Below are 61,963 nucleotides of genomic sequence, written 5' to 3'. Positions count from 1 at the left end.
CTTCAGCGTGGGCCTGGTGGTACAGTCACTTTAGGCAGATTGCACATATTTCTAATGTGGGGTTTGAATGGGTTTAGCAAGTTACCTGGGCTAAATTTCCTTCTGAGGTGTGTTGGTGAACTGGAGGCCGGAGAGGGTTTGTTCATCTGGGAGCTTCAGTTGACTAGAGTCACCTGTTCATTACAAATGGTCTGGAGGCTGTAGTGTGTAACCTGCATAGAGGGTCATTTGCCTTCCTCTTGGAGGAAGAGAATAGAATTATCACCCACCTAGCAAGGTCAAGCGAATTTTATTAGGGAGCAGACAGTTATCTGACATATAGATGGATTGCTGTTTGCATAGTGTACTGGGACAATTTAGCCATGGGAAAAGACAGCTTGCAGAAGACTGAGATGACACCAAAGGGGCATGGGCTGAGTGTGCTTGGGAAGAAGACCGTTCTGGGAAGTTTCCTTGTATTTAGAGAGTAGCAAGCCTAGGCAGTCAAGGGGGCTATAACTATAAGACATTGGTTATAGAAACAGCACCATATTATTCATCCATTGGTTCCCAGCAGGCCCATTCTCCTCATGGTCCCCCGGTGCCGTTTCCAGCTCAGGCCCGCCCCAGCCCCCTAATGCGGGTCCTCATGCACTCCAGCGGCTGCAGAACCTCTTGACACACCCCAGCTGTTGCCAACGTCATAGACTCCAACTGCTGCAGAACCTCATAATACACCCCAGCTGCTTCAGAATCTCAAAATAGACCCCAGCTGCTGCAGAACATATTGGCATTGTTCAAAGGCCGTGGTGTAGCTACCATGGAGGCAGACCACGCAGGGAGGGCCTGGGGGAAGCGTGGTCCACCTTCACAGTACTGTACTTGCTACTGCACTGAAAGCAGGGCAGTATAAGCAGTACTGCTCTCAGGGGGGGCCACACTGCACTTATGTTGATTAAAAGAACGGACCCTTTGCAAGGCAGCAGGGCCTGCTGTTTTACTGAACTAAAATCATGGGGCTGTCCCTCCCCCTGCAGTCTCTGAACGGCCCCTGTCCTCGGAAGCTCCAAGGTACAGCTATCTTCCTGCCTGCCAGCTGGGTGCCTGCTGCACAAACTAAATAATCCCCCAAGTGACCGGCAGGAAGATGTAGAGAACAGCAGCAGGGCCCCTCCTCCTGACATCCCCCTCCTCTGCAGGTTAATATTGTCTGGAGTTCACTGGTTTGAGTGCCCTGAGAAGTCTATAATGACCTGTGAAAGGATTATAACCATTTTAATTTAAAGGGGATATCCAGCGCTACAAGCACATGGCCACATTTGCCCTACTCTGGTCTCCAGATTGGGTGGACTTGAGATTCAGTTCCAGTTCCACAAGAGTGGGGCAAACGTGGCCATATTTTTGTAACATTGGATAACCCCTTCCAGAGCATTCAAAAATATTGTGTCACCTACAGTCACAACTACAGGCAACCCACTTACCTTTATATGAGATTAGAAATAGAATAGACACCAAAACTCTTAAAGGGCCGGTACCAAATTAACTTATAATGGGCTGGTACCATGTTCTCTCTTAAAGAGATAGTACTGAATTAGCTCTTAAAGGGCTGGTACATATTTTGCTTCTAAGGGGCCGGCACCAGAGTCGCTCTTAAAAGGCCGGTAACAAAGGTACCCTTAAAGGTTGAGGACCAAGATGCACTTAAGGGACTGGTAGCAAAGAACCCGCCTAAAACACTCTTAACAGACCTATGAAGAAAAAAAAAGTCATTTGTCGTTAAGGGTTAAAGTTTCCCCTAAATGGGTGCTCTTTTCAAGCACCAAGGAAGGAGATTTATCAAACTGGTGTAAAGTAGGATTGAAATCTGATTGGTTGCTAGGGGCAACTAAGACAATTCTACTGTACACCAGTTTGATAAATCTCCCCCTATGTATTTTCTTCTAGAAATGCACAGCTAGTTATAACTTGAAATTTTATATGTTAGCATAACAATACAAAAGCCAATAGATAAAAGTATCTGCCTTTATTTATTGTGTAATATACAGATCACATACAGTACAATTGGGTAATCTATTCAGCTTCTATTACTGGCTATGCATACAATGAATGGCTTGTGAATTTCCTGTGATAATCTCTAAGCGGTATGTCCTTTTTATTACTGCAAATTAAGTCACTACCGTGTTTGAATCTCAGAAAGGTGGAATTTTCCAAATTCTAGCAGCTCAACAGACTAGCAGACTAACAGTCTTTCTATACAGCGTCATTGGTATTCATTATATAAAAATCAGTTTAGCTTAAAATAAGTTAAATATCTACATTCTTTTCAATATACAACTATATTCAGGTATACCATGCTATATGCTTCCACTGGTGTCTTTTAAACAGTCCTCAGAATGCTAAAGACGTTGCCTCAGGTAGCTCTATGGCCTTCACATGGAGGAAACATTATGGCAGATATACTATCCATCCCTGTACTTCTAACAAATATAGTAAAAGTTGGTGCATGGGTGTCAATTCATGTTTTTTCTTCAGTGGTTTAAAAGATTATACCCCTTACCTTCCATTATATTTCTTATGAGCATCTGAATTTATTTTGCACATAAAACAGAAATATGGAGATCTTGGTTCCAGACACCAAGAGAAATGAGAAAGACGGAAACCAGTTTAGGTCCCTTATTCCCAATATAAACATAAATTATTCAGTATGTTGCATATCTATTGAGATGCTTAGAAAACTTACACATAATACAATATAACTTAATATCCTACAATAGTTATGTGGCAATGTTGCCAGAACAGAGATGAATACGTACAATACAAATGGACATTCCTTGAGTGAATGCTATTAGGGAATGTTGGGAGTTTCCATGTCATGAGAAGTATACGCTGTGCAGACCTTTTCCAGTTTTCAAGACAACAAACAGAAAGAATGAGTTTAGCATAAAGAGGAATAAAGTACCAGTCCTCATAGTAAAAGGACAACAGGGCACCAGACAATATAGGAACGCCTTAAATTAAGTCTTGAAAGTCAAGATCCATTAAACACAGGCCATTCAGATCACTGCTATTGAAGGAACTTCCGTTTGAGATCTGGAGACTGACAATTTCGGAGTGCAGCGATGAGGCGCCACCTTGCTGCGCAGCTTGATGCCAGAATGTGCAGAAATTCGGAACAAGCTGGAAAACAAATTGTGAGATGTTAATAAAAATATAATATACAATTACACTGTAATCCGTTGACTAATGCAAAGTGTAATAAATGTAACTGGGCGCAATGCAGACTTGTTCTTCAATCCTGATGTCTGTAGTCTTATGAGATGCATGTGCAATGTCCATGTACATTCACCCAATTAGAGTAGAGGTCTTGAAGTAGTATCTACCTTGTGATTCCTGAGCATTGAATGACTACATTGTTTGTTTATGGACGCCTGTTCCTTGCTTTGTTGACCACTTTTATTGTTTTTACCCTAAACTTTAATTCTTCCTTAGTACACCTCAGTGTTGACCCTAGTAACTGGTCATTTATATGCTGGATTCTTTGGTATTGAACCTGATTGATTTCAAGCAACTACTAAGGTCAACCTGGAGACTGACATTGACACAAGAAGCCATCTATTCCTACATGTTTTTCTTGTCTTGGTTCCTCCTCACAGGTATCTAGGCAATAGCCCCAACCTAGGTCCTGGGGCCCTCAGGGTATAAACACCCTGACCAAATCCTGAGAAAGAGGGTCCTAGAGGTGACATACAATCCAGTTTAATTCTTTATGTAACAAACTTAGTTATAAGATACAAAAACCAATAGAATATTTTCTATGGTTGGATTATTGGGAAGGCACATGCCCAGGGGTCACTATTACCTTAAGGACCTAGGGGACTTCCATCACTAAACTTGGTGATTAATAATCCAGCAATAATAATAACATAATAAGTTTGGCTTGTACCATTTACTCCCCTCAGACATTTAATCCAATTCAGACATTTGCTTGATAGATCCCCCCTTGATCATAGTAAAATAGTATACCACCTTACAAAAAAGATTAATGTTTCCCATCATCATAATAATAATAAAAAAAAACTAGCTCAAAGTCCAACCAACTAAAGAGCTGGGACATATAGGGGGCAGGGAGTAAAAGGTTGATCCAAACCCAGGAATAGGAAAGTGAAACTTAACGTGACTATAAGATAAAGCCTGAAACCATTTCACTTGGTAGAAGACATCAGCTTAACACAGAGGAGACCTCACTGGCGTTTCTTTTTGTCAGACTGGGAAATGTATAATCCATCAAGTAAGTGAACACTATATTGATCACCAATAACATTTTTGAAAATTTTTAAATTTTAAGAATGAGAAAATGGGAAAATTGTGATAACTCTAAACCAGTGATGGATTTGTCAATGTCCTTTCTAAGTTTTCTTGTGACAGATGTTTTAACTAAGGATAAGGGTTATTCTGCACATTTAATTCTGATGTTAAAATAATACTGGGATATAAAAAAATAGTAAACCTTTACTGAAAACAGTAAAGAACACAGATAATGGACGATATTTTGAGACCAGAAACCCACATTTTAATTTTAACTACTAGAAAATGTTCTAAAAAAAATGTTCTGAGCAACAAGCCAAGTATTGAAATTACAAACTGTCTGCAGTCTGGGAAAGTAAAGGGTCGAAACTCCCTGGCAGTCCACAGTGGTAAAAGGGTTTATTTTATTATATCTACTGGTCTACGGCAGTGGAAGGGTATACAGTTGCTCCTCTGAATCCCACCATCATAACGAGGGCTAAGAGGTTTTTTGGACATCAGTGACTTCTAATGCTTTAATACTGGGATCTAACTTTCTTGTAAAACTTATCCAGAGACTATAAGAAACACATTCCAAATTATCTGCAACCTGTAGATCCCCAGCCATTTGATATCCAGTTTAACACTGTCAGATCCCACTGGTTGTAGTTCTTTAACAATTCAGGAGCCACAGGTTGGAGAACACAGCGCTAAATAGAATATAATGCTACTATAAACTATAGTCACTGAGATATAAGATTGTCCCATTGCCTAAGTGATACCTTTCACAGCTTCAGTTTTCATGTTATTACCTCTTTTTACCAATCAGACCTAATTTTATGTGTTCTCTGAAGCCTCCTCATGGCTCTGTCCATAGAACAATAAAAAAGTACTGGCTATTAGGTTCCATTTAAGACTTTTACTTCTTATAGATGTAGTGTGTGTAGTACGTCATGCTTCCCATATTAGTATATAAAGGCTAGAGCTTAAGTCTTTTAACTTTCTATTTCTGTGTTCCTTTAAGAGGGTCTGTAAGTGATAACAGAACTAAATTTCACAGCTTCAGTTTCATGTTATGACCTCTTTTTCCCAATCAGATATAACTGTATGTGTTCTGTGAAACCCCCTCATAGCTCTGTCTATAGAATAATTCGAGGGAAGTAAACAAAAAATTGGCTGCAACATTAGGGGTTAAAGTGTCACTGTGTTTTTTTTGTTGTTGCAGAAATCAGTAGTACAAACGATTATAAGAAACTTTGTAATTGGGATTATCAGGCAAATATGCCATTATCTGCCATTAAGACTTTCCCCAGGTCCCCCCCCCCTCCTCTCATTCACTGCTCATTATCAGGAAATCTCATCTTGTTTAAATCAGTCGGGCCCTGTCTGTTCTATGGAGAAGGGAGGGGGGAGGGGGGAGATTTGTCGGCAGCAGAGAGCAGAGAACAAAGGATTACACAGTGGGACCTGTGTGAAAGACGGTATTCAGAGGTCAGTGCTGACTTCAGAGGAGATAACCCGGTGATGTAGCTGTAAATTAACTCTTCATTGTCCTGTTTTAGTGTCTCATCTCCTCAACCCCTCCCCTCTTCATAAGAGAACTATGAAGACAGGGGGGAGAGCTTCAAAATGCTTTTTCATGATAAAAATGCATTTTTCATCTATAAGCCGAAAAAATTTAAACGTCAGTGACACTTTAAGCCTTTACCACTTCTTGACATAACAGTATCACAAGGCCTGGGATAACAAAGGTGCTATTACACCAAACGATTAACATCTTTTGGTATAATAGCTCATGTTCAGGCTATGTTCCCACACAGAATTACTGCTCAGTATTTTGGTCAGTATTTTGCAACCAAAACCAGGAGTGGATTGAAAACAAAAAAAGGCTATGCTCACACACTGCTGAATTTGAGTGGATGGCCACCATTTAATGGCAAATAACGGTTGTTATTTCCAAATAACGGCGGTTGTATTAAAATAACATTAATTATTTGCCATTAAAGGGGTAGTGCGGCGCTAAACAATTATTGACAAAATAATAAACATTACAAAGTTATACAACTTTGTAATGTGTGTTATGTATGTGAATGGCCCCCTTCCCCATGTTTCCCCCCACCCACGCTAGACCCGGAAGTGTGGTGCATTATACTCACCACATCTGGTGTCGACCCCCGTCCGCCATCTTGGGACAATGACGTAGTCTTCGGGAGGCTGGCCGAACCACTCCATCCGTCCCTCATGCCGCCCCCCCCCCCCTCTGCCGCGTCATCAGCTGCTCAGCCGCGATTGGCTGAGCATAACTGCTCACCAGATGTGGTGAGTATAATGCACCACACTTTCGGGTCTAGCGTGGGTGGGGGGAAACACGGGGAAGGGGGCCATTCACATACATACGATACATTACAGAGTTGTATAACTTTGTAATGTGTGCTATTTTTTGAATAATTGTTTAGCGCCGCACTACCCCTTTAAATAGCGGCCATCCACTCAATGTCAGCAGTATGTGAGCATAGCCTTTCTGTGTTTTTAATCCGCTCCTGGTTTTGGTAGCAAAATACTGAACAAAATACTCAGCAAAAATACTGTGTGGGAACATAGCCAAAAAGACCACGATCTGCCGACGTACACAATGTCGTTGAAAAATCACAATGACAGCAAGGTCTGTTGCCCGTTGCTTCATGTAATAGGAAGGGCAGCAGCAGACCACCGTTGACTTTAGTGGGCCACCCTTGCAGCTCCCCACGTCCCCCCAGCTCACTCTCTGTGCGTGTAATAGCACAGATGGCGAACAGAAAACAAGGAAGAAGCGATCACTAAACTGACAATAGTGTACCATGTAATGCTGCAAGGCTACGTAACTGGGGTGTATCCCATATCATTGGGGCATATACCTGTCATTGAAGCTGTATGGCTGTATATTTAGCCTGGAGGAAACGCATAGAGACTGACTGATAGGTACCATTTGTTTTTGTTTTGTTATTTTACAGGGAATGTGTAATAAGTGTGAACAATTGAGATAACTAATGTCATTGTTGGCTAAGTAGTGTATTATATGATTCTCACACAAAGCGTATGCTCATGTAACCAGTTGTATGTATTGGTGGTAGTTAGGGTCCGGGTGACCAAGTTGGCCTCTTTTTGTGCGAGGAGTGTATAGCACTCTAGATTTATTACCAAAATAAAATATATAATTAAAGTTATTCTGTTATTCTTTTTTTCCTTTGTTACATGCATGTACAGTGATTCTATGGGGGAGATTTATCAAAGGGTGTAAAATTTAGACTGGTGCAAACTACCCACAGCAACCAATCACTGCTCAGCTTTAGGCAGTGCTAAAAGGAAAGCTGAGCTGTGATTGGTTGCTGTGGGCAGTTTGCACCAGTCTAAATTTTACACCCTTTGATAAATCTCCCCCTATGTGTAGTCTATGGTCTATGTGTAGTACTTAAAGTGATCAGGTAATATTTATAAACAAATATTTTCATGTACAGTAACTGAGAAGACCCCTGCCTTGACATTGTCTGATTTTCTACAAGATCCCCTAGATCCAAGCATGCCCTCAGCCTCTGACCGCAATGAAAAAGCTACAAAAGACATTGTACCTGGACCCTGTTATTACTCAGCACAATGGCTCAAAGTCAGAGGGCAGAATCCTTACCTTCACTAGTATGAATTTCCTCATGACTGGCTCAAACAGACTCTGCCCAAATGTCATATATATTGTGTAGTCTGGCGATGTCCTCCTCTGCTGACGATAATCTTTTAATTCTAAAGATAGAAGAAAGGAAATGATATCAGTGATGTTTGTTTATCTGAAAATTTTGTTAGAAGTTTTTTACTGAGTGTAGGCCCTATCACACGGGCGATTATTTGCCCAATCAGGGTGATTCGGGCAGATATTGCTAATAAAGACAACGAGGAGCTGATCATTGTCTTTCTGCGGTCGATGAAAGTATATAGTAAATAATAAACATATATACTTACCTGACCATGCTCCCCAGTGTCCTCTTCCCAGCTGACCAAAGCTGAAGCTGAAGCATCTACACCCGTTTCTGAAGTGGCAGGTTGCTCAGCCAATTACTGGATCTAGTGCTCTCCCATCTTTGTCAGTGATTGGCCTAGCGCCCTGTCACTTCATAGCCGGATGTAGTAGCTTCAGCAGCGGCTCCATCCAACTGGGAAGAGGCAAGAGGACACCGGGGAGCGTGGGCAGGTAAGTTTATATGTTTATTATTTCCTATAAAAAGCAAGGTCTGCACGGACTTCGATAACGATATCCATGCAACCCCTTCTGCATGACAGTCGAGCCACGTTGAGCTTCTGTAGGCAAACGGTGATCAGCAGATCAGTGCTCGCTTATTCGGCTAATCGAGCTGTATAATACGGCTCTGAGAGGAAATGTCTGTTAGTCTATCTGTCTATCTATCTAGATGTTATTCTTTTTCTCAATCTATTCATTGTATCTTTGGTTGAGAATTTATGGAAATGAACTTATAGTGAATGCTATCCTATGGATTCCCACCTACACAGGGAATTCAGTTCCGATTCATCAGTAATGAATCAGAGACCTGTAGACGGCAAAGTAACTTAAAGCTCCTGAGCCCCTATGTAGATTCTGTATTGGCTCAGCCATACCATATGTGCCCTCCAACATGTCAAAATTGGATATCTGTGCTGGACAGGCAATGGCCTTATTAATGCCAGTGGCCCAAACATAGTCAGTTATACAATTCTATTATATACTATATATTCTATTGAAAGTGTGGTCTGCTTCACTTTTGGGTCCAAGTTTTGGGTGTTTACTTGGACATTCAAGACATTGAAAGAAATGGGACCCTTGCCTGTCCATGCCATGTCAGCATGCCTTCAGTCTTTACACTCATCACTGCAGGTCTTTTCATCCTCACAAATGGTCACTACTGCACTCAATTGCACATACCCCCCTGCATATGCCCAGGCACCTTCTTAAGTGGAGTGGCGCTATACTCCTAAGCCTAAACAACAAAAGGTGCTAAAACAAAAAGAGGGGGGAAGAGGGTTCTTTTACTATCTAAATACACATAGGGCCATTAGCCCAAAAGGGCTCCCTCTATTTTAAACTCCCCCTTCTACTACAGTATCTAAATGATAATCAGTGTATAATAAAAATTTACTTTTATTAGTATATATAATAAAATAACAGACGATACGTATATTAAAATCACAACAGCCGATTTAGTGTTATCACTAATAGTGTGAATATAAATTCACCTCTGATATGGGGGTGCTTGGATGCACCAACCCTAGAGTGGTATATGTGTATATATATATATATATATATATATATATATATATATATATATGCGCACTATCAGGGGTAGGAGCAGATGGGAGATATAACTGTATAGTATCTAGTATAAGTAGCTACTATTGGATGCTACTATAAGTCCCCACAGGGATTATGAGATACCAATAATGATATCTTTATCAACTGTCATAGCACAAACTCACTATCATTGGTGATTGTTACGACCAAGACTTACCCTCCTCCACTTCATAGGATAATGTAGTGTAAGTGGGTGGTACAATGTCTCTGCCGAGTGTCCGCCCGATAGCCCGCACAGATTAATTCCTACCGGCCAGCAAGGCGCATGTATGTAGACTAAAGGCCCTATTACACCAACAGATCTGACAACAATTATCTGCCAAAGATTTGAAGCCAAACCCAGGAACAGACTATAATCAGAGAACAGGTCATAAAGGAAAGACTGGATTTCTCCTCTTTTCAAATCCACTCCTGGGTTTGGCTTCAAATCTTTGGCAGATAATCTGTCGTCAGATCTGTTGGTGGAATAAGGCCACCAACATCACACTACGCATGCTCCGGAGTCCCAGCAGCGCGAGCAGTAATAAAACCCCAGACACATGCGTGTGGACTTAACTATAAATTGTAGGTTCTATATGAAACAGCACCTGCGTCGACACTTGGACATTTGAGATAATACACATCATGTATATGCTATTATGACTAACTGTACTATAGTGTCCTATTTAAAATGCAACATCCCATCCAATGATACATAATCAGGACACTTAAACAAATAAGTTCAGCAGGATTGATATCTTTCTATCCGAATACTGAATAATTAGAGGGATAGCTCCTAACCACTATACTTTATAACTGTAATAACAGCCAAATATTAGTATAGGTCCATGGAGGTTAGAAGGTAAGTATCGATATCCCATGAAGTAAATCATAGCTCCTCCTTAGTATAGTTCACCATACTGAATTACCTATGGCAGCACTACGAAGCATTAGTCCCAAACGTATTCTTATTAACATCTATAATAAACTGACACTACATTACTGGCAGCAGCTAGCTCTTTACAAGAATGCTGCAAATGAGAAACCCTTTTAATCCTTTGGGGCTCAAAGTTGAAAGCCTGTATATCCACCTAGCTTCTCCACATAGAAGCTTCTTCTCAATATCTCAATATCAAATTCCGATCCCCCAGAGTAATATGACATATACCCCAGAAGCGTAAATGTTCTCAAGCTCCTGCACGTTCACACCTAATGTGTCGTGCCACTGAGGTCTCCTGACCAGTTCGAATGGCGCTCAGGTGTTTAGATATCGTCTGAATTCTTGAAAAGTCTTTCTAACATATACAGTAGTTTGCCACATTGACACCGTATGCAGTATACAATGGTCCTAAAAGTGATAAATTGTCTAATCTGATATATTTTGCCATCTACAGGGTTGATGAACTCCCTATTGGATGGCAAGAACGGACAGAAGCTGCAGTTACTGCACGGGTAAGACCCAACATCTGTCTGAGTGCTATGCTCATGTCTAGCTGTTGTAGATAGATGGCTATGCTTCAAGTTGGGACCCCTATGATATGTTATTCTCGGATATGTCCCTATCACTTCCTTGATGTCATCATCCAGTGTTAGAAGTCTCCAATGTCTGCCCAATATTTGTTTCATGGCTTCCCCTTGTACATAATATGTACCAATACAGCGTATTTGTTGTCTGTCCGCTTCCATCCTGGTTCTATTCTCGCACAATAGGGAGTCGCGGTCACTAGTAAGCGCATACTTGTAAGCCTTCTTAAGGGGTCTCATGGGGTACCCACGTTCACAGAACCTACACTGGAGTTTCTCACATTTTCTCTTAAAATCATGCAGCTGGGAACAGTTTCGTTTCGCCCTAAGGTACTGCCCGACAGGAAAACTTCTACGCAAAGGTTCAGGGTGCCAACTGTCCCAATGTAAGAGGCTGTTAGTCGAGGTAGGTTTGCGAAAGATATCTGTCTGAATATTCCAATTTTCATCAATTATTATTGTGAGATCCAAAAAATGAATGCTCTTCTCACAGAACTCAGAGGTAAAGAGCATCCCCACATCATTATTGTTCAAAATGCATACGGAATTCTCAAAAATCTCTTGTCACCGTCCCACAGGATGAGGATATCGTCTATATATCTCCCCCAAAATAAAATGTGATCAGTGTAAGAAATCATATCATCATTAAAAACATAAAGCGCTGCCCACCACCCTAAAAACAAATTAGCATAAGTTGGTGCACATGTGCTCCCCATAGCAGTACCCTTTGTTTGGTGATAGAAAGTGCCCCGGAAAAGAAAAAAATTATATCTCAAAACAAAATTCAAAAGTGTCAGGGTGAACCTATTGTGAGCATTAAAGTGTGTACCTCTGGAGCGAATCCCAAATCATGTCGAATATTTGTGTATAAGGACTCTACGTCCAAACTTGCCAATCTAGTGTTGGTAGTGACAGTGATTCCAGTGAGTTTACAAACGGTACCCTTAGTATCCTTCAAGTGGGCTGGTAACGCAGGGACAAAGGGTGCCAGGATCTTGTCAACATATACACTGGCCCCTTGGGTGAGATTTTCGTTTCCGGAGACAATAGGTCTATCTCTGATTGGGGTCACCTCCTTATGCACCTTAGGGAGTGCATAGAAGGTCGCAAGGGTAGGTTTAGAATTGAAAATATATTTATACTCATCCATCGAAATGACCCCTTGTTCCCTTGCCTCGACCAACAGTACTTTAAGCTCTCCCAAAAATTGGGCAGTAGGATCTTCATGTAAAATGGTATAAGTATCCCTGTCATTTAAAAGTACCATAACCATTCTTATATATTCCTCCTTATTCATAAGAACATATTCCTCCGTATCCATGAGGACGTATCGTCTTATGTTATTTTATTATATATACTAATAAAAGTAAATTTTTATTATACACTGATTATCATTTAGATACTGTAGTAGGAGGGGGAGTTTAAGATAGAGGGGGCCTTTTTGGGCTACTGACCCTATGTGTGTTTAGATACTCCTAAGCCAGCACTGATGTCTGGCATCTCCTCATTCCTACTAGAAGTTGATTCTAGTATCTTCTTCATCCAGAGCACCATCTTGTCAATACTGCCTATCAGACTGAAAGCAAAAGAGGTACTCTGGTGTAAAAAAAATGTTTTCAAATCAACTGTTATCAGAAATGTATACAGATTTATTACTTCTATTTAAATATATCCAGTCTTCTAGTGCTTATCAACTGCTGTATGCCTTGCAGGAAGTGGTGTGTTCTTTCCAGTGTGACACAGTGATCTCTTCTGCCAACTCTGTCCATAACAGGAACTGTCCAGAGCAGGAGAGGGATTTGCTACTGCTCTTGACAGTTCCTGTCATGGACATAGGAGGCAGCAGGGAGAATCCTGTCAGTATGGAAAGAAAACACCATTTCCTGCAGCAGCTAATAAGTACTGGTACGATTAAGATTTTTAAATACAGTGGTACCTCGGTTCTCGAACATAATTGGTTCTGGAAGGCTGTTCCAGAACCAAGCATTTTGAGAACCAAGCTGTAAGTTCCCATAGAGAACAATGTACCGTATTGTGGGAGGAAAAACCAAGTGCGTCCTATAAGGCGAAGACGGCTCCCAAGCAATGCCGAGCACCCCAAGGAAGCCGTCCCGCCCACCCCCTGTATTGCCGCTCACTATGCATATGCATAGTGAGCGGCCCTGAGCGATCCCCTCCGCCCGCCCCTTCTATCGCCGCTCAGCTGAGCAGCTCAGAAGCCCGGAAAAGTGCAATGAGCAGCACTTTCCGGGGCTCCTGATCGGCTAAGCGGCGATGGAGGGGGCGGGCTGGGCGGGCGGAGGGGATCGCTGTCCTACTCACCTGTCCGCCAGTCCCTGCAGCTCCTCTGCCGACACTCCGGTCTCCCGTCATCCTCCGGGTATAGGCAGCGGGGTACAGAGAAGCTGCCTTTGTCCCGGAAGTGTTCTGCAGCGGCAGTCTCTCTGTCCCCCGCTGCCTGTGCCGGAGGATGACGGGAGACAGGAGTGTCGGGAGAGGAGCTGCTGGGGCCGGTGGACAGGTGAGTAGCCTGTTTGTTGTTTTTCTGGTCGAAGGGGGCATTGGCTACTATGGGGGCACTGTATGGGGGCATTGGCTACTATGGGGGGCACTGGCTACAATGGGGGCACTGTATGGGGGCATTGGCTACTATGGGGGCACTGTATGGGGGCACTGGCTACAATGGGGGCACTGTATGGGGGCATTGGCTACTATGGGGGCACTGTATGGGGGCATTGGCTACTATGGGGGCACTGTATGGGGGCATTGGCTACTATGGGGGCACTGTATGGGGGCATTGGCTACTATGGGGGGCACTGGCTACAATGGGGGCACTGTATGGGGGCATTGGCTACTATAGGGGCACTGTATGGGGGCATTGGCTACTATGGAGGGCACTGTATGGGGGCATTGGCTACTATGGGGGCACTGTATGGGGGCATTGGCTACTATGGGGGCACTGTATGGGGGCATTGGCTACTATGGGGGCACTGTAAGGGGGCATTGGCTACTATGGGGGGCACTGGCTACAATGGGGGCACTGTATGGGGGCATTGGCTACTATATGGGGGCATTGGCTACTATGTGGGGCATTGGCTACTATATGGGGGCATTGGCTACTATGTGGGCACTATATGGGGCATTGGCTACTATGTGGGGCACTATATGGGGGCATTGGCTACTATGTGGGGCACTATATGGGGGCATTGGCTACTATGTGGGGCACTATATGGGGGCATTGGCTACTATGTGGGGCACTATATGGGGGCATTGGCTACTATGTGGGGCACTATATGGGGGCATTGGCTACTATGTGGGGCACTATATGGGGGCATTGGCTACTATGTGGGGCACTATATGGGGGGATTGGCTTCTATGTGGGGCACTATATGGGGGCATTGGCTACTATGTGGGCACTATATGGGGGCATTGGCTATTATGTGGGGCACTATATGGGGGCATTGGCTACTATGTGGGGCACAATATGGGGGCATTGGCTACTATGTGGGGCACTATATGGGGGCATTGGCTACTATGTGGGGCATTGGCTACTATGTGGGGCACTATATGGGGGCATTGGCTACTATGTGGGGCACTATATGAGGGCATTGGCTACTATGTGGGGCACTATATGAGGGGATTGGCACCAATCACACTGCTGCTATCTCCAAACTGTGACAATGAGCAAAATATTTTTTTTCTATTTTTCCCCCCTAAAATCAGGGGTGCGTCTTATCAAAAGGCGCGTCCTATAAAGCGAAAAATACGGTAAATGTGATTAATTGGTTCTTACACTCCGTGGGTCAGGTGCAGAGCACCCGGCCCACAGAGTGTACAAACACTCCATATCCCCCGAAACAGTGAGAGGCAGGAGCGGGCGGCTATTTAAACCTGCCACCTTGCTCCTGCTTCTCTCAGCTGCAGGGGACACCCTGTAAAGAAGTAGGGAATCCCATCATAATGAGGGGAATCTCCGCTTCTTTACAGGGTGTCCCCGCAGCTGAGAGGAGCAGGAGCACGGCGGCAAGTTTAAATAGCCGTTCGGTCCTGCCTCTGAATGTGGGGACACCGTGTAAAGAAGCCGGCTCCCTGCACTGTCCTGTCTCTCCCAACATCCCCCCCATCGGCCCGGAGCACTTCTTATGCTTACCCAGCCGGCACTCTTCTATAGCCTGCGGCGCGTCCGTGCTGTTGCGCCCGCAGCCCCGCTCACCAGCTTCTTAACTTCTTCCTCCCAGTGCTCCCCGCCGCCTCTGCAGGGTGAAGGAGAGTCTGCTGAGGCGGTGGGGAGCAGCGAGAGGAAGAAGCTAAGAAGCTGGTGAGCGTGGCTCATCTGTCTAACAGAAAGCTCCATCCCCGTGCCCCACCCAGATTTACTGAGAGGCACACCAGTGAATGTAAGCCACACAACATGGCAGCCACAGGAATCTACACCAGCTCTGAGCCAGGATTTCCGACTACTAGCAGGCATAAATCATAATAAATCAGGCGCTGGAGATGGTGTGGCCACCCTGCCATACTCACCTGGCCACTCATCAGACAGTCAGGGCCTACATTGGAAAAAGTGACAGTTTTTTTTGCCAAAATGCTTCGTTTGTGAAAAAAAATTACCTTTTTCCCTACGTACGCCAGGCGCACGCTTGATAAATTCCCCACAAAGCATCTTCTGGCTCACTAGATTTCATAACCGTGTGTAAACAACCATGTAAAGACACTTACCTTCCCAAAACCGACTGAAGTCAAATATCTCTGTTGGGACATCTCTGACCAGCAGCTTGTCCTCTGAAGCCGTGTCCTGGGTGTCTACACTCTCCGACAAGCTCCAGTAAACTCTGGACTTGCCTGTTCTCTTAGCGTAAAGCTTGGAATTGTCCGAGACCGAGAGCAAAAGACCGTTTCCAACAAAACTGAGAATCTGCTCTGTGTACTTTATCTGTACTTGATCTACCAGCTCGTCTGTTGAGGGGAATTGGACGACTTCTGCTTGTTCCATCTGGGCACCATCAACATCTCTTGTGATTACAAAGTTTGTAGATACGTTTTTTTTTAGAACCTCCTTTCCCCGATAGTATATAGTAACTTCCCAAGATGTGAGAGGTGGCGTTCTCCCTGTTGGTAAATAATATCATACAATTAGGAATATCACGTAGGATTGCAGTCAAAGTTGGCATTGGAAAGACCAATCCATTGTTATGGTGCCATACAGCCCCCCTGTGATGCCAGAGATATGTATAAAGTGATCATCCCCTAGGAGTCTTGTCCCTAGGAAAGAAGAGCTCTGTAGATACATACCCATCCCATATATGATCTAGTTGGATAAGCATCAATAAGACAGCAAACATAAGTTCGTAAGACTCCACTATGCTGTTCATGCTGTTGTCTACATTGTATTCAAATAACCACTAAAGGGGTACTCCTGCAAAAAACTGATGTCAAATCAAAGTTATATAGATTTGTAATCTACTTCTAAAAATCTTCAGTCCTCCAGTACTTATTTCCATACAGCTGCTGTATGTCCTGCAGGAAGGGGTGTATTCTTTCCAGTCTGACACAGTACTCTCTGCTGCCACCTCTGTCCATGACAGGAACTGTCTGAAGCAGGGGAGGTTTTCTATGGGGATCTGCTACTGATCTAGACAGTTCCTGTCATGGACAGAGGTGGCAGCAGAGAGCACTGTGTCAGACTGGAACAAATACACAACATCATGCAGGACACACATCAGCTGAGAAGAGCAGCAAGGGAAAAGATGAGTCCAGCTCTCGGCCAGGTGAATGCAATTTGAGCTTTATTGACACCTTTGCACCGTGCACACGCTGCGGCAACCCCCCCAAAAAGACTCCAGCGCGTTTCAGTTGCCAACCGCAACCTTAGTCATCGCCATGGGGGGGTTGCCGCAGCGTGTGCACGGTGCAAAGGTGTCAATAAAGCTCAAATTGCATTCACCTGGCCGAGAGCTGGACTCATCTTTTCCCTTGCTGCTTGGCTCTACGCTGGTTGGAGTGGGAGCCCGTGCTAGGAGGCCAAGGTGGAGGCGGTAAGCTGGCTACCTTTTTTTTTTTGTTTTGTTTTTAATCAGCTGAGAAGTACTGGAACACTTGAGTTAATTTAATAAAAGTGATTTAGAAATCTGAATAAAACTTTCTGACACCATTCCATTTCAAATGACATATGTTTTCCGAGTGTGGGATAAAACCCAAAGGAAACCCCTTCAAGCCGCCCATGTAAATATATCTATTGGTAATGCTCAAATATAAGATGTCTGATCCTTGTTCCCCATAAATGTCAGGGAACAATTTCTACTTACTTTGCAGATTCTGTAAGGCAGCCTGGGGATCAGGTGCAGAGGCCTGTTCAGATCCATTGATAAGGGGAATATCCTGACCCAGGGGGGATGATCTTGCACACTCTTCATTGGTGCTGGTATAGGAATAGTTTGGAGAAGAGTTGATATCTTGTTGTACCCTTGATCCATCCTCTGGACCTCCATTGTTAGCTGTATTGTAGGCTATGTCATGAGCACCTGTTTAAGAGGAAAATATTCAGACATTAATATGTGGATAAAATGCATATGTCACCAGACAGATCTTTTTTATTGAGGGTCTATTAAATGCCATATGCATCCTTTTACTTGAACGCTTATCGAATATTTATTGAATATTCACGGGATATTCGTACGAATATCGAATATTCGAATATCTCACTATTCGATCGAACAGTATTCGCTCATCACTAGTCCCGTGTAATAGAAGGCAATGATCTATGAACATAACTATGAACTATGTCGCCTGATCGTTGCTGAGGTTTGTCTTTCAACATGTTGAAAGACGAACGACTGTGATAGCAGCTATTCTCTATGGGCTGCCCGAACGATCTAGTGATCACCCAGGCAGCCCCACGCAGTTCCCTCCAGCCTTCCATGCACTTACCCGCTCACTTCCAAGCATGTAATAGCGGTAGCAGTGAGTGAGGAACGATGAGCAAACAATAACTGACAGCGCTCCTTTGCTCCTCTATGTCGCCAACAAGTAGTGTAGATTCGGGGCCATTGGTGTAGATTTTGCTGGGGGGGGGGGGGAGTTGAGGCAGATTTAAGAGGAGATTTATCAAAGGGTGTAAAAGATAGACTGGTGTAAACTGCCCACAGCAACCAACCACAGATCAGCTTTCAGCTCTGGTGAAATGAGAGAGGAGCTGTGATTGGTTGCTGTGGGCAGTTTACACCAGTCTATATTTTACGCCCTTTCATAAATCTGGGCCTTGGAGTTCATTTTACTTTCCTACGGATTTTAATTTGGTAAATGAACTATGTTAAAGAAAAAGCTTTTGTGTATTGTGTATTAGCCAGTGGATTTCAGTTATCCAAGGTAACAACTACTGAGACCTCTCAAAAGTCTTTTTTTCACATACATCCACCACAAATCTGCAACATAAATGATAACGCCGCAGGTTGTGAGATCCCCAACCCCAGGTCTATTTCACTCTAGATGAGGCTGGGATAATCACATCAACTATGCTGGTGCTGCCATCCACTATGGATACTCTGTGCAAATGTCTGCATGGAAATTCTATGGTGAATGCATCCAGTATGTCTTTACCATTATTCTTCCTAGAGATGGTTTTGGACACCTTATACATTTAACATTTTTTCCCCTCATATATTTTATGTGATTTGAGATTGTTTTGTGCACATAGTGGTTTCTATCCTGACAGGCACATGTATTTTATTTAGTACGTATCTCCCTTTACTTTAGTTCAGGCTTTTCCTACTATAATTTGTTATATATCAGACCAGACCATACTACTGACAGCTAAGTATGGTCATATGTTCATCCAAGTCTGGGGAGATGCCTTCCCTTAAAGGGGTTATCCAGCAAAAATATTTTTCTTTCAAATCAACTGGTTTCTTTTCAGTCTGACACAGTGCTCTCTGCTGCCACCTCTGGCTGAGACAGGAACTGTCAAGAGCAGCAGCAAATCCCCATAGAAAACCTTTCCTACTCTAGACTAGATGTCATAGAGAGCACTGTGTCAGACTGAAAAGGAAACCTTATTTCCTGCAGGACATACAGCAACTGATAAGTATAGGAAGACTTGTGATTTTTAAACAGTTAAAATCTATATAACTTTCTGAAACCAGTTGATTTGAAAGAAAAAGATTTTCACTGGATAACCCCTTTAATGAATACTGTATATAGTATGACTCCAAAAGATGGCATTTTTTCTAATAAAGTAACAGATTTACATAGATGTCCACAAACTTTTTTAAAAATTTTCGTGTTTTTAAAATTTGCGACAGAACTAAACTTTTATTGTTTTTACTTGGTTTGCATTTATTTTTGCAAAAAACTATGGAGATAAAATGGGTCTTTGAAATGAGGTAATTTTATTTGTTTTTTTTTCCACCTTTATATGTCTACAATGGTGCCTGAAACATTATCAAACAAAATTTGTGTTCTGAAAGTCTCTGGGTAGATCATTTCCTTTAGTCAACACATTAGATAACAGTAAGTTTTTAAATTGTGAAAAAATGTTAAATTGTAGTGAAGCCAAGAGCAATGGAGTGTGGCCAAAATAAAGCCAACTGATATAGTATCTGTTCAGTATATATGTACATACACTATATGGACAAAATATTGGGACACCTCTTGATTATTGAATTCAGAGGTTACATTCAGTCTCGTTGCCACAGGTGTATAAAATCCAGTTCCTCCCAGTGTAGTCTGCCTTTACAAACATCTGTGACAAAATGGCTCATTGTAAAGTGCTCACTGATACCAGCGTGGTACTGTAACAGGACGCCACCACTGCAATTGGGAGTGAGTTCCTGAAATTTCTTCCCTCCCAAATCCCTTTCACAATCATTTAATAGAGGAATTATTAGTAAGTGTTTAGGAACCACAGAAACTCAGTAACTAAGTGGCACATATCGCATAAAGGTGATCAATGCTCTGCTGACCAATAACCACTGGTTTCTGGGGCAGTGGAAACATGTTCTGTGGAGTGAGGAATAGCACTTCTCTGTATGGCATCTAATAGACAAGTCTGGGTTTGGTAAATGCCAGGAGAGAATGACCTGTCTGACTGCATTATGCCAGCTGTAAAGTTTGATGGAGGAGGGATAATACTGTGGGGTTGTTTCTCAGGGGTTGGCCAAGGCCTTTTAGTTCCAGTAAAGGGAAACCTATGCTTCAGAATACCAATATATTAAGGACCGTTGTAAGATTCCAAGTTTGTCGGATCAGTTTGGATTCAGCCGTTTTCTCTTCCATCATGACTGTGCCCCAGTGATCAATTCCACAACCATTAACATGGTTCAGAGAACCTGATCCTCCACCCCATCACAGGAGAATGGAAGCTGTTACAGCTGCAAAAGGGGTTTCCATGCAACTATAAAACTTCCCTTACTGCCTCTGTTTGCGCTAAAACAATTAACGAGAGCATACTCACCTCCCATGTCCCTCCGCTGCTCCTGCTGTCACATCTTCCAGTTTTGGCCACACTCCTATTCTGGCAGCTTCCAATGATGTTTGCTCCCTGTTCAGCCTAACACAGAACTAAGTGGGAGAGGGGACATAACCACAACTGGAGCACAGCCGGGTCCAGTAAATGTAACAACAGTGCAATGGGGAAAGGGAAGGAGGGGGTGGGTGGGTAAGTATGAGCTCTTTTATTGTATTGGTGCAATGGGAAGCAGTAAGGGAAGTTTTATGTTTGCCTGGAAAACCCCTTTAATATCTATGAATTTAGCATTGGCTGTCCTAACTTGCTTCTGTAGGTGTAATGCGTAGCTGTCCCAATACTTTTGCCCATTTAGCTTATATGATATATTGCAGTTGAAAGTAGGAAAAAAGACGAATTTAAAAATATTCATCAGTTTATGTGTTGTTTTTTTAATAAATATACACAAATCATATTGTTTTACTTTCACCACTTAAATTACAAAACTTTTAATTACAAAAATAGAAACAACCCTGCTTACTGTGCTGATTTAATAAGGTATCCTGGGTATCCTGCACAAAACACTGTCTAGGTCCATTAAGGGGTGGTGGATCCTGTCTTACAGGGGAGGGTTCGATATCTTGCTGGAAGCCATTCTGAACAACATTAGGGACTATATCCTGTGCACCTGTAAATATACATGAAACATACAATAAGCCCATGTGATTGACCTCTCTCTATAACTTACCATAAGTTGGCATGGGTGGACCTATTGGCTCTAAAATGCGAGGCTCTTAATTGATAAAAAAAAACTGATATGAAACTAGATATTTGTGCCCAGCTGTACAAGTACACCAATAATTGCACCATGTAGGGAGGGGAGCTAATTATTGGCAATACACTGCCAATGTACTTTTAATATGTGAATATGCACCCCCCCCCCCCTCCTCCCCAACAAGCTAATTCTGGACCGACCAAACCTATAGACTTGGTGCAAAGGTGCAATATAGACAGTACTGTATCTGCCTGGAAGGCGGCTTGCTGTAGCAGTTATTACACCCACTGCTTTCTTTTGTTACATTTATTACATATTTACACTTGTGATTACTAATTTTTAAATTTCCAAAACGATCCAGATGACACTGAATTCATAGTGCCTTATAGCTACTGTAGAAACACATATATGGAAACCAATACCTGAGGCACAAGTATTTTATCTGGCTGCCCTGGATCTCCACATTTTATTATATCCTCCTCCACCAGTATCCTGCCCTAGGTGCCTTTTGTGTCTAACATATCTGTATAGTAAAACTCTGGTAAACATTTCACTAATAGGGATAATATTTTATGGATGTTACCTACCTTCTTGCTGGTACCAGTTATGTTGAATGGATGATGAAACCAAACCATTAAGGACTGGTGGGGATTGCTGGAACTGTGGGAGTGCAGACTGCTGGTAGACTTGGGTCACAGCCACATTTTGTGGATATCCGTTCATGTAAATGTTACACATCTGATATTGGGGACCTGGAATAAAAAAAAAAGATTTGGTCATGGCATAAGTTATAGCTTTATGAATGGTTTCAGGGATAATTGGAAAATTTCTAATAAATGTCCTAGCTATAGTATTTAGGCTGTGTTCACATCTGTGTTGGATATTCTACTAGGAGCCTCAGACACTAAAATCCTACATGTAATGTATACAGTGCTGTATAGAGCTCTGTTCTGTCCTGTAAAATGGCAGATGCCTTGCTGGAAAAAGAATGCACTCCGTCATAGTCACTGGGTCCGTCCAGCACTGACTGTGTCCGGCTTTCATCAGATCTGCTAATGGTTTCATTTAAATGGCTTTGCTTTTATGATGGAGGAGAACAACAGAAAGCCTGATGTGAACAAGGACTTACAGAAAAAACTAAACAAAAGACAACAACTGCCAAACAAAAGTTCAACCTCACAACTATTGGCTTCTAACGTCCCTCAGGTCTAATCAATACAGATTTGATTATTACGGTTTATGTCTAAGGTTGAAGCCAAACCCAACCCAGGTCCCTAACTATTCCCCTGTGGGTACTTACATTGTTCACGAAAGACTGGTATATGGAGGGACGGCTCCCTGTGAGTGGCTTGCTCGTGGCCATTGATAACACACGTTTGCATCAGTTGAGAATTTTCCCATTGTTCATGTGTGGATTGTCTGTAAACCTGACCCACAAGTGGGTTGTCTTGTGAATACTCATCCTGTGACAGGTTTAGAACTTGCTCTATGCCTGTATCAATAAAAAAGACTTGTATTATTCACTATCTTAAATCTCTTATACTGTTATATACATACTGGAGGTAAATCTCCCTCCGCGGCACTCCGGATTCAAACAAAATGGTGATTAATTGATCCCACAAATGCTAATGCATTTGTGGGATTAATAAATCACCATTTTGATTAAATCCGGAGTGCCGCAGTGCCTCCAGTATACAGCCGTACATAGGTGGTTCTCCTGTGTGTGCTGCTGGCACCCACCTACCAATATTGGACATTAAAGTGCCGTCCTGATTATACCTGACTACCTGACTGCCGGAGTGCCGCAGTACCTCCAGTATACAGCCGTACATAGGTGGTTCTCCTGTGTGTGCTGCTGGCACCCACCTACCAATATTGGACATTAAAGTGCCGTCCTGATTATACCTGACTTACTGTACAGTAATGGAGAGGATGGGAAATACAAGGGCTGACAGAGAGTGCAGGGAGCATGAAGGAATGAGCGGGGCAGATGTGGGCACAGTATAGCAGCAGTCTCTGACCAGGAGAGAGGGGTTACAGCTATAGAGAGATTACCTCCACAGTCCTGTCCCCTGATGCAAGCCCCAGCCTGAAGTGGATCTGCTATGATTTGGAAGGTGAGGGAGACTTCCTGGGTTGAAGTACAGTGCTGTAGACCCCGCTATGGAGACCATGCCCCTCCCCCACTCCCCCTCCCACCCAGTACAGGGAGCTTTTAAACCAAAGCAATGCTACCACAAGGTACCACTGTATATCTGTGTCTATTGTGTATGATATCACATTATTAAATTAGCGTATCTAATCCCATATGTGAGAATGTAATATTTATTCAATGTATCTCAGCTTATAATGTATGATATCATAATGCTGTGCTAAGTGTGTTAGGGTATGCTCACACCGGGAAAAAAGCCAGCAAAGCAAGAAAAAGTATAAGGCCCCTTCCACTCACCTGCTTATTCTGTCTGCATTTGTGGACCCACAAATAGGGACAGAATGCAGAACCTCTGATTACTATGGCCCCTTAAAAATACATGTAGTTTCCAAAGATCCGTGTTTGGGCCATGATCCATGCCACAAAGAAAAGGGGGGGGGGGGGGGGGGGCAAGCTATTGTGCAGTTCCGAATTGCAACATCTGACATCTGCAACAGACAAGATTATGGCTATGGTGTTGCCAGGCCTTATATAGGCTAACTACAATGCCATTATAAGGGGGGACTTCTAACCCAAGGAAAAAATAATAATAGTAATATTTATCTAAATTATAACTCCTTTTGCACATAGTAGGATAAACCAGAGCTTCCAAAACCTTTCACTGAAAAGCTCAAATAGTATTCCTCTAGAGCGCCATCCAGTGGCCTCTACTGAACTTCAACCAACTACTGTCTGTGGGTTTATTCCTTCTTTTATTGTCTCTCCTGCATTTTCCTACACACAGGCTCCTATTTATTAATACAACATGTAAAGTGATCTTAAGGAGATGAGATTGTGGGGGCCTGGATGCCATAGGCACAAATCCTGAAAGATTCTATACTAAACACCATAGAAACCAAATCATCAACCTGACCAGATTACTTAGTATATTAGGAAACACATCTATTCAATAAAATTATATATTGAATATAATTGTAATCTGTCTGGCTGTAGTTACCATTCAATACCCTTTTAATTGCATCTGTATCATGCAGACTGTACCCCAAACATCTCTATACATGTGCACAAAGCGCTCAGGGTATATCCCATAGACTGAGCATATGAGTTATCAGCTCCATTGTAGATTATAAACAACATCCATGTATGAACTTCATTATATGCTCAGTCAATATATGGACAATCTGGGCTCAGTCTGTGGGGACAATCTAAGTTATTATGGAACAGATATAGAACAGTGTCTGCAGTTTGGAACATGAATTCCCTCAACCCCAGGTTGAGAAAAATGTGTCTAGTATGATCTAATCTTTACATGTTAGGTACTTTATGGCCACTAGATGGCAGTGTTGTAGTTGTAACTTGTTGCTGCAAGAAGGCAGCAATATAACTTTGCCCCAAACACAACAACCATGTAAAAACTAACAATATTAGTTGTCACCCAGCTTTCCCAGGGACACATAACCAAGGAAATGCTGGGCAGGAAAGGAAAATGTATAGATTTAAATAAACAAACAAACAAAAAACAAAGTAATCTTTATTTGTTTAGGATCTTTTAAGCCTTATAAATTCTAGAAAAGTCACTCTATTAGACGTCCTTGTATACCCTACGCATGACAGATCATATGCAAATATATAAACTATAGGATATATAGAGGCCAACAATAACCATAGAGGTTTAGCAACTGAAGTGACAATAGGAATATACTGTGTTACTCCCTATGTGTATCACGGGTATGATGTCATAATGACGCTCTGTGACATACCAGCTGTAGACGCTAGACCGTGGATGTTGCCTACTCCACAGTCATTGCTGGATCACCCCCTATCAGGAAAGGACCAGTGCGCTTTCATTGCATTTGTGCAGTATTATTTGTTGTTTGATTCTGCCAGACATGGCAGCATCATATGAGGCCAAAGTGACCAGGATGAAAAAGCAGCTGCTTTTCATCTCTAAACATGGCCCCCAGGAGAACGGTGAGCTGCTGCTGGATATGTATCTTAGCCTGCAAAGTCTGGCAAGATACATGGATGCAGAAGAGGACTCTTCTATGGAGCAGACTATGGACGCCCTCTTAGTCAGCAGCTCCCACATGTTCAGGATGGCCGGAAACATAAGAAACACCAGGTTTCCCCATCCCGAGGATGTTGCAGACTTGGAGTTCGAGGAGGAGGAGATAGTCAGCACGAGTGACGAGGAGGAGGAGGAAGAGACACAAAATGTGATTGAGACCCACATGGAGGAAGTCCAGAGGAGACCCCGACATCGGATCCTCTCCAACATATGTGGAAGAATAAGAGGAGCATGGAGGAGTATTAGAAGATGCTTCAACTAAACCTCTCCCCATCCCATCCTATCCCATCCCCTCCCCCCCCCCATCTACCTATCTATCTATCTATCTATCTATCTATCTATCTATCTATCTATCTATCCTGTTACAACTATAATGAATTTAATAAAAAAAATTATAATTATAATAGATTACTGACATATGAGGGTTTTTGTTTTGTTTTTACTTTTGAAATTCTCTGAGCAATTGAACATAGACAGGTATAATACAGCAGGGGCAGGTAAATATAGTGTAACATATAAAAATATACCTTTGAAAGCATTTGGGCTGTACATTCAGTCATTTTGGCATGATTGTGTTACCATGGAAACCACTGGTGAGAGCAGCCATCTTGCAAGTGGCAGTTTATCTTGCTGTGCTGCAACAGGACACGCCCCCAGGTTCCAGGCTTGTGTGCACCGCAGACACAGAGCAGGTGCACAGCTGCAGGGGTGTAGGGACGGGGGGAAGCAGGGGGGAGGGACGCTGGCAAGCAGAGCTTTCACTTATACAGACACAGATCAATTTAATACAGTGATTGCTCTGCCTATGAAGAGAGGTATTAGTAAAAGAGTGATCCCATTCTTTCACTGCAATAAAATCATGGAGCTCTCCCCTCCCCCTGCAGGCTGGGTGGACCGGACTCCCTGTGCAGCGGCTCCAAGGCTCAGCACAGGCACACACTATCCTGCCTGCTGCCACCCAGGGCGCCCCCCTCCATACAGGTGACAGGCAGGAGGATGTAGAGGGAAACAGCAACAGCAGGGCCCCCTCCTCTTCCTTTCCGCCCTGGCTGCTATGTATACATGGTATACAGCTCTGCTCTGCAGTCAGTACAGAGGGGGAGGGGCTACAGGCTGCTCCTCCAGGCTGGGCACAGGGGAAATGGAGACAAGTGGATCCCATGGAGCTTTCAGTCTGCATAGAAAGTGTGAGAATATCTGTGTCCTGTGCCTTCTGTGTGGGTTTGTGCATGTAATTCATGTGTCTATTTGTGTAAGATGTATGTGTCCTTTTGGTATGTGCTGCATTTGGCATCAGTGGCCTCTGCAACAGATTGCTATATGGAGGGCACAGCAGGGGACATTATTACTATATGAAGGGCACAGCAGGGGACATTATTACTATATGAAGGGCACAGCAGGGGACATTTTTACTATATGAAGGGCACAGCAGGGGACATTATTGCTATATGAAGGGCACAGCAGGGCACATTATTACTATTTGAAGGATACAGCAGGGGACATTATTACTATATGGACGGCACAGCAGGGGGCATTATTACTATATGGGGGGCACAGCAGGGGGCATTATTACTATATGGGGGCACAGCACAGGTGATACTGAATACTCAAAGGACAACTCCAGCGGTAAAAAAAAACAGACACACACACACACAGACCATACTCAGCATCCCTTCCGGTGATGATCGGCACTTGAATCCCCCACCCAGGGCCGGCCTTAGGGTAAATGGCGGCCTGTGCGAAACCTTTTTTCGGCGCCCCCCCCCCCTTAATGAAACATAAAGCTCCTTCAGCCTCCCCTCCGCCATTCACACAACTACCACCCCCAGCCCCCCCAAACAACTAACATAACGGTAACGATAATTATGACACGCCCCTTTTTACAAGTCACGCCCTTTTTTGCAAGCCACATCCACTTGGCCATGCCAAAAAGGAACTCACTGAGCATCAACACAAGGCCCTGCCATTTAGTCTATAGCCATTTTTATTATTTGTTATTATTAGGGGGTCTCAGCAGAAACCTGGATGAATATATACACAGGTATACAGCTATGCTCACACTACAGGAGTGCATATACAGGTATACATCCACTACAGGACATGTATATACAGGTATACAGCCACTACAGGACGTGATACAGTTATGCAGTACATAGCTGTATACCTCTACATACAAGTCCTGTAGTGTGTACATAGCTGCAGTGGCGGTCTTTGGCACCAAGCACCCCAAGCGATCGCTTGGGGCCCCCAACATCCAGGGGGGCCCCCACACCCCGCTCTTGTGCTCAAGACCGCTGGACAGGGCTGCTGCCCCGCTCGCTGCTGCCATCTGAACTGTAACTATGAGCACTCATAAAGAGTGCTCATAGTTACATGCAGCAGCACTGACAGGGCGGGAGACATTGGCTCCCTTCCTATCAGTCACTCTTGTGGCCGCAGGAAGGGTTTTCCCTGCGGTCACAAGTGGCAGCTTTGTCCTTGTGGTGCCGGCGCTCCAGTGACATCACTGGAGCATCGGCGCCAGGACAAGGGGAGTGCGGCCTCTTGTGATCGCAGGGAAAACCCTTCCTGCGGCCACAAGAGTGAAGAGAAGAGGAGACGCCCGGACCCAGGTGAGTATAAGTGTTTGTTTTATTGTGTTATATACTACATGGGAGGGGGAGCACCCAGGGGTCTGTTTATTTGGGGGAGCGCACATCGGGGGTCTATATAAAAGGGGGGAGCACACAGGGGGGCTATATAACAGGGGGAACACACAGGGGGGCTATAGACTACTGGGGCTTCACAGAGGGGTCTATATACTACTGGGAGAGCACACAGGGGTCTATATACTACTGGTGGGGCACACAGGGGGTCTATATACTACTGGGGGAACATACAGGGGGTCTATATACTACTTGTGAGGCACACAGGTGGTCTATATATAACTGGGGGAGCACACAGGGGTCTGTATACTACTGGGGCAGCACACAATGGGTCTATATAATACTGGTGGGGCACACAGGGGGTCTATATACTACTGGGGGAACCACACAGGGGGTTTATATACTACTGGAGGAGCACACAGGGGTCTATATCCAAGTGGGGGAGCACACGGAAGGTCTATATTCAAGTGGGGGAGCACACAGGGGGGCCAAATACCCCTGAGGGAGCACACAGGGGGCCTATATACTAGTGGGGGAGCACACAGGGGGTATATACAACTGGGGGCAGCACACAGGGGGTCTATATACAACTGGGGCAGCACACAGGAGGTCTATATACTTCTGGGGGAGCACACGGGGGGGCTATATATAACTGGGGGAACACAGAGGGGTCTATATACTACTTGGGAAGCAAACAAGGGGTATATACTACTGGGGGCAGGACACAAGGGGTATAAACTATTAGGGGCAGCACACAAGGAGAATATATTACTGGCGGTAGCGCACAAGGGGTATATACTACTGGGGGCAACACACAGCGGTCTATTGTTTTGGAATGCGTGTCGAGGAGGGGGCCCCAGACATAACTTTGCTTGGGGCCCCAAAAATGCTAAGACCGCCCCTGCATAGCTGTATACGTATATGTACACATCCTGTAGTGTACACACTACAAGACGAGTATTTACATGTATACACCCATGTACACACTACAGCTGTAGGAGCAGTGCAGACTAGGAAAGCTGCATGACTACCTCTGTAGGAACAGTGCAGACTAGGAAAGCTGAGTGACAACCTCTGTAAGAGCAGTGCAGACTAGGAGAGCTGAGTGACAACCCCTGTAAGAGCAGTGCAGACTAGGAAAGCTGGGTGACTACCTCTGTAGGAGCAGTGCAGACTAGGAAAGCTGGATGACTACCTCTGTAGGAGCAGTGCAGACTAGAAAAGCTGATTATAAGCACGAAAGTACTCTCCAGCTCGCTTGATTACTTTTAAACCTTTATTGTATAATGTTTAAAAGGCCGACGCGTTTCGGGCTCTCTTGCCCTTATTCATGGCTCTCTGTCAGGAGGTCCCAAGACGACCCATGAATTAAGAAGTCGTCACCCAAAATATAAGGGGGGACTATTCCCTGTCCATGCCCTACAATGATAGGTATAGATATATCATTGTAGGGCATGGACAGGGAATAGTCCCCCCTTATATTTTGGGTGACGACTTCTTAATTCATGGGTCGTCTTGGGACCTCCTGACAGAGAGCCATGAATAAGGGCAAGAGAGCCCGAAACGCGTCGGCCTTTTAAACATTATACAATAAAGGTTTAAAAGTAATCAAGCGAGCTGGAGAGTACTTTCGTGCTTATACCTTGTTGGATGCCCTTGGGTCCGGGGTTTTTTTCTCGCGTGCTCGTGGAGAGGCATACAGCCATAATAAGAACACCACATTCCATCTAAAGGGACCTTTTTTTTTTGTGAGTGCTGACCACTCTTTGTTTTTTAGAAAAGCTGATTGACTACCTCTGTAGGAGCAGTGCAGACTAGGAAAGCTGAGTGACAACCCCTGTAGGAGCAGTGCAGACTAGGAAAGCTGCGTGACTACCTCTGTAGGAGCAGTGCAGACTAGGAAAGATGCGTGACTACCTCTGTAGGAGCAGTGCAGACTAGGAAAGCTGAGTGACTACCTCTGTAGGAGCAGGGCAGACTAGGAAAGCTGAGTGACTACCCCTGTAGGAGCAGTGCAGACTAGGAAAGCTGGGTGACTACCCCTGTAGGAGCAGTGCAGACTAGGAAAGCTGAGTGACTACCTCTGTAGGAGCAGTGCAGACTAGGAAAGCTGGGTGACTACCCCTGTAGGAGCAGTGCAGACTAGGAAAGCTGGGTGACTACCTCTTTAGGAGCAGTGCAGACTAGGAAAGCTGAGTAACTACCTCTGTAGAAGCAGTGCAGACTAGGAAAGCTGGGTGACAACCCCTGTAGGAGTAGTGCAGACTAGGAAAGCTGAGTGACTACCTCTGTAGAAGCAGTGCAGACTAGGAAAGCTGCATGACTACCTCTGTAGGAGCAGTGCAGACTAGGAAAGCTGAGTGACTACCTCTGTAGGAGCAGTGCAGACTAGGAAAGCTGAGTCACTACCTCTGTAGAAGCAGTGCAGACTAGGAAAGCTGGGTGACAACCCCTGTAGGAGTAGTGCAGACTAGGAAAGCTGAGTGACTACCTCTGTAGAAGCAGTGCAGACTAGGAAAGCTGCATGACTACCTCTGTAGGAGCAGTGCAGACTAGGAAAGCTGAGTGACAACCCCTGTAAGAGCAGTGCAAACTAGGAAAGCTGAGTGACAACCCCTGTAAGAGCAGAGCAGACTAGGAAAGCTGAGAGTGACTACCTCTGTAGGAGCAGGGCAGACTAGGAAAGCTGAGTGGCTACCTCTGTAGGAGCAGTGCAGACTAGGAAAGCTGTGTGACTACCTCTGTAGGAGCAGTGCAGACTAGGAAAGCTGAGTGACAACCCCTGTAAGAGCAAAGCAGACTAGGAAAGCTGAGTGACTACCTCTGTAGGAGCAGAGCAGACTAGGAAAGCTGAGTGACTACCTCTGTAGGAGCAGTGCAGACTAGGAAAGCTGCGTGACTACCTCTGTAGGAGCAGTGCAGACTAGGAAAGCTGAGTGACTACCTCTGTAGGAGCAGTGCAGACTAGGAAAGCTGCGTGACTACCTCTGTAGGAGCAGTGCAGACTAGGAAAGCTGCGTGACTACCTCTGTAGGAGCAGTGCAGACTAGGAAAGCTGGGTGACTACCCCTGTAGAAGCAGTGCAGACTAGGAAAGCTGAGTGACTACCTCTGTAGGAGCAGTGCAGACTAGGAAAGCTGAGTGACTACCTCTGTAGGAGCAGTGCAGACAAGTAAAGCTGAGTGACCACCCCTGTAAGAGCAGTGCAGGCTAGGAAAGCTGAGTGAAAACCCCTGTAAGAGCAGTGCAGACTAGGAAAGCTGAGTGACAACCCCTGTAAGAGCAGAGCAGGCTAAAAAAGCTGAGTGACTACCTCTGTAAGAGCAGAGCAGTGCAGCTGGTACAGCGGTTTCATTTAATATATCAGCTCATCTATCCCAGTGTGTGTGTGTATATATATATATATATATATATATAGAGAGAGAGAGAGAGAGAGAGAGAGAGAGAGAGAGAGAGAGAGAGAGAGAGCAAAACGCTCATCTCAACAAAGCTAAGTGCTTCGCTTGCCCAGCACTCTGCTCATCAAGCCGTTTGCCTGTTAACGCTGCTCTGCTCCCTGCCACCCCTCCCAGGAAAAGCTGGATCCAATCCTGGGAAAATTCTCTTAGTTTTTCAGGATTGGATCCAGCTTTTCCCTGGCACCCAGGGTGAAGCAACGGGGAGTGGAGCAGCGCTGAAAGGCAATTGGCTTGATGAACAGAGCGCTGCGCCAGCAATTCGCTCATCTCTAATAAATATATACACACAGTATATACACATACACACAGTATATACACATACACACAGTATATACACACACACACACACACACACACACACACACACACGCAGTATATACACATACATACAGTATATACATGATGTGTGTAGGGGCCAGGCTTGTATATAAGGCCCCAGGCCTCCCTATACCCCTGTTGCTGGGTCTCTTCCCTCCATCCAGCCAGGCACAGCTCTGCCTCCTCTATGAGAGGAAGCTCACATCACACACAAGATGGCTGCCCTCCATCCCAGTGATGTCCACACACACATCATACATAACACTGTCCCCAGCATCCTCCTCAGGGGGTAAGGGGAGCACTGCTGCATCAGATTCAGGAGGCTGGGAAAGCTGGGTGACAGGTAATGATCAGCCAATATCCTCCTATATACACTCTGTCTGGTTGTTTAGTAAGAAAGGAACAACAGAATGGCCGTACAGAACACTAGGAAAGCTGGGTGACCGGCAGGCGTGGTCAGCAGACCCAAGAAAAAACATAGTATAGTAATTACTAGCAATGGATTTCATATTTCCTACTCATGTCTCCGCATTCTTGCAGCAGCCTGTATCTCAGCATTCCTGCAGCAGCCTGTATCTCAGCTTCCTCATGCCTGCAGCAGCCTGTATCTCAGCTTCCTCATGCCTGCAGCAGCCTGTATCTCAGCTTCCTCATGCCTGTAGCAGCCTGTATCTCAGCTTCCTCATGCCTGCAGCAGCCTGTATCTCAGCTTTCTTATGCCTGCAGCAGCCTGTATCTCAGCTTCCTCATGCCTGTAGCAGCCTGTATCTCAGCTTCCTCATGCCTGCAGCAGCCTGTATCTCAGCTTCCTCATGCCTGCAGCAGCCTGTATCTCAGCTTCCTCATGCCTGCAGCAGCCTGTATCTCAGCTTCCTCATGCCTGTAGCAGCCTGTATCTCAGCTTCCTCATGCCTGCAGCAGCCTGTATCTCAGCTTTCTCATGCCTGCAGCAGCCTGTATCTCAGCTTCCTCATGCCTGTAGCAGCCTGTATCTCAGCTTCCTCATGCCTGCAGCAGCCTGTATCTCAGCTTCCTCATGCCTGCAGCAGCCTGTATCTCAGCTTCCTCATGCCTGCAGAAGCCTGTTTCTCAGCTTCCTTATTCCTGCAGAAGCCTGTATCTCAGCTTCCTCATTCCTGCAGCAGCCTGTATCTCAGCTTCCTCAGGCCTGCAGCAGCCTGTGTATCAGCTTCCTCAGGCCTGCAGCAGCCTGTATCTCAGCTTCCTCATGCCTGCAGCAGCCTGTATCTCAGCTTCCTCATGCCTGCAGCAGCCTGTATCTCAGCTTCCTTATTCCTGCAGAAGCCTGTATCTCAGCTTCCTCAGGCCTGCAGCAGCTTGTATCTCAGCTTCCTCAGGCCTGCAGCAGCCTGTATCTCAGCTTCCTCAGGCCTGCAGCAGCCTGTATCTCAGCTTCCTCAGGCCAGAAAAGGCCGGACGCAACGGAGTTAAGGGAGGCCAGCATGACAGGGGAGCTGGCACGGGAAAGGGTTAACTTGTGAACTGCTGGGATGAGCGGGAGTTGCTAAGGGGAGGGGTAAGGGAGTCAGGGGAGGGTATATATGTTACTGGCTCTTCCTGTATCTGGTCAGCACATGCGGAGCAGCAGTGAAGAGTCCCGCCCTCCCTCCCTTAGTTGGGGACAGCAGGATTGTACGGGTCGTAGTTGGGTAGTTCGGGGTGAGGGTTGGGTTGTCATTTTGTCATAGCAGCGGCTGGCGGGTTAGGGGGTCCTTGGGGTTGGAAAAATTGAGTATAAGGGGGGGTACACGAGGTGAGGTGCACCCCCATTCCCCCTCATTTTATTAAGGATTATCGGGGGTCTTGGAGGAGGCTGGGCTCCTGACTGGGTGGTGTCCCGGGGAGTAATGGTTTGTGGACAATCGGCCAGTGCCTTTGGACTTGTGGTAGGGCTCCTGAGCCTGGGGGAACCGGCTGGGGGTCGGAAATGAGGGGTAATAGCCTGATATTTTGTGGCACAGTTATGGGTGGCCGGTTGTAGTTTTAGCCTCAAGGACCTCCTTCCCGTTCTAGGTTTTAGTAGCTGGGGGGGGGGGGTAGTAGTGGCGGTATCATTGTTGCATAATGTTTTATGTTTTGTACGTTTGTTAATAAAATTTGGCTGCTGTGGCCAAAAACTTTCCAAAGAACCAGGTCTCTGTCTTCTTTTTGGGAAGGATGGAAGGGGGGTGGTATGTGGGAAGAGGGGAGGGGGGAGGGGTAATGGAGGGATCAGCTTCCCCATGTCATGTAGCAGCCTGTATCTCAGCTTCCTCAGGCCTGCAGCAGCCTGTATCTCAGCTTCCTCAGGCCTGCAGCAGCCTGTATCTCAGCTTCCTCATGCTGCAGCCCTACCAGGGTGAGCTCCCTCTCCTCCCTCCAGAACATGACTGTAAGACAGCCCCCTATGGGCCCGAGGCTCCTCCCCCACTGCGGATGGTGTACTTGGTGATGGGCACAGTGGTTCGTTGTTAGGAGCCCAGGCTGTAAGTATGGAGCGCTGATCCCCTCCTCCTGCCTCCTCACAGGAGGATGAGAGAGACATGGTGCCGCCCCCGGCCTGCCACACACTGCCCCCCTGTGGTGAAGGACACTCACTGCAGCTTCTGACAGGACACAGAGACTCGAGGCTGGGAGCTGTGCGGAGTGATATGTCACCTGCAGCTGTAATGTGTAGCGGCCAATAGGGAGGAGGTGATGGCAGGAATCCAGGCAGCAGCAGCAGCAGCATCTCTGTAGTGTCCTCTGGCAGAAAAACAGCACATCTAACTTCTATTTGTTGTTAGATGTGCTGTGCAGCTCTCTGCCGGAGCACCCCCTAGCTATTTATTTAACTTCCGGGAGGGGGGGGGGTCGGGGGTCGGAAAGGGGGGGATTGGAGCCAGATAGGTTATTTAGACACGTTACAAAGTTATATAACTTTGTAATGTGTGTTAAATAATCTAAAAAAAAAAAACGCCAGAGTTGCCCTTTAAGCACAAATAACAGATTCATAACACATACAAATATAGTCCAGTTAATACTATCTTTTTGCAGCCTTCATCCTGTTGAAAGTCAATGTAAAAAAACCTCTTCTTCAGAAAAATGTAGAAAATAGGAAGGGCACTGACCGATGCGGTGAGTGCCCTTCCTATTGTCTACATTTTTCTGAAGAGGTTTATTATTGGATTTTTTGGAGGAGAGCACCACAGAATTTATGAGTATACTCAGCATCTATAAGCCAATTAACCCCAGCAGACAATAGTGCCAATCGCTGTTTCTCTGTGTGGTCAATGTAAAAAAAAATTGCCCTTAGGACAGGATGGACCAGAATGCTTACCATGTTGCTTCCTGTTGTCATTGACTTTTGTGTTACAAAAAACACAAAAAGTAATACATTTTCGGAGCAATCGTTCCAATTTAGGGATCACCAATAACAGTACAAAAGAAAGGCAATACATTCATAAGACTTCTGACTTACTGGTTTCTGTCGAATCTAGTAAAATATTTCTCATCAGCGCTTCAATGACTTCCTAAAATATAAAAGAGTAAACATATTTGAGAATCTATTTAAGGGTAATGTAGAGAAAAAGCATAGGTAATCCTAGCCTTAAATAACAAAAAGGTCTGCATGTAACCACTAGGGGGAGCTAACTGCTTACATTAATAATATAAATTATATGAAATGTTATTATAAAGGAAAGAAAGGTAAGCGGTTCAGTGACCCCTACCATCTAGTTTGACTGTATGGTAGATGTACCATATGATAGGTATATATATATATATATATATATATATATATATATATATATATATACAGTACAGTATATATATATCACATTCTTTATGTTCTTTTAGAAACAATAACACTATGTGGTAACGCACCGATTCCTCAGGCCTGGGAAATGGGGCAACCCGTATAATATCAGGACTTATGCGTAGTGTGTAGTCATCATCATTTAACTCATTAAGAAGACTTTGATCTGTCAGATAAAAGACAAAATATTATTCAGATGAACAATCTCACTTTTTGGCAGGTGGTAAATCTTGAAGCTGTACTGAGCCATAAACCAGGGTCCCTGTGTTAATGCCAGTGCAGTAAATACCTCATACCTTCTGAATTACTGGGGGCTTCACTGAAGGCGGCAACATTTGGATTGGGTGGGGGTAGATCTTCATGAACACCATTGAACCTGTATATCTTATGAGGATCTTGTTGGTCGCTTGAAAAATCTTTAAACTCAGAGAACATTTTACTATCTCGGTAGTGCACCTGATTCAGGGCACAGCGAAAGTTTGTTTTCCAAATCGGAGGGTCCTCACATTGTGCATTATACTTTCCGCTGCAAACAGCCCATGCCTGAAATGTGACAAAATAGACACAAAATAAGGATACATGAGATGAGAAACTTGGGAGTGATGTAAATAGCCAATCAATGAAGCCAAAGAATCTATACATACAAAGTCTCCAAGTATAGCTGGCCATACACATAACATACACGTCAGCCAAACCCACCAACCGGATGACCATCTAATGTGTATAGTAAGCTCCAAACTCTCCCCAGATTGTCAATGTCAGGAATTATTTGCTGCTTATTGTATAGGAGATAAGCTGTCTCTCCAAAGAGTCTGGCAGTGGCTTATACTCCCACTCCATTAAAAAATACACATGCAGGTTTGTCAAAGTTAAGCATGCATGTCTATAGGGAGGCTGAAAAAATTTGGAGACAGCTGTCAGTGGAATGCTTGTCTAATGTGTATGATCAATTTACTGTTTCAAATACCCTTAAGACAAATTATAGTTGCCAATGTCCCATAGCAGTATACTCTGGTGCTTATACCACAGTTTTGTTGAAGAGTGTTGCATGAAGCGATAATTTTTTGAGGAATAATGAAGGGGGTTAACCTGGGAAGACTGATGATAATCCTTTCTATCTCGCTCTTACTTCTTGCTAATCTAATATATTAGTAACATTTAGGGGACAGATGGAAGAGATGATGACTTTAGGATCAGACTACACAGAATGGATGTGTAGTCTGTTGTCAAGGAGACACACAGGCCTGCCCAAGTGCTCTAGACACAATGATTTGTTAACTTGTTTCCTTTTTTATTTTAAATCCATTGAAACAATTGTTTCATTATCACTAATAAAACACACTCATATAACCCCTCTCACTGCCTTATAAGAGAAACAGGAAGGAGACAGATCTAAGTGCTACGATAACTATTTGTCAGAGGATTTCCCAGGTGGCCATGTCTGCCAACGTCTTCTGCTTTTGTTCTTGAGAATTACCACATACAGTTCTGTTATTATTGGAAAGGAATTCCACTGTAAATTAAATTTCATCATTTAAATCTGAATATGACAACTTTAAAATTGTCGATTTTTACTATAAGTGATATTACGGGTCCATTCACACATGTTCACACAACGTCTTTTCAGCTCCGTCTAAAATTACGTCAGTTATTTTGAGACTAAAATAACAGACGTCATTTAGCTGTCTAGCCTTCCATTGATGGCTGTTGGTACATTATTCTAGTTTGGGGTTACAAAGGTTTGGGTGTGTGTTAATCATAAAGTCCATTGAATTTAGTAAAAACGGAGAAAGAACGGTGATAATAGAAAAACTGAGTGTGAACAACTAATAAAAAGCGTCCGCTGTTTGCAAAAGACGTCCAAAATTAACGAACATGAACATTATTTTGACGTCTGCAGCAATAACATCCGTTATTTAATACATTGCGTGCATTGGACGTCTGTCTTTCCATTGACTTTAAAGCATTGCCATTGCAGTCAGTTAAATCGCTATTTTAAATTGCAAAAGCGTTCGCCTTTCCTCTATTTTTGACGTTGTGTGAACATAGCCATACAATGTTTTTAATTGTTTTTGATGCTGCATTTTTGGTCCCATGTTATGAGTTGGAGCAATGCAGCTGAAAACCTTATAATGCTAATTTACTGTATACTGTAGTTTACTGTGTGAAAATATATGAAACTTTCTGTAAGATTTCATATATGGATTTCAAGCTGAATTTTCCACTTGCCTTGAATATCCCATAATCCCTTTCATCCACATTTCTCATATTTAGGTGTTTCCATGGCAGACGGAATAACGTGCGACCTCCATCCAACCAACGAACACCTTCAAAATTGTTGCTGTTGATCTGTCGAATGAGCCAAGGGCCGAAAAGTTCTCTGCTTTGGTTTGTAATAAAAGAATTATGGTTTATTAAAATGTTGCCATACCTCATCTGTCTATATACAGTATACAAAATGAAGACAATACACTTTAGCCCAGTGCTTCTCAAACTGTAAGGTGGGCCTCACCAGGAATTGTTGGGGAGGCAGCTTTTACAAAAGTGTCTATAAGCTGCAGTCCTTTGCTTGACTGCAACAACCTCTGGTTAAGGAACATTATTGTACTTCATTTTAATGTTATATGGAGTTTAGGAGACAAATTACTAAGCAATAGATTTAGCAATAGTTTTTATTTTTACATGGAGATCCACCATAGATGGTGAGGCCCCAGCATCCTCTTGGCCAGTCTGGTAAGGCCCAGGCATCATACTGTCTGTTGGGTGAGGCTCCAGTAGGAAAAAGCGCTGCTTTAGGCCTTATTCCCACATTCCATGTTTTACGGAACAACAAGTAGGTGGAAGACCTGTAGTGGAATCCCCACCACCTGCACGGCAGCATCTCCAATACGATGCTGGGAGCGGGGAAACTGTATAAATATGTGCAGTGCTGTAATGACACAGATGTGTGGCTGCTTCATTACATATTTATACAGTTTCCCACCCAGAATCATATTTGGGATTCTGCTGTACAAAGGGGGGGGGGGTGTATTCAAGTACAGGCCCTCTACCTCAATGTCGTCCATGAAACACGGAATGTGGAAATAAGGCCTTAGACATACAAATTCTCCAAGTAAAGCTGGCCATACACATAACATACATGTTGACCAAACCCACCAACTGGATGACCATTTAGGCCATTTTGACCGATGGCAACAACGGCCATAGTTTTGCGGGGTGGAACAATGCCTTACTTTCAATGGGATCCCGGCCGGAGCGTATACACATCATATACGCTCCGGCCGGGATCCTATATGGGGCCGCAAATAACTGACATGTCAGTTTTCTGCGGCCGGAATTCAGTGAATTCAGAAAGACCTGTCAGTTCACACAGTGAAACGAGCGGCTCCGGCCGCTCGCTTCACTGTGTGCTATAGGAAGCTCTGATGCGGGCGCGCTGATGCGCCCGCATCAGAGCTCTGCGGCCGGACAGATCATCCGGCCAAAACTGATACGTTGTGTGAACATAGTCTTAATGTGTATAACAGCATCCAAACTTTCCCCTGACATAATAAAAACATATACATGCAGTACAGAGACATAAAGCAATTGTTAGATTGGAGTCTCAAGTATCACATATGACTGTGCTGCAGAGAAGTCTATAGGGCACAATGGTTAAGTATGGACACTAGTCCAACTAGGTGGGACTGATGGGAACAACCCGGGGTGTAACTAGAATTCATAGGTCCCCATAGTAAAATAAAATGGGCTCCCACCATCTAATGACAGGAAAGTTAAAAAGGAGGTATAGGTAATAGTGCCGTATGTCAGAGAACTAACATAGTAGTGCTAGATAGCAGAAAGCTACTCGCTTACAATACGGCATAATGTTCTTGAGTGAGTTACAATGAGGGAGTCTCACTATTTCATGCTCCCTGTGGTTAGGGCAGCATGTGATGTGAACAGGGCCCTACTTATAAAAAGAAATGCATTCAAAATTTGATGCAAATTTTTTGCCATTAGCATCCAATAATATTATCATTATCATATTTCTATTGCAGGTTACAGCATGAATGTCTGATGTCAAGGTGTCATCCATTACCTTTCCCTTCTGGGCATTTTCTTGTTCATTCAGTACGTGACTGAAGGCAGACAACACAAATGGAACCTAAAATTAGAAAATATTACAGTTACATATAATATATACCAATAGGAAATTGAAACCAAAACTAAACAACTACTGTATATCAGACTACAATGCGGAAATGTCTGGAGAATAGACTAGACAAATACGTTTTCAATGATACAGAAGTGAATAATACACCTGATACACTCTAGGTGGCGCTTAAGAGACACAAATGTAACTATAACCACTATTCCCATTACCTTTACTCTTACATAGAACCTAGAATCAGACAACAATTTTTGTATTTACTAAAAAGCCTCAATGAAATCTGCATAAACCTCTACATGATTTTTAAAGTCTATATTCACTCTTGGACATCCGGTATACACCTATATGTGCAGCCCACATATTCCTGCATATACCATGGGGCACCACTGAAACCTTTTTCTTCACATGTCTCTCCCAAATTCTTAAAACCTTGTATTTTCTTTTTTTTTCTAGTTGAGGACAACAAATAGTGTCTCCCCTTGTGTTATATTACGGTAAGTAAATATCGTTCCATAATAAACGTATCCTTTTCATTCTGAACAGACAGCAAGTAACAAGGTAATGATAACAGAGATGACGTCTCAAGTAGAGCGTATGTACAGGATGTCTGCAACCTTTAGACATATAGATATCTTTATCTATAACACTGAAGAACCATACAGGCAAGGTGCTGGATTATGTAATGTAAAGGCTACAGTCTTATATTCTTGATGGAATCCTTTAGCTCCAGGTGTATGGACAGGGTCAAACTAAACCCCCTTCTACCTTCTAGAATTGCCTAGTTTTAGAAATGTGGTGTTTATTCCACAATAATCTAACTAAAAAAACTACTATGCACCCTCATGGTATAAAGGCATACAGCAATAGCAAGCCATTCAACAATGACAACATTGCATTGGGTATGGGCATCCTTCGTAGACATTCGTTTAATCTTTAAGCCTCTCCTATTCCTATAAAGGCCTGGATAGCTGCCATACAGGTATGTCGGGTAAAAATTCCCTCAATGAGGCACTCCCTTGCTTCTAGGAACACAAAATGTGTTGTGGTTATTAATAGACTAATGAAATACCTAGCTCATAAGAAGATGGCATCATTCTGTATTGTGCCATCCCTTATAAATAGGGCACAGGCTGGTCATACCCATCTCTATTAGCAGCTCTGGCAGATACATCATATACGTACTTTACTTTAAATGGTAACCATGTATATAACATAAACGGCCAAACCTTGACCTATTTCCACTGCAGTTGTGACCGCCAAGACCTGTCCCTATTTCCACTGCAGTTGTCACCTCCAAGATTAGTGCCCTGGGGCAAGTAACACTCTTAGATCGCCCCCTCAGATGGCTATATACAAAGGCTCTACCATTGGCCTGTTATTGGGAAACGTTAGCCATCAGCCAAAAAACTAGACCTATAAATAGCAATACAGGTAACTATTAACCCCACAGTGATTTCAGTCGCCTACACACATTATTTTTACAACCTTAGGGTAATCTGATCCTCTACTATACTTCAGGATTTCACTACTGGTTTGTCTACAAGAATTTACAGAGTTTCACTTCCTTCTTTGTTTTCATAGGACTTTGCCCAAATCTCTAAATAATAACAGTGAATTTTGATGAGCAGGCATGATCTACAAGAGCTCAGCACACATTGGTGCCTTGGGCACCTAGGTCACCATTTTGTGGACCACCCTCCTCCACCTACTTCCTCATTCTGCAGGATAGTTGTCTGATATACAGTCATTCATTTATTCATTCATTCAATAACAGCATAACGATCCGGCTCGCCAAGTCTCTTCTTAACAAACCCACGTGTGCATTAGCGGAATAGAAACCCCTGTCATCAGGCATTTGGAGATGCTGGTTTAGGCTATGTTCACACATAGTATTTCCCATCAGTCTTTTGGGCAGTCTTTTATCAACCAAACCCAAAATCCCAAAACCATAGTGGAACTGACAGGGCAAAATTAAAATGGAAAGATTTGCACAGTTTCTGTGTTTTTGACCCACTTCTGCTTTTGGTTTAAAAACAGACTGACCAAAATACTGATTGAAATACTAAGTGTGAACATAGCCTTACTAGTACTTGTTTTATTCATTCCGCCGGCAGCTCAACCATGCTTAGCTTCATTTACTTTAGAGGGGTAAGTCTACTTTAGAAAACCCATTTAATGTACCCATAGAGTTATTATCTGTTCAGGATCCTCATCTCTTTGTTAGAGTAGGGAGTACCAATAAACAGAGTCACTGTCTCTAGAGGAGCTGTCCTGTCCTGCATAACACAGGCAACCTATTGATTTTAATAGACAATGTGTAATGTTTCATTCCCCCTGTGGTGGTGCTGCAGAAAATGTTAAAATTTACAGTCAGGTAATGTGCTGGGGGTCCTAGCAGGAGGACATTGTATAATAACTTATTGTCTAGGGTCCCCTCTATCAATCCCCAAAATACCAGCCCCCAAAAATGCAGAGAAACACCCAACACCATGCTTAGCTAAACTGGGATGCTGAATTATATAAAGAATAATCTGCAGAAATTGTGCATCTATATGAATGAATTTTGCATAACTTTCATAGTTATCTGCCATTTCCAGAAAAATTCTGACAAAAACTTCACCCCCCAAAACATGTCAGCCATTGCCTGAACATTGTGCATTCCTAATCCACAAAGTGTTCCAGCTACAGTGACAGCAAACAGCTGCCCTTATGCAATACATCTCCCAAGTCCTAAGGGTTTAAGAAAATACATGATATTCCCCTCCCCTCCATATATCTGCCTCATAAGCCTGCACTATACGTCACCCCTGCAGACTAGGGAAATTCCAATAACATCCTATGTATGAATATATAATACAAGCTAGGTTGTCAATGTGCAGCAAGCAGCAATATATACACTATACACTCACTTATTACTATCTATGCAGCTATGGCTTTACCTGAAAGCTTGCGGCTAGATATTGTTTCTTCTGTAAACTCACATCTACCCTGGCATGTCCCTTATATTCCCCGAGCTGGCCCAGCCCATGGTGAGGCAGCATGGCCGGGGTGACCAATAAGCCTACGTTACAATGTAGGGGGTGGACTCTGCATAGGAAACAACTGAGAGTGAGAGTGTAATGCTGAGAGAGTCAGATCTGGTAGGCGGAACAGTAGAAGGAATGACAAATGATTACAATGAGAGAAGAATGAAGACTTGTTTACGTCCCCACATTGTCTAATGTCTTCTTATAATTTACACGTGAGATGACAAGGTAACACAGCAGACACAGAGTGACAATGTCTGGGCAAATATATTGAAAAATCCATTATATATCAGGATAAAATAGATAGATATACATATTGCATGATGTAGCTACACATATTCGGTTTATAAACATAACTGTATGATGTCTTTATTATCACAGGACATCCCTGGGAGCCTTATTCATGACTATGAAAATGTCAGCCCCAGCCAAGATAACAGCGAGAACCCAAAGGGAGTCTGTGATCACAATTGTTTTCTCAGGTAATACATAGCTAGCATTATGGGAATCTCTGATTCTGGTCTGTCAATGTGTAAAGGGGGTTATCCTGTCAATATGGCACAGATCTTTCGTGAATGAGCAAAAGTCTTATTTACATATCAGTGGCACTACAAGTTTATTAGGACAGGGACCATGATCAGTGGCCATAGATGTAGATGTAGACATGTAGTGTGTTCATCCTCCACCCACACTGACCCAGCAATGGCTTCCCGACTTTAATTATCTCTGGATGCTGGGGTCCTATATAGTTTTATTTGGGCAAAAAGAACAAATGCCGCAAGTGATGAGAACTGTTGTGGGCCCCTTGAATCGGGCAGCTGCTTGTAGTGTGATCTGTGGGCGGTAAGTGTTTGAAGGATAGGAGACTCCGTTTTTTAAGGCTTGTGGCCAAGTTCCTGTTGGCACTACTACATCTACAACCCTGATAGAGGCCTGGTGGCTGCAGATACAGGACTGCAAGGAGATAGCTTTCATACTTAAAAACAGAGTGCTATAAACATTGTTGAGAGCACTATTTTCCCTTTCAGATATATATATATATATATACACTCACCGGCCACTTTATTAGGTAGATGATTCTAGCTTTATGACATGGCGCATTATCCTGCTGAAAGTAGCCATCAGATGTTGGGTACATTGTGGTCATAAAGGGATGGACATGGTCAGCAACAATACTCAGGTAGGCTGTGGCGTTGCAACGATGCTCAATTGGTACCAAGGGGCCCAAAGAGTGCCAAGAAAATATTCCCCACACCATGACACCACCACCATCAGCCTGAATCGTTGATACAAGGCAGGATGGATCCATGCTTTCATGTTGTTGACGCCAAATTCTGACCCTACCATCCGAATGTCGCAGCAGAAATCGAGACTCATCAGACCAGGCAGCGTTTTTCCAATCTTCTACTGTCCAATTTCGATGAGCTTGTGCAAATTGTAGCCTCAGTTTCCTGTTCTTAGCTGAAAGGAGTGGCCCACGGTCTGGTCTTCTGCTGCTGTAGCCCATCTGCCTCAAAGTTCGACGTACTGTGCGTTCAGAGATGCTCTTCTGCCTACCTTGGTTGTAACGGTTGGCTATTTGAGTCACTGTTGCCTTTCTATCAGCTCGAATCAGTCTGCACATTCTCCTCTGACCTCTGGCATCAACAAGGCATTTCCGCCCACAGAACTGCCGCTCACTGGATGTTTTTTCTTTTTCGGACCATTCTCTGTAGACCCTAGAGATGGTTGTGCGTGAAAATCCCAGTAGATCAGCAGTTTCTGAAATACTCAGACCAGCCCTTCTGGCACCAACAACCATGCCACGTTCAAAGGCACTCAAATCACCTTTCTTCCCCATACTGATGCTCGGTTTGAACTGCAGGAGATTGTCTTGACCAATTCAATGAATTGCGGCCGTAGGAAACCCTGTCAGTTCACACAATGAAGCGAGCGGCTCCAGCCGCTTGCTTCATTATGTGCTGTGGGGAGTTCTGATGCAGGCTCGCACTAATGCACCCCCATCAGAACACTACGGCCATAAAGATTATCCGGCCAGTACTTAAGTACTGGTCAGGATGATCCGGGCAGAGACCGTCAGTTTCGTGACCCGGGCCGGGGTCACGGAACGGCCCGTCTCTTACCCCATGTGAACATAGCCTCATACTGTATTGTTGCTTATTATGTTCCCCCTGACGGGTAAATAAAAAAAAAAATGCCAGACTTCTTTAAGTTTTAAGGGTTTGATGCAATACTTTCCTTTCCTTATCGAATTGAATACTTGATGCCAGATGTCCCCATTGATTTTAGTCTTTTTCTCCACTGTGTGTGCACTAATGGTCAACTTCCCATAGACTTCAATAGAGTACATTATTAGGCTGCATTCACACTACTTATATTTCAGTCAGTATATTTCAGTCAGTATTGCAACCAAAACCAGGAGTGGATTAAAAACACAGAAAGGATCTGTTAACACAATGTTGAAATTGAGTGGATGGCCGCCATATAACAGTAAATAACTGCCATTATTTCAATACAACAGCCGTTGTTCTAAAATAACAGCAAATATTTGCCATTAAATGACGGCCATCCACTCAATTTCAACATTGTGTGAACAGAGCCTTTCTGTGTTTTTAATCCACTCCTGGTTTTGGTTGCAATACTGACTGAAATATACATATACTGACTGAAATATACATAGTGTGAACGCAGCCTTATGTTGAAAATATAGTCATATTTTCACTCAAAATTACGGCCATATTTTGCTATTAATTTACTGTGTGTGAACATTGCCTCAAACTAAAATGGCCCATACAGTTCTGAGGGTACTTGGAGTATTTCCCCGGCAGTTTCTAAAGTGTTCACAGACTGTCAGCAATTTGCAGGAAAAGTGAAAGTTGGCAGTAGACATTGTCCATTTATTGATATACGGAAAAGAGCACATCTTGCACTACAAACTCAGCATTGTCATGATTGCAGAATTTCTTGGGTATTTCTTAGATCCTTTTCACATAATATTTTGAAACATCACTTTTTTTTGGCAGGGTGACAATTGTTCATACTCTGATTGTATACAAGCCTATAGAATATGTTTGCATGCATTTTACTTGAGAAATTTATACTTTTTATTTCATACTGTCAGAAATTGAAACTTGATGGGCATGTGTCATTTTTCATGTGTACTGTGTTTCAACTGTATAACTATGTAACTACAATATGTAACATGTTCTTTATTGTAGATTCTTCCCAGAAAAAGCAAGGTCTAGCACGTACTGAATAACAGTAAGGCCAATATGGATTGTGGGTCTGCTGGCCAATCTAATAAAGAAATATTGCCTACAGAAAATCTGTGTGGGGTATTAAAAAAGTAAATGTATAGTTTACTAATGTACAGATGTCTACCCAAATATATGGCATGCAGCAAATTCGTCTACATTATTACTATAAGAGACTGTCTGCAGAGATCCCTCAGCACCACTGTTTACCTGGATTGCAACACATGGGTGCAGGGTGCTGATGTTTTCTCTACATTTGTGTATATTTGCCTGCTTTATTCTCTGTTTTTAGCATAAGGAATATAAGTATACTTCATGTATTACATCTAAATGTATTCCAAAAAGTCACAACAGTGTTCCCCAACTCCAGTCCTCAATCCCCACCAACAGGTCATGTTTTGAGAAAAATCCAAGCGAACACCTGTGGCAATATGTAATGCACTGACTAATTATATCACATGTATTATGCTAAGGAAATCCTCAAAACATGACCTGTTGATGGTCCTTGTGGACTGGAGTTGGGGAACACTGCTCTAGGCCCCTGCACGTCTGTGACCATTGTTACAGTCAAGAGATACTTATCAGGAAGCCTTTCAGGAGACTTCAGAAAATGGTTAGTATTGCCTGAGCATGAAAACTAGAGTTAAAAAATAATCCATACTCACCTGCTGTAGGCTACAGTGTTGCCCTCCTCCGGCTTCTTCCTCTCCCTTCCTGCAGTGCCACAGCATCGGGGGAAAAGAGCGGCCTCTTGTGGCCATAGGCATAGAGCTGTCTCCGGCCAAAAAGTGATTAATAGGGCCAGGAGCCCAAGGCTCTTTGCCCTATTAAACACAGCATTGCATTAAACTGTATACGCTCCTTTAGAGACAGGCGCATTCTGAAGGGTGTCCGTGCCCAATATAACCCTGTGGGTCAGGAAATCTGTCTGGATTTCCTAATAAGAAATCCAGATAAATGTTCCTGACATGTGCATGAGGCCTTAGGCTGCATTCACACATTCATGTAATGGACTCCCCCCGCCCGGGCAGCATCTGTGATAAGATGCTGGGTGCAGGGGAACTGTACAGATATGAGCCGCACTGTAATGACAGAACTGCGCAGCTGATTCATTACAGCGCGGCGCATATCTGTACAGTTCTCCCGCTCCCAGCATCTTGTCACAGATGCTGCCCTTGTTTTCAATCCACTCCTGGTTTTGGTTGCAATATGAGGACCACAATACTGACTGAAATATACGTAGTGTGAACCCAGCCTTAGAGTACAAAAAGTGATATGCAAAGAAGGGTGATAAGATTAAGAAGTATAAGAAATGCTTTTTTTTTTTTACCAAGACAAGGCAAGAAATATAAACCTCATTTTATCCCAGTCTGTGGTGTATCCAGTGGTCTACTCCACTAGTGTACCTCTGCTTCCCAAAATATATACTAAAATCAATAGCAGCGGTGTGCAAGAAAAACATTAAAACCAAAGTAATATATTAAAAATGAGGACTACAGTTTTTCCGTTTAGGAAAAAGATTATGTCAAAGGGTAAATACAGAAATCACTCCCATCATCATTTATACCTGGGACTTTATTTATAACAAGGGAACATAAAGTTTTCCACACCAACCTAGGAGGGGAATCTTTAATGTAAGAGCAGTGGGGCTATGAAATGGCAGGGAAAATTGTTACGAGAAGAGTCTGGTTGCCTCCCCTAAAATAAAAAAAACTTGGCTTCAACTTCATGGGGTTTTTTGCTTTTCGCTGAATGGTAAGCCAAATTATTTGGAAGTATTATTTTCAATGTTACTACAGTTGTGTATATAGTATGTTACAATCTAATCTCCCACATTTTTCCTCTTAACTCTTTGTAATGTTCATGCTTTACTAAGGTAAACATAGTATAAGCAGTGAAATGATGTTCACAGACTGGTGCTAGTAGATGCTATGCTGTAAGTTGTTCCTGTACAATAATTCCAATACTATTCTGTTACTCACCTCACCTTTCATTGGCAGGTCTCATTGATGGATGCATTCTGTTGCTGGGCAACCAGACTCCTTGATCTTCACTCCTGTGAGGTCTCCTGGCCCCAAACATGTCCTCTTCTCTCTGCTCTGCTTGTCCAGCTAGTCTACTTCATTTGCTGATGCCGGGTTGCAGTGGTAACCAGTGCACCTGATGATGATCTCTGCAGCATTTCCTTCTTTTCTGCATATACATCAGTACCTGTACAATATTTCCAGCAACAGCATACTGTTACTCACCTCACCTTTTCTCATTGGCAGGTCTCCGCTGTCACTTGCTGCTTTAGCTGCCACCAGATTTTGGACAACTAGACACCTTAATCCCCACTCCTGCAATGTCTTTTTCTCTCTGTCAGTCCTTACTCCAAAGATGTCATCTTCATTCCAATCCACGATTGTCAACACTGGGTTGCAAAAGCAAGTGGTGCATCTGGATGATGTCAGTCCTTTGTGGGTCCACAGCTTGTTTTTTTTGCCTGCAGATTAAGGTATTTTCGTTGGCTCTTTTCCTGTTGTTATTAACCTATCTGAGTTTGACACGGGCCATGACCTTAGCTTTGACCTTGGATTCGGCTCCTATCACCTGATACTTGTTTCACCTTTAGTATTCATTCTTGGCTCATCCTTTGATTACTCAGCATGTTTCTTCCTGGCCGCTTTTTTGGAGTTGACTTGAGGCTACTATTACTGCCTATGCAACAATCATGTAACAGTATCCATACAGGAGTAACTGTCCTAACAGTATCTACAATATGGTGCCAGTAAATTATCAGTGCCCATATATTAATACTATTTAAGTGTATATACACTAACATCTCCCAACCATTGGAAAACCATCTTTGTCAACGTTGTAGACTGCATTCTCTGTTGTCGGTGGCCATGGTTTAGAAATTTTATCTTGGCTAAGATGTAGACTTTTCCATATCTCCATTTATTTACTCCTGTGTCCATGATCTTTCATGACTACATAAACATCATATTCTAGGTAACACACAAACATATCACACATGGCTGATACTGTTGTCTGGAGTCTATTGACTTCCATAACTGCCAGGAAGGGATAGTTTTTATGACCACAACATTGCCAGGCTTATATAGAGTCACCCTGTTTTTCTATATGGCGTTCTCTTTATCTGGTCTTTTTTAAATCAGATCTTTTTCAAAACATTTTAAAAGCATTTTAACCCCTTAAGAACCGGGCCAATTGTCACTTGTGTGTCAGGACTGGCAAGCACAGACAGGACAGAGACCCTGGATCTGAACCCACCCACTGACCCTACCTACTTGCCTCGGTCGACCCTAAATGGTCGCGGACAACCACAAAGGCGTTCCCTACTCTGCGTACGTGAAACACAGAACAAGGCGGACAGACAAACACAATATGGAATAGTAAAACAATCCGGGTCAAACCACACGGGCAACGCAGTACAAAGTCAGCAACACAAGGGATAGTCAAAAGTCAGGCGGAGGTCAGAACACGAGTAAGTCAGGCAGAAAGGAATTAGGACGGGGTTCGCAGGAATAGGACAAGGGGAGCTGGGATCAGAATGAACCTAAATAACCAGCGCTGGAACTCTGCCTTAGCTTTGCTTTATACTGAGCAAGAGCCCGGTCCGGATCCTCATTGGACCGGCGCTCAGTCAATCACAGAGACCAGACAGGTGTAAAATCAAGTTCAAAAGCTTCTCAGCTTAACTCCTGCAAAGCCAGAAGCTGAGAAGCAGTCGGGTGTGGCACACAAAAGCAAAATACCAGGCCCAGTTCAGACTAGGCTAATGCAGATTCCTGACAGTGTGTTTTCGTTTTTTCCACCTCCCCTTCTAAGAGCCATAACACTTTCATTTTTCCACCTTTAGGGCCATGTGAGGGCTTGTTTTTTTCAGGAGCAGGTGTACTTTGTAATGGCATCTTTCAATCTGCCATAAAATGAATGACGGAACCCCCAAAATATCATTAATGGGGTGAATTTGGGTCAAAAAATGCGATTCCACAAATTTTGGGGGGCTTCCATGTTTACGTAATGCACTTTACGGTAAAACTGACATTTTTTTTCTTTATTCTATAGGTCGGTGTGAACACAGCAATATGCATGTTTACTAGGTTTTCTAACGTTTTACTATTTTTAATAGCAGTAAAACTTTTTTGCAAATAGGTATATTTAAAATGGCCCTATTGTGACTCCTATAGCGCTTTTATTTTTTCACCTACGGGGTCATATGAGGCATCATTTTTTGCACCATGATGTCTAGTTTTTATTAGTAACATTTTTTCTAGATAAAACGTATTTATCGCTTTTTATTATTTTTTTTAATACAAAAAATGTAATAAAAAAAGCAATCTGCGTTTTTTTACCACTTTATATTCACGCCATTCACCTTGCGGGAACAATATTGTTTTATTTTGATAGATTGGACGATTACACACACTACAGTATATTATGTTAATTAACTTTATTATTTTTATGTGTTTTATGAATAAAATGGGAAGGGGGGTGATTTTCACTTTCATTGGTGGAGGGGCTTTGGGACATTTATTAAAACTTTTATTGATATTTCTTTAACACATTTTAAGTCCCCTTAAGGGACTTTTACATCAATACATTAGAACAGTAACACTGATCACTGCTATGCCATAGCATAGCAATGATCAGTGTTATCTGTGATCTTCTGATACAGCCTGCCTGTGGCAGACTGAATCAGAAGATGGAAGACCTGACTGCACGGTGGAAGGTAAGGGACCTCCGGCAGTCAGGCCATGCGATCAGGACCCCCACAGACACGCTGTGGGGGGCCCGATCGGTAAGTGACCGGAGATACTCCGGTCACTTACACTTAAACGCAGCGTTTGAGGGGTTAATGTCGGGTGGCCGAGCGATCCCGCCGGCCCACCATTGAGGGTGAGGGCCTGGCTGCAGATAGCAGCCAGTCCTCACCCGCTATGGGGAGAGCTCAACTTGTGAGCCTGCTCCATAGCCCGGGACCTCGTCAGTGTATTAAGACCCAGGCAGTGGGGCGTAGATGTACGCCCACGGTTGTTAAGGGGTTAAAGCATTTTTTAAGCATTTTCCAAAGCAAAAATACTGTTTTTGTTCCCCTCTTTACAAAATACCCATTCCACTCGACCCCACTCACAGTCTCCCACTTTGTACATATGTGCATAGAAATCACAGAGAAACATGAAAAAGAACAAATCCCAAAGGCACACAAAGAGTCATAAAGAAAAAACAATGTCAGAAATCTTCCCAATAATACTCTTTATTTGGTCTTGCACTAGATATTAATAAAATTATTGCCGTGGGTCTGTATGTCAGTACATGTGCCGTGGCCCGGGGCGCTGGATACTGGTATGGAACCATAATTTGGTTGATTTATATTTTGCAAGTTCTGGCATGTAACTGCAGTTTATAAGGGTCCTATAGCAAAAAAAGAGATAGGTCCCCGCCATCCAATGATAAGCAACTGAAACAACTGCATAACTAACAACATTCAAAGCTATGGATAATAGCACATTATATCAATGACCATAGTAGTGTTAAGGTAGCAGAAAACAATGAAGGTACAGTGTTCTTGCATTATTTCTAATTTTACCTCCGGGATATATACTAGGTGCTATGGTTGCTACAGCTATAGATATGCGCAGGTTTCTGTGTGTGTGTGTGTGTGGGGGGGGGGGGGGTTAAATATGTTACCAAAATTTGCCCTTCTTATACTATGCTTTATGTAACATAACTGATATCTCCGTCCCGGGAGTGGCTCCAGGTGCGGTCAGTATCTGGGTTTCTAGCGGGGGGTTTGGCAGCCTTCAACCCGGCACGGGGGGTGACAGGTTCCCTTTAAATTCCTATAGGAAAGCCAAGAAAAAATTTTTTTAGCCTCCTCTACAAATAAGATACTCAAAGGAACATATATCTGAAAGTTGTAATATAATATCCAAATACAATATAACTAATATTACTGCAAAGAATTACATCTGAAGGCATAATGATAAAAACTTATTAACTTTGGATCAATACCACTGAGATGGAGCAACTCTCAGCCAGGGACATTGCATGCATTTATTCTGTTTCTGTGGGTTACAGTGAAATCATTGACATTCTATGTGGTGAAGAATTTGTCAGAATTAGGAAGTTTGAGAAAGTTGCAAGGACAGCTGGTTATGTTTTAAATCAATTCTCAGTGTATAGATTATTCTTATAATTCCATTGAGAAATGCATTAGCAGGAGGATTTGTTAACAGGTTGTGTGAGATTAGAGAAATGGGTCTCTTCAATTTTTTTTCCAGAAATACTACCACACTCATCCATGGACATCAATGTTTTTTCCATCATTAATGCATACCCAGAGCTTTATTTACAATGGAGGCAATGTCAGGTAGATTTCTATAGTTAAGCTTCTGCTTGCTCATTTTAGCAGTTAGTGAGGGTCTCAGCGCCTGGACCCCCACAGATCAAACCTTTGGACAATTCACCATGAAGCTTTTAGAAGTGATAGACATCTTTTAATGCCCAAAATAGATGCTCCTCGCTCACAGCCACCCAAACAGACTTATACTTTTAGTAGTGTATTGTCTCCTGGCTACAGTCCTGCCATGATTTGCACAAAAAAAAAAAAAAAAATCGCTGAGCAAAACCGCATTCAGGAGACCATTCAGTAACATTACAGTACATATTGAAGGACCTTAACATGTAACTATGATGTCACCATGGGTCCTTTACAGTCCGTACTATGGGGGAGAAATACTAAAGCTACAGGTATGTGGAAAAGGGACAGAGAGGTCAATCAGTGAAGAGAGGGGTACAGGGTGACCAGTCTGGGGTGGGGGCAAGAGGATACCAGGTAACCAGTCTGGGGTGGGGGCAAGAGAACACAGGGTGACTAGTCTAGGGGTGGGGGCAAGAGGATACAGGGGGACTGGTCTAGGGGTGGGTGCAGGGAGGGGAGAGCAGCATGTGTGAGAGAAAAGGGGGTATTTTGGTGTAATCTGGGGTCTGAATTAATTTTGGGGTCCAGTATCCGTATTTAGGGGTCTGGTTGAGGCCTGGAAATAATGTTGTGAATTAAATTGGGAGGGAGGGGGGTAGGACATTTATTTTATACTTTAACCCCTTAATGACACCCGTCTCCAGCCTTGCGCTATAGAATAACATTACACAGGGGCTCAGGCTGGAGATGGATCAGGAAGCTTTGTAATTCACAGGTACAAATAGCAGGGAGCAGAGAGAATAGCGGACTGCCTGAATCATTTTTCATAAAGCTTTACAGGTACATGGTAAACATGACCTATATTACTTATCTCCTACCACGCTACAACTGCTATAGTTACAGTGGGGTGTGGGGGCTCAAGCTTGGCGAATAGCCTGAGGCCTATGGTAAAGTTAATCCGCCCCGGCTGTGTATCTCTACTGTATATAACAACCTGTCAATGACTGTGACTAGTGATGAGCGAGTACTAAAATGCTCAGGTGCTCGTTACTCGAGACGAATATTTCCCAATACTTGGGTGCTCGTTTCGAGTAACGAACCCCATTGAAGTCAATGGGAAACTCAAGCATTTTTTCAGGGGACCCAAGCTCGGCACAGGGAAGGTTGTGGGAAAACCTGTCAACCTCAGAAAATGATGGAAACACCACGGAAATGGACAGGAAACAGCAGGGGCAGCATGCATGCATGCCTCTGAGGCTGCCTAATCGCACCGTTACGCCAAATTCTGGGCAACAGCATGGCGGTGAGAACACAGTGAACCATTAAAACAGAGGTAGCATATGAACCACCCCAAAATTTAGCCTGACACAGCATGGCAGTGAAAACACAGGGAACCGTTAAAACAGAGGTAGCATATGAACCACCCCAAAATTTAGCCTGACACAGCATGGCAGTGGGAACATAGGGAACCATTAAAACTGTTGATAAAGACCTGTGTGGTCGGAACGCGTGCAGCTTTCACGCAATAAAGATTTACACATGAAATTACAGTTGCGAGTGCCGGGATTTCTTCATTGATGCAACAATTTTACTACGTGCACCGCACCACAGATGAGACCGGAGTGCCGGTGGTTCTGGTATTTGCCATTAAAACAGAGGTAGCATATGAACCACCCAAAAATTTTGCCTGACACCACGGAGATACAAAGGATGACAAGACAGCCCTGCAAAATAGTCGAATTTGAATTCGACTATTAGTCGAATTGAAGTTGATTTGATTTGAAAATTTAAATTGAAGATTTAAAAAAAGGCCATAAAGTGGCCTTTAACGAGCAGCTGACTACTATCTTTTAAATATGAAAAAATGAAAGGACGGCAGAGGACACCCGCAAGTTGACATCCACAGATAGTATGGTTCGAAATGGACACAAGGATGCTAAATTAGGATCCAACATTTTCACTCTCTGTTCCTTTGAACAGTGGTGTGTATCTTGGAGATACAATAGATGACCTGACAGCCCTGCAAAATAGCACTTTAATTAAAGTAGATTTGATTTGAAAATTGAAATAGAAGATTTTTAAAAAAAGACCATAAAGTGCCATTTAGATGAGGCGGGCGTGGAACCTCCCAAAAATTAGGCCTGACCCAGTAGAGTACCAAGGGGCAGCCACTGCCATGAGGTTCCTAAAAGCCTCTGTCTCTACCAGCCAATAGGGCAGCTTCTCCAAGCTCAGCAGTTTGCCTATGTGCACATTTAGGAGTGGCAGTGTATTTGCGCTTCCATTCAAAGGTCTGTTGTAGGGACAGTTGAACGCTGCACTTGGACACCTTGCTGGAGGGTGTGGAGCATAGTAGAGGTGAAGGGGTGGGTGTAAGGTGGGAGGCCCTCATGCCTGGAGCCTGGGCAGGGGGACTGACAGAGCCAGCACATGACACAGGGGAAGGAGCAGGGGTGTGAGGGCAGTCACTGAACGGCCTTGGTTCCACTGACTGAGTGGGGTGTTTAGCACTGATATGCCTGCGCATGCTGGTAGTGGTTAGGCTGGTAGTGGTGGCTCCCCTGCTGATCCTGGCGTGGCACAGGTTGCACATTACAGTCCATCATTCGCAGTTTCTTTAAAGAACCTCCAGACTTGCGAACATCTAGGCCTGCTACATCTAGGATCTACTGACCCTGCTTCTCCCTCTGCACACCCCTCTTCCTCTTCAAACCGGTCCTGTGCCTCCCCCTCAGAAGCGAAGTGTAAGTGCTGCTATATACTGTATGCCATCCTCTGACACAGGGCAATTAGCAGTGAGCTTGTATATGGCTGCACTAAGAAATAAAGAAATAAGAAAATATACTGGTCACACTAGTTTTTGGAGGTTGTCGTATAGTCTGTGTGTCAGTGAGCTTGGATATGACTGCACAAAGAAATAAGAAAATATACTGGTCACACTAGTTTTTGGAAGTTGTCGTATAGTCTGTGTGTCAGTGAGCTTGGATATGACTGCACAAAGAAATAAGAAAATATACTGGTCACACTAGTTTTTGGAGGTTGTCATATAGTCTGTGTGTAAGTGGTGGTATATGTGTATGCCACCTGTTACAAAGGACAACGAGCAGTGAGGTTTTATGTAGCTGTACTACAAATCACAGCAATACAATCACAGCAGTAGCACCAGCCGCAAAAAAATATAATAGTACTGAGGACTTCTTTGGGGTCTGTATACAATACCACACTTTTTATATGCCAGGGTCATCTGATCTGACCAACCAATCGCTGCTATCGACATGTATGGGTCCCACGTGATCGCAGGATGTACCAAAGAGTCTCCTGCATGTTGATTGGCTGATAAATTGCACCCAAACTTACAGGAAACGGATGATGCCATTTTCTCCAGTATCGAGAGATGCTCGTCTGAAAAACGAGTACCATCGAGTACCCTAATACTCGATCAAGTACCAAGCTCGGACAAGCATGCTCGCTCATCACTAACTGTGACACAACTGACAGCTGCATTTAAATGTATTATGTCCGCCTTTACCTGGTGTCTAGCAGAGGGGAAATCCCTTCTCCTTACCGAGCCAGGACTCAGCGTCTCATGAATACCATGTATCTGGTCTGCTGCAGACCAAAGCAATACAGCAATGATCTGATCGATCATTGCTGTATTAAGTATACTGCAGTGATCTCTATGGGAGATCACTGCAGTAATACTGAAAGTCCCCCAGGGGACTAAAAGTTAATGTATACTGTTAAAAAAAGGGGTTTTATTACTAAAAAAAAATCCCCTCCTCTAATAAAAGTTCAACCCCCCCCCTTTTCCCATTTTATCAATATAATTAAATAAACAAACATGTTTGGTATCGCCACGTGCGTGATCGCCCGAACTATTAAATTATTACATCCCAGATGTCGCATGGTAAACGGCAAAAGCACAAAAACCTGCTAAAATGCTAAATTGTGAATTTTTTTGTTACATCAAATCCAGAAAAATTATAATAAAAAGGGATCAAAAAGTCGCATATACGCAAATAAGGCACCGATAGAAAGTACAAAATATGGCACAAAAAAATGACACCTCATACAGCCCCATAGACCAAAGGATAAAAGCATTATAAGGCTCGGAATAGACAATTTTAAACACACTTAATTTTTTCTAAAGGTTTTAATTTTTTAAAAGCTGTCAGATAAAATAAAAGTCCCATAAATTACATATCGTTGTAATCATACCGACTTGAGGAACATATATAACATGTAAGTTTTACTATAGAACAAATGACGTAAACACGAAACCCCCCAAAATGAAAACAAATTCCTTTTTTCAATTTCACTGCGCAAATAATTTTTTTCTGGTTTTGCAGCATACTTTATGGAAAAATTAAGTCTACCAAGTCTACCAAGTCCAATTAGTGGCACAAAAAATAAAGGCTCATGTGGGTCTGTAGGTGAATAAATGCAAGCGCTATGGCCTTTTAAACATGAGGAGGAAAAAACGAAAACGCAAAAATGAAAATTAGCCCAGTCCTGAAGGGGTTAAGGTAAGCCCTGCTTTTACAACTTTTTGGCATTCTAAGCACCTATGCCACAGTAAGAAATTGGGCATTCCCACGGCCTGGCAAATTTATTGTAACCTATGTCAGGAATTGGTATGTTTAAGGGTGTGTTCACACGTAAAGGATCCGCAGCAGATTTGATTCAAAGCAAATCTGCAACTTCAAATTAATAAATAATTTCAATTGATAACTATAAGATTAATACGATTAATAAATAATTTCAATTGATAATTATAAGATAATAAAATGTAGAAATTCCACAATTAAAATCCTACATGGGTGGTAATTGTTCAGCTTGGCCACAAAAAAAGAGATTGACAAAATCCTGGAACCACTAGATGTGTGTATGTGCGAGCGGTAGTGTGCACATACCCTAACTGAACAAGCCACAATTGACCCCCGGGCCAATGTCTGGTTTTTGCCCACAGCAACCAATCACAGTTCAGCTTTCATTTTACCAGAGCTTATTAAGCTATAAGAGCTGAACTTTGATGGGTTGTGACTTCCCTTGAAGGGTGATTGGTTGCTATGGGCAAAAATCAGACGGGATTGATTACAGATTGATAAATCAGTGTCGGTGGGAATTTTTTGGAGGCAAGATTTTTAAATGGTAACAAAATAAAAAAATAAAAAAAAGGGAAACATAAAAACCACATAAAAATAAACAGAAATGACCTGATTACACAGACAGATTTGCAATGGAAGTTGTTACTTCCACATAATAAAACTGCCATCATGTTAAGGAAGCCGCACATATGGTTAGACATGCATAGAGAGTACCAAGTGTCAAGGAGGCTTCTGAGAAATTGAAACAAGGGAAAAGTTTCTATTCTGACAACCAACTTCAAATTAGGAAGTATGATTTCTATGTAATGATCTCCCTGCCCCCTCATTTATAAATATATCATATTATTTCTATTGTGGCTTGTGCTTGTAGGAACCCTTAGATAGCAGAAGGGGGAGAGGAGACACGTTCTCACTACTTCTAGTTCTGAGCCGTGTGCAGAAATAATGAATGGGAGGACAGGTGATATGCTGGCGGTGACAAACAAAGAGCAAACAGCAATGTGATACAGACTATAGTCTACTGGAAACTCCAGAGCTATATTTATGAAGGTTATGTTCACATGTTGCAGAATTGCTGCAGATCTACTGCAGATTAGTTGCAGAAAATGTGCAGTGTTTCTGCACCACAACAAATCAGAGTATATACAAACACCCGATTGATGCGTTTTCTTATTTTTTTTTTCTTTCTTCAAATTAGAAATTTATTTGTTTTAACAGTTTTTTTTATTTTTATTTTTTAACAAAATAGAGAATTACAATTGTAATAAAGCAAAAGGATTTGTACAAAATCAAGTACATAACTACAAAACGGCAAATCGAAATTGTGGAGAGTTATGAAAACTATCTAAATAATCCTACAAAGGTTAACCTTTCGTAATATTTCTGCTCAGTATTTTGCAACCAAAACCTGGAGTAGATTGAAAACGTAGAAAGGATCTGTTCACACACTGTTGAAATTGAGCGGATGGCCGTCATTTAATGGCAAATAATTACCTTTATTCCAAAACAACCGCCATTGTTTTAAAATAACAGTAATTATTTGCCATTGAATGCCATCCACTCAATTTCAAGTGTGTGAACATAGCCTTTCTGTGTTTTTGCATTATAAATATAGTGTTTGCACTATATTTGCTTCTCTTTTATATCTAAAGGAACTCTATATGTTGCGGTGCAGTCAGAACAGACAAGCCAGGGACAATCCTAGACAAGCCATGAAAAGGGACATAAACTTTCTGATGCTTAGAGTATATAGGGCTATACTCTATAAATGCTCAGATGGATTGTGCTCCTCTGGTGCTAAGAAATTTGACCATTCCTACGCCTGTATTTGCTGCAGAAGTTTTCCCATTGACATCAATTGGCCTAACTCTGAAATAAATCTGCAGTGAATTCACAACATAAATTGAAAATGCCCATTTAAGTCTATGGAGAAGAATTCAAATATGAATGTGTCAGTATTTGATCAATACTGCATCTGTAATTTATTAGTTTTTCAAAAAATCTAGAATGCGGCCCATCAGTATTGACTGGGCAGGAATACAGATGCAATACTAAGGAGATACTAAAGTAAGTTTGTCCATAATATGTCCATATGTGAACATATACCTATACACACAGGTGACACCAGACTACTGGTGAGTTCACATGTGGCAGATTGGTTGCAGAACGTTTTGGTAATATTTCTGCAGCATGTGCATGGATTTATGTGGGATTCATTTTTTTCCACGAGATTGGGTGTTAGACAATGCTCAATGCTCATTTGAAAGACCTGTACAGTTTATAAAGAGTTTGTAGAAGGGATCCCATGAGATCTAGTTCCTATATATTCAAACCCATGTTCAAACAACGGCCGTTGTCTTACATGCTCATGCGGCCAATATTGCAGTATTTGCCGGATTAACATCATTTGATTGTAATTGGAATGTGGGCACATTCGGGTGTGCCTGCACTCCAATTTACCATAGACCACAGTGTAAAGTAGACCGGTCAAACATTTTGTGCGCCTGCAGAGAACAACGACCGTAGTGTATACACGGTGTATAAACTATGGTTATTGTTCCATACACTTTTATGTAATCGATCGCTGTCAATAAACAATGGCCGTTGCAAAAATACATTGTGTGAGCGTGGCCCTAAGCAGAATCTTTCTATGTTCTGCTTATCTCCTGACATTTAACCTCAAACCCTGCTTCCTCTTCAATTAAGTATTGCTCATATCCTTCCCTGATCATTTGCTTTCCTTCCTGGGCCTAATTCTATTTTCCTATGCTACGTTTACACGGAACGATAATCCGCCTGATTGTAAGATTAACGATGTCGGAGTAACGTTTTTTTTTTACATAATGATCACCATTTAGACGGTACGATATATCATACGGAATATTTGTTTTGCAATCGTTTTGCGATCGTTTAAGCCTATCTCGCACATTAGTTAAATCGGCGAACGACTGTTCACACGGAACGATCTGCAAATTTTTTGCGAACGATCAACGACGATTTGAGAACATGTTCAAAAATCAAAATGAACGATTTCTCGCTCGTCGTTTGATCGCTCGCTGCGTTTACACGTTCGATTATCGTTCGAATTCGATCATTATCGTGCGAATTCGCACGATAATCGTTCCGTGTAAACGCAGCATTAGTCTTTCCTTTCTCTGTTTTACTATTACATGCCTGGGTCAAACATTATTGCTTAACAGCAGTGAAAAGCAGGCCCTAATATTACTACATTAGCCTTCATGTTGTGGTGCCCTGAGGTTGGGAAGCTGCAAATTTTGCCCACAAACCAGGCACCAGGGAAGTTGTTATAAGGGGGTCTGCTACTGCAGCTCAGGACTCTAAGGCTACAAACACACTTGCCGGATCCGCAGTGAGTCTCGCTGCAAAAACGCAGCAAGGAACTCACTGCGGATCCGGCAAGTGGGTTTGTAGCCTAAAGGGGTTATCCAGCGCTACAAAAACATGGCCACTTTTCCCCCCCTCTCTTGTCTCCAGTTTGGGTGGGGTTTCAAACTCAGTTCCATGTACCTCCATCTAGCAATAAAAATATATATATAGATTTATTTTATTTTAAATTTTTTTTTTTTGCAGGCACAATGGATGGTTCACTTAATTTCATTGATAATGAATGTCCATATAGACATGTATGGCATATTAGTTTTGTATGTTTTACGGCATATTAGTTTTGTAGGTTTTCTGTTTAACTCTTCTAAATAATGCTCTTAGTCTTCATTAGCTACACAAATGCCTCATATGACACATGAGATGAACTGACATTTGTGGCTGAGCAGCATAGTCTAGTTCCCAAATAGTTTTCTCACTCCTCACTAGAGAGCACGCACAGTTTGTGGTATCAGACATGTCTGATTAAATAGGCTAATCCTATACAGATCCTTACAGGGAATGTCTCATCAGATAATGACTTATGGTTTTCTATAGTAAATATATTTTTAAAGAATTTTTGGCAATGTTTTTTCTAATTTTCTTGCAGTTTTCATTCTTACTACTGGGGCTAAAACAAAGCTGAGGTGATGCTGCTGTTAAGTGATCTGTACAGCCCAAAGACTGTGGGGTGCAGCAGCTCATACAGTATGTTGGAGGGTGCATGGGCGTCCAGTGTTGGCCAAGCACTTTAAACATGTAGTTAGCGGTAACCATAGGGAGGATGAGGAAACTTTTAAACATGACTTTTATTTTTCCAGATTAAAATACAAACAGACCAACAAGTTTTATGCAGGTGCGCTTAATCATGGTCTAATTGCATGTGAATTATGGTGCGTTTACACAGACAGATTTATCTGACAGATTTTGGAAGCCAAAGCCAGCACTGGATTTGAAAAGAGGAGAAATCTCAGTCTTTCCTTTGTGACCTGCTCCCTGTTTATAGTCTGTTTCTGACTTTGGCTTTCAAAATCTGTCAGATAAATATCTCTGTGTAAACGCACCATTACTGACAAGTTATCAACACAAAACATCCAATTGAAACATGACTATTGAAAAGACAAAATTGATGCATTAATCCATGCACATCCAATTGTCAAAGATCTAGTATTGTCAGAAATAACATGAGTAACAAAGATACACATAATGCAAATCCCACATGGAGTATTTATATGGTAAGTAATGAAATAAATCATTTTTAACCCCTTCAAGACCAAGCCTATTTGGGCCTTAATGACCAGGCTCATTTTTCAAAATCTGACCTGTC

The 61,963-nt window shown here is 43.0% G+C and overlaps 1 protein-coding gene and 1 long non-coding RNA gene across 3 annotated transcripts; one reads left to right on the top strand and one right to left on the bottom strand.

Annotated features, from left to right (window-relative positions):
• Positions 1–1,987: 1,987 nt before the first annotated feature.
• Positions 1,988–42,938, bottom strand: LOC138788028 (interferon regulatory factor 3-like). Of its 2 annotated transcripts, none has more exons than XM_069965472.1 (13): positions 42,878–42,938; positions 39,867–39,932; positions 38,015–38,168; positions 36,082–36,328; positions 35,854–35,951; positions 35,450–35,501; positions 22,649–22,840; positions 21,936–22,100; positions 21,115–21,261; positions 17,440–17,655; positions 15,854–16,243; positions 7,925–8,034; positions 1,988–3,156 (listed from the first exon to the last, which is right to left on the bottom strand). In XM_069965472.1, the coding sequence occupies exons 2-13, from the start codon at positions 39,893–39,895 to the stop codon at positions 2,989–2,991; spliced, it is 1,968 nt and encodes a 655-aa protein (XP_069821573.1). In that variant the 5' UTR covers positions 39,896–39,932; positions 42,878–42,938; the 3' UTR covers positions 1,988–2,988. The 2 variants fall into 2 exon arrangements, with proteins under 2 accessions (XP_069821573.1, XP_069821574.1); XM_069965473.1 differs by having other exon boundaries at positions 38,015–38,165.
• LOC138788029 (uncharacterized) lies at positions 26,173–41,582 on the top strand. The gene is made up of 4 exons (XR_011362543.1): positions 26,173–26,260; positions 38,060–38,173; positions 40,392–40,432; positions 41,520–41,582. It is a non-coding gene; the product is annotated as an uncharacterized lncRNA (long non-coding RNA).
• Positions 42,939–61,963: the final 19,025 nt, after the last annotated feature.

This window comes from Dendropsophus ebraccatus, chromosome 4, assembly GCF_027789765.1.
Source record: "Dendropsophus ebraccatus isolate aDenEbr1 chromosome 4, aDenEbr1.pat, whole genome shotgun sequence".
Lineage (NCBI taxonomy): Eukaryota > Metazoa > Chordata > Amphibia > Anura > Hylidae > Dendropsophus > Dendropsophus ebraccatus.
Note: the sequence above shows the minus strand (reverse complement) of the source record. Positions and strands in the feature narration are given on the sequence as shown.

Bases quoted from the DNA above. Each gene is read 5' to 3' on its own strand.
- LOC138788028 (XM_069965472.1), bottom strand. From the start codon at position 39,895: ATGAACAAGAAAATGCCCAGAAGGGAAAG. The intron at 36,329-38,014 runs GCAAGTGGAAAA...GTCACATTTCAG, and splicing joins GGGATTATGGGATATTCAAG to GCATGGGCTGTTTGCAGCGG. The intron at 17,656-21,114 runs GTAAGCAGGGTT...CCTCTTAAACAG, and splicing joins TACCTTATTAAATCAGCACA to GTGCTCATGACATAGCCTAC.